A 72089-nucleotide genomic window follows, 5' to 3' on the forward strand; every position below is an offset into this window, starting at 1 on the left:
CCATGCAGGGTATGAGCCCAATTTAAGGATGGATGAGGGAATGAAAATGATGCAGAGTGACCTTGAGAATAGACAAAGTCGGGATCCAATGATAAGGCCTAGAGGATGTTAGCGACTAAGGCTGAAACAAGAATGATGTCAAGATCTAAGGTTGAGATAGGGATGATGTCGGTGTTTGAGACTAAGATTGAAACTAAGAGGATGTCAACGACTGGAAAGATGTCGACTACAGAGACTGGAAGGATGTCGACGACAGAGGTCGAACCTTGGAAGATATCAGCGACTGAGGCTAAGGTGTGGAGAGTGTCGACTACTAAGACTAAGGTTGAGGCTTGAAGGATGCCGGCGAAGGTTGAAGATTAGAAGATGTCGGTGACTGAGGTCGAAGTAGGAGCGATGCAATCTAAGACTGAGGCACAGAGAGTGTTAGTTACTAAGATTGAGGCTTGGAGGATATTGGCAATTGAGGCCGAGCTAGGTGCGATGCCAGAATTTGAGGATGAGGCACGGACGATGTTGACGAGACTGAGGCTGAGGCTTGGAGGATATCGAGACCTGAGATTGAAACATGGGAGATGTTTGGATCTAAGATCAAGACAGAGAGGATGTCAGCGACTAAAACTAAGACATAGATGATGTCGATACTTGAGACAGAGACAGAGACAAAGAGGATGTTGGCGACTGAGACCGGGACACGGAGGATGCCGATAATTGAGAATGAGACTGAGAGGATGTTGGTCTAGGGTTGGTGATTTAGAGCCAAGATCTGGACAAAATTGGTAACTGAGACTGAGGTATAATATCAAACTCAAATTTTTGGGATGAGTATTCTGTGCTAATTTGATCAGATACAACTCTCATGTGGACTAGGTGCGATTTCTTTTGAGTCATGTTTGATTTACATTGACTTTAAGTGACTGCTCAATGCTACTTTTGGCTACACGGGACATGTGCCGGCGGCAGGATTCCGCATGCCACGTCAAGGTGCATCAGACAAGACAGTTTCTCAATAAATCTATCAAGTCAAGAGCCAGTTGAGAAATGACTCTAGTCCGTCATATAAGTCGAGCAATTAGTGATTTCACTAAACAAGATGAGTAACTAAGTCCACCTAATAGATACATTGTTTTGCCTTAATCTGAAGGAAAATCCTGTCATTTTTTCATGGCTAATTTACTTCTATTTGGTAAGTTTTACTCGAAGATAACAAAAGAACAATAGGCGCAATTTGTTTTTCGTGGATAGATAACAACATATGATATACTTGAAGATGAGCTTGACTAATGGGAATTTTTACAAACGGTGAAATAATGATTTGGGCAGATAGATGATAACGTATTTTCTTTATCGCTCGTAGAACTGCTTTGTTTTTGAAACATGATTAAAAGGATGGGAGGCTCAATCAACCTTACCTTACTAACTTCAGCAAGAATAAGATATTTTGAGAATGTATTTTCTTTCTAAGTTAATTAGTGTATCAATTTAAGTGGTCAAATGTACCGACTAGCGATACTATTCTATCAACATTTCTAATTAAGGCTATATATTATATAGAGCGATTCTATAATTTAGATGGGAGGACATTCAATTGCGTTGATAGGTATATCTACTAATCTACATGTATAATAATATTAAAATGTTTAGATGCTTCTTTGTCATTTTATGCTTTCTTTTAAAAAGGTTGAGAAGAGAAAACAAATGAAATGATAATGATTCGGGGATGTACATTACTAAACAATTAGGCAATCGTCAAAGCAAAGCAAGAGAAAGAAAAAATAGATGTGATTCTATATGGCTAAAGGGTCGGGGGAAGTGCCTTAAAGTGTTGGGCACCACATGTTCATGCTGGGGATTAAATTTTTCTATCTACTCCTTAGACGGGTTAACGGGAGTTGGAGACGAGCGCAGTCGCTTGAAGATTAAATGTTGCCACCATGGGAATCCATTATAATGCACCTCGCGCCCCCTTTGTTCTCTAATGTGTTGAATGGGGGGGTTTAATTTGTTTGAATGATCATATTCGTGTAGGTGTAGCGACTATATGTAGGAAACTGCACGAGTAATGAACCGCCTTCTATTTGGAAATTGGAATTAAAACTCATCGAATGATACTCCAGCCTACCTGTTTGATCTGCTTCTGTGTCGCTTTGATTTTAAAGCTGTGTTCTTGTTCTGTTTGCAAAGTCTGAAAGTCATTTCTCATTTTACCCTCTCAATTTATTAAATTACAAAATTTAATTAGTCAACTTTTGCAAACCATTGCAATTAGCTACTGATGTAAGAAGGCATTTGAAAAAAATTTAGGGGGTGAAATATAATAAATTGAACAACTTTGTTACAGACTTTGATATTTCTACGAATATAATAACTACAAGTATAGAGATTACAAAACACCAAACAAAATTTAAATGAATGTGAGCGAAGTAATTTAATAAATTTGAAAATAACAATGATATGATTGTAGATAACATATGGTCAAGGGATAAAATTTCGTATATCTATCTCAAATAATTAGTATTAATACGACTTTAATGATGATGATCCTATATAATTAATTACAATAAAAATGATTTTAAATAATAAAGTTATGATTTTAAATAATTTTATTTTACAATCAAAACAAATGACTTTTTTTTCTTTTAAAAAAATAGCTTTTTACCGAATCACGTAGGTAAATTTCTGAAATTACCAAATTACATAGGATAATTTTAAAATTACCAAATTATGTATCTATTTTCAGTTTTATCCTTATCAGTCGACTAATATTTTAAGCAATCGATAGTCAAATCGATTTAGCTCATGTCAAAACATCCAAATTTGAATCAAATCAGTTGACTGTGTTGGACCGAGACAGCCGACTGGAGAGAGTTGAGTTGCCTGAAAAATAAATAAAGACCCTTCTCGTTCTATCGACTCAGATTAAAAGCAATAGCGTAAAAATAAACAACACAAAATTGAAATAAAAGAGACTCAGAATTTTACTTGGTTACAACCGGGATGGTTGTTAATCCAAGACAATGATAGTACTAGAAAAATCTCTTTCGTGTAGGCGGAGAAGTCTCTTACAATTTTTGAACGCTCAGACTATTGCTAGGAAATGAATGCATGAGTTGATGTTCTATTTCTTAGCTCTAGAGGTTTTTTTATAGCTCCGGGAAACTCTATCCACAGGCTGAGGGCGCCTCCCAAGGGGTTGGAGGGAGCCTCCAACGAGGCAGCAGCGGATAAAACTTTATCCGCTGCCAATGACCATTTTGGCCAGGTCGAGGGCACCCTCCATGCTTATGGAGGGCGCCCTCCGCCTGAAGGTGGCTGAGGCACTGGCTCGCTTCGGAGGCGCCTTCAACACCTTGTTGAGGGCGCCTCTAGCAGTGTTCTCCAGCTCTTTTCGCTCTCCTGCTGCTCTGATCGCCTGGGCGATTACGAGTGATTGTAGCCAACTGAAATAGGGCTCACCCGAACCCAATTTCCGGCCTTCTCCTTGAGCAGGCTTCCTCTCTGGCTTCTCGTCCCTCAAACATCGCGTAGATTCTTCTCGTCCACCGGTGTACTCTTCCGTAGCCCTCTCGTCCCTCGGACGCACCGAGCCTGTTGGCTCCCTTCCCGTGCCATCCTTCTCGCTAGCTGCGTCTTCCGCTCGACTTCCTGTGCTCCTAAGCTCCTGCACACTTAGACACAGGGATCAAATCAAAATAAGACCTAACCTAGCAGGCTTCCGCTCTGGCTTCTCGTCCCTCAAACATCGCGTAGATTCTTCTCGTCCATCGGTGTACTTTCCGTAGCCCTCTCGTCCCTCGGACGCACCGAGCCTGTTGGCTCCCTTCCCGTGCCATCCTTCTCGCTAGCTGCATCTTCCGCTCGACTTCCTGTGCTCCTAAGCTCCTGCACACTTAGACATAGGGATTAAATCAAAATAAGACCTAATTTAGCAGGCTTCCGCTCTGGCTTCTCGTCCCTCAAACATCGCGTAGATTCTTCTCGTCCATCGGTGTACTCTTCCGTAGCCCTCTCGTCCCTCGGACGCACCGAGCCTGTTGGCTCCCTTCCCGTGCCATCCTTCTCGCTAGTTGCGTCTTCCGCTCGACTTCCTGTGCTCCTAAGCTCCTGCACACTTAGACACAGGGATTAAATCAAAATAAGACCTAACCTAACTTGGTTGATCACATTAAAAACACTTTGAGGTTCCAACAATCTCCCTCTTTTTTGATGTAAGCAACCCAAGTTAAGTTAGGGTAAACAAAACATAAAGTAAAGATAATAAGATTGCAATTCCAAGTAAATAAAGTTGCAATTATTCAATAAGGTGCAAAGATTTTCAAAATTTAATTTTGAACTAACTCCCCCTACCCTTCTCCCCCTTTGATCATATAAAAATTGGGGCACTCAATAAAATCCAAGTGAAAAAAATAAGTTTTAACAAAAAAAACAAAAAAAAACTTGAGTTTTGAAATTTGAAAAAAAAAATTCTAAGTGAAGTTTGCAAGTTAAGTAAAAATATTTTAAATCTCAAACCATTGACAAAAATTGAAAGCATTTAATTTAATTAATTATTTCATGCTTATCAGTTTGTCAATTAAATATTCAATTCAGAAATTAACTTCTACGCTATGGCGAGGCACTAAGCCTTCTTGGTTATTGGATCATCAACCACTTCTAGACAAAGCCTCTTAATGAATTCAAATATTTAACCTTCTATCTGAAAGTCTAACGGAAAATTTAATTCAAATCTTTTATAGGAACCCAATATAGATTACTTCCTACTGGGTGAATTAGAACTTAGGGGATACATAACTTTTAAGAACTTTTCTAATTTGACCATTGTAATATTTAAATTTCCAATGTAGTCTATTATAATTTCTAAAGTTCGAGGTAGAGAATTTTGATCATGCAGAAACTTTTAAAGTTTGTATTTATTCCTTTAACATTCTTAGTTTGTCGAAATCCTCTAATAGACAAGTTGTTGCTAGAGTTCCTTTTAACTCATTATTCTCTGTTAATAATTTTTTGTTTTCAATTTCTAATTTGCAAGCATCTTTCGACAATATTTTTATAAGTTTAAGGGGGCGTTTGGTTAAATGATGGAAATGACTATGGGTATGAGTTTGATAGTAGGGTGGAATGAGAATAGGAATAGAAATGAAACCCATCAAGTTATATGGGTTTGGTTGATTCCCATAAATCTGGTAATCATTCCCAAAATGTGATTCCCAAACCCACAATCCAAACACTATCTTTTACTATCATTTCATTCTCTCATTCCTAAACCCATCAACCAAACACCCCCTAAACATTTCATCAGGAGGTAGAGACTGTACCTGACTTACCTTTTCGATCTTATTGTCCATAGCTCCCATGAACTGCTGCTTTCTTCTGATGTCGCTCTCCTTCATCGATACTCTCGATGCTCATTTCGGAAGAGTTTGCTTTGTCTTCTGGTAGGTACTTAGCTATTAGAGCTATTCCAGCGATTTCCTCGATTTCAGATTCTTCTGATGATGACTTGGTGTCCATCGAGGAGTTGGATTTGACTTCTTTTGGTTCTTCATGGAGCTTCAAGAACTTTTCCCAAAATTATTTTGTACTTTGGTAGTTGCCGATTTTTCGAGATCTTCAACCGGTAGTACGCTTAAAAGATGAAATTTAGCCTTACCATTTGACGTAAAATCATCACGTTGCTTTTTAGTCCAGAGGCATTTTTCGATTTCTTCTCCGTTCGTGTTATTCGATGCTTCATAACCATAATTCATTATTAATAAAATATTAAAATTAGTTCTGAGAAATACTTTCATTCGTCGCTTCCAAAACACGAACTCCCTTTTAAATACTGGTGGGTAGATACTAGCTCCGGCCATTTCTTGTTTACTTCAGTTGGCGGTTAGTACTTCTGAGGCAACCTACCTCTGATACCACTTATTGAACCAGGTCGGCTTGATGGAGAGGGTTGAGTTGTCTGAAAAATAAATAAAGATCCTTCTCGTTCTTTCGACTCAGATTAAAAGTAATAGCGTAAAAATAAACAACATAAAACTGAAATAAAAGAGACTCAAAATTTTACTTGGTTACAACCGAGGTGGTTGTTAATCCAAGGCAATGAAAGCACTAGAAAAATCTCCTTCGTGTAGGCGGAGAAGCCTCTTACAATCTTTGAACGCTCAGACTATTGCTAGGAAATGAATGCTTGAGTTGATGTTCCATTTCCTAGCTCCAGGGGCCTTTTTATAGCTCTTGGAAACTCTATCCGTAGGCTGAGAGTGCCTCCAGCGAGGCGGCCACGGATAAAACTTTATCCGCTACCAACGACCATTTTTGTCAGGTCGAGGGCGCCCTCTGCCTGAAGGTGGCGGAGGCGCTGGCTTGCTTCGAAGGTGCCTTCAACACCTTGTTGAGGGCACCTCCAACAGTGTTCTCTAGCTTCTTTCGCTCTCCTGCTGCTCTGATCACCTGGATGATTGCGGCCAACCGAAATAGGGCTCACTCGAACTCAATTTCCGACCTTCTTCTCGAGCAGACTTCCACTCCGGCTTCTCGTCCCTCGAACATCGCGTACGTTTATCTCATCCACCGGTGTACTCTTCCGCAACCCTCTCGTCGCTCGGACGCACCGAGCCCGTCGACTCCCTTCCCGTGTCATCCTTCTCGCTAGCTGCGTATTCCACTCGACTTCTTGTGCTCTTAAGCTCTTGCACACTTACATACACGGATTAAACCAAAACAGAACCTAACCTGACTTGGTTGATCACATCAAAAACATCTTGGGGTTCCAACAGATTGATGTTTTTAAATCATTCGACTGATTTACATTTTTTTATTTTTTTTAAATTAAAATCAATTTTACATAAAATTGGTTGATAGACTAAACGACCTCGGATTAACATGAAACTAATTTCTATATATATGTTTATCTCTCCTGATTATATCCATATCTTCAAATGTCAATTTGACGTTTGGTACATCAGTCGATTTTGCCTAAAATCAACTGATTGACTAAATGACCTTGGATTGACATAAAACTAGTTCATATGTGTTCCTCTACCTCTCATGATTATATGAATGCTCTCAAACGTCAATTTGATGCAATATATTGAGAGCAATGATTTTTTAAATAGGAATATGTTTGAAATTTTTAATTTGTGTTCTAAAAATCCGGTTGATGGACCAAATAACCTCAGATTGGCATGAAACTAAATTCTATATGTTCGGCTAATTCTCATGATTATAACCATGCCCTCAAACTTCAATTTAACTAAATATATTAAGAGCAATGATTTTTTAAACATGGATTGAATTTTTCAAATATATTCATGTTTAAAAAATCATTGCTTTCAATATATTAGGTCAAATTAAAGTTTGAGAACGCAGATATAATAAGAAAAGGTAGATGAACACATAGGAACTAGTTTCATGTCAATCTGAGATCGTTTGGTCTATCAATCGATTTTGGGCAAAACCAGCTGATAGACCAAATGACCTTAGATTGATATGAAACAAATTTCTATATGTTCGTCTACCTTTCCTGATTATATTCATACCCTCAAAGTTTAATTTGACCCAATATATTGAGAGGAATATTTTTTTTAAAATGAATATTTAAAAAAAAATCATTACTTTTAATATATTGGATCAAATTGAAGTTTGAGGACATGAATATAATCAATAGAGGTGGACAAATAAATAGGAACTAGTTTTATGTCAATTCAAGGTTATTTGATCCGTCAGTCGATTTTTGGGCAAAATTGGTTGATGGATCAAACGACCTCAGATTGACATAAAACTAAATTCTATGTGTTCAACTAGTTATCCTAATTATATTCATACCCTCAAATATCAATTTGACTCAAATATTGAAAGCAATGATTGTTTGAATATGAATATATTTGAAAATTTTAATTTATGTTTAAAAAAATCATTGCTTTCAATATATTAAGTCAAATTAATATTTGAGGGCATGAATAAAATTAGGAGAACTAGCCGAACTTATATGATCTAGTTTCATGTCAATCCAATGTTATTTGTTCTATCAACCGAATTTTTTAAACACGAATTGAATTTATCAAATATTTTCACATTCAAACATTATTACTCCTAATAGTTAAATTGACATTTGAGGACATAAATATAATCAGAAGAGGTAGACAAACATATAAGAATTAATTTCATATCAATCCGAGGTTGTTTAATCCATAAGTCGATTTTGCCTAATATCGGCTAATGAACCAAATGACCTCCAATTGACATGAAACTAGATTCTATGTGTTCAGCTAGTTCTTCTGATTATATCGATGCCTTAAACTTCAATTTGACCTAATATATTAAGAGTAATGATTTTTTGAACACAAATTAAAAATTTCAAACATATTGTCTTAAAAAATTATTGCTCTTAATATATTGAGTCAAATTGAAATTTGAGAGCATGAATATAATCAAAAGAGGTAGATAAATCGATAAACACATAAGAACTAGTTTCAATGTCAATCCGAGGTCATTTGATCTATCAACAGATTTTGCCCAAAATTGACTGATAGACCAAACGACCTCAGATTGACATGAAACTAGTTCTTATGTGTTTATCTATTTATCTACCTCTTCTTATTATATCCATGCTCTCAGACTTCAATTTGACATAATATATTGAGAGTAATAATTTTTTAAATATGAATATATTTATAAAATTTAATTCGTATTCAAAATATCATTGCTCTTAATATCTTAGATTAAATTAAAATTTAAGGGCATAGATATAATCATGAGAACTAGCCGAATATATAGGATCTAGTTTTAGTCAACTCGAGATCATTTGGTCCATCAGTCAGATTTTTTAAACAAGACATAAATTTTTTAAATACATTCGTGTTCAAAAAATCATTGCTGTCAATATATTAAGTCAAATTGACATTTGAGGACATGAATAATCATGAGTGATAGAGGAACACATAGGAACTAATTTCATGTCAATCCAAGATCATATGATCAATCAACCAGTTTTATCGTTTTAGACAAAATCGATTGATGTATCAAATATCAAATTGACATTTGAGAGTATAAATATAATCAGGTGAGATAAACGAATACATAGGAACTAGTTTTATATCAGTTCGAAATTGTCTTATCTATCAATTAATTTTATTTAAAATTAATTTTAATTAAAAATAAATTAATCGATTAATTAAAAAAAACATAAGTCCATTCAAATCGAGACGTTTTGATAAATCGTAAAAAAAAAAAAAAAACCAAACAGAGGAAGAATGATAGTGGGCGGTGGGTGCAGCAGCAGTTGGGAGGATTTTTATTGAATGGACTTCACGTGTGCACGAGGCGAGCTCAGCTGCCTTCTTCCATGCGCTTGCAATCTCACTGTGCCACCATACAATCATTCATGGACGTGTGGGGGCGATCCCCAGCATTAAATACTTGTGGGCACTTCCCAACCCCCCTTCCAATCAAATTCCCTTATGCCCCTTCGTACTTAGCTGCTCCTTCTCGAACCCCAAACCAAACCAAACTCATCTCCCTCCTTCGACTCCGGCGACGCTATTATTATTATGCGACATACCATAACCTCTTTCTTGGAAAGAAGTAGTAGTAAAAGCAGAAGAGGCAGCATCAGCACATGGACGACCAATCGCTGACTACGTCGCTCGCGCTAATTTTCCTGTTCCTGATCATATTGCTCATCTCCAAGACTTGCAGAAACAGAGCAAGCAGGGATGCAGGGTGCCGCCTCCCAGCCGGCTCCGGCGGATGGCCTCTCGTCGGAGAGACCCTCCACTTTGTCTCCTCCGCCTACTCCCCCAGCCCGGAGCGGTTCATGGACAAGCGCCGCCGATTGTACGTCATTGATTCATTAAAAAAAATTAAATATGGGCAGACGAGATATGTAATCGGGTAACTCTCTATTGCTGCTGCCTGCTGCCTGCTCCTGCAGGTACGGGAAGGTGTTCCGGTCGCACCTGTTTGGGAGCCCGACGATCGTGTCGACGGACGCGGAGGTCAGCCGGTGCGTGTTGCAGAGCGACGCGAGGGCGTTCGTGCCGTGGTACCCCAAGTCTCTGACCGAGCTTATGGGCCAGTCCTCCATCCTGCTCATCAACGGCAACCTCCAACGCCGCATCCACGGCCTCATCGGCGGCTTCTTCAAGTCCGCCGAGTTGAAAGCCCAGATCACCCGCGACATGCACAGCTACGTGAGCCATTCCGTGGTCAACTGGCGCCACCACCACCGCATCCTTGTCCAAGAACAGACCAAAAATGTGAGTTACGTTGCGTTCCTCTTTCTACCCTCCCTTCCCCTCCCTCCCCCTCCCCTCCCCTCCCCTCCCCCACGTGCAAACTCGTGGCGCCACATGGTACGCATAAAAATAAATAAACAAACAGAATTATGCTAATTCTCTGGATGAAATCATGAAACAGATTGTGTTCCAAATTCTAGTCAGAGCATTGATCGGACTCGGCCCAGGGAAGGAGATGCAATTCCTGAAGCAACAGTTCAGAGAATTCATCGCCGGCCTGATGTCTCTGCCGGTGAAGCTGCCCGGTAGCAGGCTCTACCGATCGCTGCAAGCGAAGAAGCGGATGGCGATGATGATTAAGAGCATCATCGCAGAGAAGAGAGCCGAGCAGGCTGATGGTGGTCGGAGTCAGCGCCGCTCACGCGACGCAGTCGATGTTTTGATCGACGACGCGAGCGATGAGTTGACCGACGACCTCATCTCCGACAACATGATCGACCTCATGATCCCAGCGGAGGACTCCGTGCCGGTTCTTATTACTCTCGCAGTCAAGTACCTGAGCGAATGTCCTCTTGCTCTCCGACACTTGGAGGTAATAATTAAATAATATACGTATAGAAATTACAATATTAATGCATTCGATATATCAATTGCTAATTGTTTGCTAGCTAGCTGCTAACTAATCGATCCTCAGGAAGAAAATATGGAGCTGAAGCAGAGAAGAGGCGTAGAAGAACTGCAGTGGAACGACTACATGTCTCTATCTTTTACACAAGATGTGAGTTTTTTTTTTTTTTTTTTTGGGGGGTCTGGTACTCGTGAATGAAATCTGATATGATCGATGTTGCCGACTAACGTATGAGTCTTTGAGAGCAGGTGATCACGGAGACACTACGGATGGGGAACATAATAAGCGGGATCATGAGGAAGGCAGTGAAGGATGTAGAGATAAAAGGGCACCTCATACCCAAAGGATGGTGCGTATTGACCTACTTCCGATCAGTTCACCTCGACGAGAGCCACTACGAGGAGGCCTACGAGTTCAATCCGTGGAGATGGAAGGTAAAGTTTGATCTGATCTCATTCTCAATTCTCAGGGGATAACGATTCATCACCTACCTGCCCCTCCTTTTGGGTGTCGGAGCTGGGCTCAACTTCACGATATATGCATGCCACAATGGCCTTTTCCTTTTGTTTATGTTTTTATTTGTAGATGGATAACTAGATAGAGATCTCCATGCTTATGCTTATTAGTATTTATCTTATCCGAGTGCAATCTTCTTCCTTCGTCTCTTCGCCCCACAGGAGAAGGACATGAGTTCGTGTAGCTTTACTCCTTTTGGAGGTGGGCAAAGGCTGTGCCCTGGGCTGGATCTCGCCAGGCTGGAGGCTGCCATCTTTCTTCATCACTTGGTCACCAACTTCACGTAAGATAAGATTAACTAACTCATTAACAGTCTCTTCTTTACTCTCGTTTGTTCTTGTGCATTTGCTACACGTGGTGCGGCTCTGCCTGGCAGAAGCGAGTAACAAATAGTGTTAAGTTCAAGTATGTACAGTGTTCACAGGGCATGGTAGATTACAGTCCATGTCGGCACATGCAGCCCACACGTGTGGGAGTGTCGCAGTCTGCATTGCATCAGGGATGATGAAAGTCTAAATCTAATTTAGCTTCGTGACCACAGGTGGGTGGCAGAGGAGGAGGACCACATTGTGAATTTTCCAACTGTGAGGATGAAGAGGGGAATGCCCATCAGAGTAAGAAGGAAGAGCTGAACAAGGCACAGAAAGGAGGTCAATTTGCATTTGCATTTGCATTTCCATTTGCACACGAGCTGTGGGATGGGACCTGGAGCTGGACCACCGCTCTGTCAAATTGAGGTAGCTGGGGCCTCGCAGTGAAGCTCCAATAGGGTATACAGATAGATACATATATTTTATGTAAATAGAATAATAAATGAGATGTATAAATTATGAATAGGGGCCATGTCACAGACATATCTAGGATTGCAATCCCCAAGACAGAGAAATAAATATTGAGAGAGAGAGAGACAGAGACACAGAGGAGAAAGGAAGAGCGAGGAGGGGTTTGAGTTTGAGCATGCAAAGGTGCTTTTGGGAAGGGAAAGTAAGGGAAGGAGGGAGTATGCAGGGCCTAGAGTAAGGGCTAACAGAGCTAGTGAGAGCTTCATTGAGAATTCCAAGTCTTGGGTGATCTGATGGCGATGGTGACGGTGATAGGTGCTGCCGCTGACAAAGTGGGGGGAGAGGACAATGAATTGAATTGAAGTGGGGTTGCTTTCATGCAGTGGGGATTGTGGCAATTCAAGGCAAGGGCATCGACTGCACGCTCTCCTTCCACCTTGGTTGCTGCTAAGCCTCCCTACAGGAAAGATAGAGAGAGGAGCTGAGATGCTGCAAAGTCCAAGTCCTTTTTTCCTTTCTATACTTTTTGTACTATAACTCTTCGGACCACTGTTGCCTTTTGTGGTTTTAATCCTGGGGATTCACTGATTCCTCTTATGGGATATATATATATCATTTTTTTAAAGTTTAAAAACTAGTATATAGTAGTAATCCTTGAATTAATAAATAAATCATTAAATATTAATTTTAATTCAATAATAATCTAAAATTAATTATGTAATTTTGTTCAAAATCCAACAATTTTTATTAAATTTATTAAAAGTTTATGTTTATAATTAATAATTTTTTAAAAAATAATTTATTTTGAACATAAAATAAATTATAACTCGTGTAATATTTTTGTTAAAATTGTAGATGCGCATGTGCAATTAATTATTTTTAGAGAATGCGACAGTGTAAATGATTTGAGAAACAGTAAATTTGATTGAAAAAAAAAGTCATGAAGTCTTCCTTTAATGACAAATTAAAAAGAATATCAAAATTATTCGTTGATATTTATCCAATTCTTGAATGATATATATAGTTTAACGTCACCATGCCTCACTTTTCCTAAAATAATTATTCTAATTTTTGAATTAATTATAAAATCAATTTCTGAACTTAAAAACAACTTTGCCATATCGAGAACAAAAAAATTAAATCATCCATCAGGGTAGATAAAAAAAAAAAACAAAATCAATTAAGCATCATGCATGTCGAACACAAGATTTACATGCCAATTATTTTTTTCTCTGTCTTAACATTCATTGTCTTCGCCTGAAATCATTATTATGATTACGAACTAAAACCGTACCGCAAACAAGATCAATAACATTTTTGTAAAGCTCGATCATGATCGCTACAAATCCTTTTCCTTCTTTTTCTTTTATCCATCTTTCGTAGATAAGACTCAAAAATGCCTAGTGTGGATCGAGTCGGAAAAAAAATGACAAAATAATATCTAATCACCAGCAAGTCCTTATCGACTCATATCATTATTGCACACAACATTGTTAGATACGTGGCAAAATTTTTGTCTCGTACTAAATAAGATTTCTAACTATTGATTAAAGTTAAAACTCCCATAACTTGTGGCATCTCTATTGGAGATACATCCCTTTCAAAAGATGGCAGAAATCTCAACATAATAAATTTTCTAGCATTAATTATTATTATATAATTTCTCATGAAAACATATTACACGTGGGATCCAATGCGGTAGCTAGGTTTCTTCATAAGAACACGACAAAACGATTAAATCAATCAAGATAATGAAAATAACTTTGGAGACTTTTACGATATTTAAGCGATCCACTCGATTCGTTCTTCTTCTTCTTCTTTTTCTTTCTATTCACAATTAATAAAAATGTCTTTTTCATGTGTTATAAATATTAGGCGATAAATAAAGTTTTAAAAATTTAAAGGGAGATGAGGATGGAGGCAGGGTGAGGCGTAGGCAGTGTAGCCAACGCAGGCCAAGGGATGTATACAGCCGAGCCACTTGCTAATTGCAGATGTATACATACATCCACACCCGTCGGCAGTGAGGACGACGCGCGATCTATGACTTAATTTCTTAGACGCGCGATAGTCATCACCATACATAATTTATTATTACAAAATACATAAACAAATAATGTTAGCATATCTATACCTAGAGAGTTAGAGAGGATGAATAACTTTCATTCACTTTTTTGATAATAATTTATCATGAAAATTTAAAATGAAAAAAATTCATAATACTAATACCTCTTGGAAATTTGACATGAAGAAATTCATAATGCTAATACCTCTGATTTATTTAGTTTTCATCTTTTCAAGATAATTAATCTAAGAATTTATACCATGCATATAATTCTACTATGAACATACTTATTCTCAAAAACTTTCTAAAGATGGAGAAGCCTCGTACAATTTCAAACACGAGAAATATAATAAAAATACAAGTGAAAATGAAAGTAAATACTTTACAATAAAATCTTGCTTAACTTGTTATCTTGTTATTTGAAAATGTCTCTTGATTGGTTGAAAATACAATAGCACTTCTTTCTCAACGTCCCAAAAAATGACAGTAAAAACCTTAAACAAACTCCCCTTTATATGGACGTTGTTTGAACTATTATTTGCCTCCTAATCGATTAAGTTACCCTCAATTAATTATCACACAGCTCGACAGTTCAAACCTACAAAATGACTCTTTTTCACTTGGCTAATCGATTGGTGAGTCATACCAATCAATTTGGCAGCTTCTAATCGATTTTCCAAATCGATTTCGAAGCTTCTGTTCTCATGACAAACACTGCCTAATCAATTAGACCAAGCTGAATTGATTGCCAAATCGATTTCAGCACGGTTTGTGCTCTCGTAAAAACATCCTTAATCGATTACCCTAATCAATTAACATATCGATTAATCAATTGATTCTCAGCCTTACTGTACTTCGTGAAACAACCCTTAATCGATTGCCCTAATCAATTAGGGATGCCAGAATTGATTGACCTAATCGATTTTGGCTCTTTTTGTTTTCACAAATTGAGCTTTCAATCGATTAGAAAATCATCCCAATCAATTGACCTTGGGCTAGTAGATTAAGTTAGTCGATTACCCAACCCTAAACTCTAAACTTGAGTTTAGGATTCGTTTTCCCAACCCTCAAGTCATTCATGACTCGTTGAAACTTCTCGTTGGACTTTCGATGACCAGGAATTCGGTCAACATTGATCCACGTGGATTTTTTCCTTGTCTAACTCCGCTAGGACTTCCATTGCCTAGTTCTCAACTAGATTTTCACTGCTTAGCTCGCTTAGGACTTTCAACTGCTTAGTTCCCAACTAAGTCTTTATTGCCTAGTCCCATTAGGACTTTCACTGTTTAGTTTCCAACTAGGTCTTTACTGTTTAGTCCCTCTATGACTTCTCTGTTACCTAACCTCTAGTTAGGGCTTCCTTGGACAAGTATCCGGTCAATTCTTAACATACTTGACTTTTTTCTAACATATTATCAAACATCGAAACTCAAACTCAAGTCTACTCGAGCTTTAATTAAACTAGGCAATCTTGACACCAGGACGATTACACCAATAAATAACTTAACTAATAATTTTTTATTATTAAACTACAAGCGGATTATTAATTGTGTAATACGATGTTAACCTATAGCATTAAAGTGGCCTCCACCCACCACATATATATCTCCTGTGCGACCGTGAGTGACCATGAGAAATGCCCTTACATGGCGTTGCTAGCATAAATTTTTTATATTATTGAATTCCTTTTATTCTCTCTCACATTCCACCTTCTATTCAAAACCTATGGCTCAATTTTTAATCTCTCGACTTTTCCAGATCTAAATTTCCCTCACTCTCGCTCTTTCCTTCGCCACCTTCTTCCATTGCTCTCGCTCCTGCCAACAAGCAAAGCAAAGGAGAGGCAAGCTAAGCACAACTTATAGCCACATGCTTGTTCTCAAGCTAGCTGGAAGATCCCCCACACTACCACCGCCAACAAAACTGATGCTACATGTTACTTAGCACCCCTCTCCATTCTTGGTTTTTAATCTCTTGACTTTCCCAAATCTCGCTCTCACTCATTCCTTTGCCGCTACCTTCCATTGCTCTCTCTCCTGCCGGCAAGCAAAGCAAAGGAGAGGCAATCTAAGCATAACTTACAGTCGCATGCTTGTTCTGGAGTTGGCTAGAAGCTCCCCAAACTGCCACCGCAAACAAAGTCGATGCTACACCTTGCTTAGCACTGCTCTCCATTTTCGATCATAAGTCTATCCACTCCACTGTTTATTTTTCACCACTGTACAATATTTTTTTATTAAGATTTATGCTATAATGTAGAAGCCCTAACTGTTACAATGTGTAGTAACTACTTGGACAATTAACTGCTACACGTTATAGCAGTTACTTGGACAATTAGTTACTACAACGTATAGTAGATACTTGGATAGTTAGCTACCACAACGTATAAACCTTAGCTACTACAACATGTAGTAGCTACTTAGACAGTTGTTAGCTGCTACAACGTATAGCGGCTACTTGGGCAATTAGCTGCCACAACAATGAAGTATAATCTTTTTTAATAAATTTTAATTTTTTTAGTAATAAAATTTACAGGAAATTTGCCAAACATCATTTCTCATATTTCATAACCAATGGTAAGTCATTTTATTTTAAGTTGTAATTCCCTCTAATTCTAATATATTATTTATACATGATTATAAATAATCTATTTAATATAGGAAAACATATATGTTGTCTTTATTTGACGCTAGCTGGGTGTTTATGATACATAGATAGTGTAGGGACCTTTGTGCCCGCTAGGGGGGGTGAATAGCGGTTCTTCGTGCGCTTGCGTCGTTTGCTTCGTCTTGATGGTTTGCAGCGGAATACAACTCGAAGATAAACAATACAATGCTAACAAGTAGGATTTACTTGGTATCTATCTCAAGAAGAGGTGACTAATCCAAAGATCCACACACCGACTCACTCCTCCACTATGAAATACTCATTCTTGGTCACAGCCGGAGGCGGAGAAGTCTCGTACACCCAAACACACAAATACAACTCACACAAGTGTAGGACCGATGCGGCCGGCTAGAAGGGGGGGTTGAATAGCCCTGAAAAATCAAACACAACCCTTTCTCGTACGATTAAGCTAACACATAAAAAATAGATTAAACAGAAAATAAAGCATAAAAACGAGGCACCGAATTTGACTTGGTTACAACCGGGGAGGTTGTTAATCCAAGGATGAAGATTGCACTAAGAGCTCCTTCAGGCGGAGAAGCCTCGTTTACAGCAGTGTAAGCACAGAAAGACAGAAGCTAATCTAAACAGTGGAAGCACACAAGTGTTGTTTACAATTTCTGAACTGATGAAGAGCTTCTGGACCAAGGCTATATTTATAGCCTTGGTCGGGGCGCCTGGAAGGGTTCCGGGCGCCCTGGGGGGGATAAAGTTTTATCCCCCAACGTTCAGATCGCGTAAATCGCGATCTTGGTCAAAATCAGGGTCCGGGCGCCCGGATTGGTTCCGGGCGCCCCGGAGCAAAAAGTCAACTGTGGTTGACTTTTTGTCCGGGACCACTTCTCCGTTAAGTCCCCGTCTCGGTCCGGGTCTTCTGCTCCGGATCCGCTTGATTGGGTGATCTCTGACATCCGGAATAGGGCTCACCCGAACCCATCTTCCGGTCTTCTCGAGCGTGCTTCCCTCCGGCTTCTCGTCCCTCGGAATTGCCGCGTGTCCCTTCTCGTCCACCAGCGTACTCATCCGCAGACTTCGTCCCTTGATCGCACCCCGTGCCGCTAGCTGCGTCTCTTGTTCCCGAGCAATCTTCCGCTCCGGCTTCGTACCTCGGAACCATCGCGCACTTCCTTCTCGTCCGGTGTACTCTTCCGCCTCGTCCCTCGGACGCATCGTGTGCGCTACTTGCGTCTTCCGCTCGAGTACCTGTGCTCCTAAGCTCCTGCACACTTAGACACAAGGTAAGAAAACAACAGGACCTAACTTAACTTGTTGATCACACCAAAACCAACCTTGGGGTTCCAACAATCTCCCCCTTTTTGGTGTGATCAACCCAAGTTAAGCTAGGGTTAACTAGACAAAAAATAAACTAACTAAATTTACAATTTAGTGCACAAAGATAGAAAAAAAATAGTTTTAGGCTACCTCCCCCTAGACTTATACTTATCCTTCTCCCCCTTTAATCACAAAAAAATGGGGTTCCAAGAAAAAATCTAAGGGTTAAAGACTTAGAAAATTTTGAAAAGCTACCTTAAAAAAAATTTCTAAGTCAAAAGATTCTAAGTTAGAAAAAGAATTTTGCAATCAATAAAACTTAATTAAATATTTTGAAAAATAGTTTTGAATCAATAAAAGCAGAATAAATTCTAAGTAAAATTTTAAGTAAAAGAATTTTGAGATTTATTTTATTTATTTATTTTTAAGATTTTAACTTAGGAAAAAATAATTTTTGAAAAATTTTCTAAACACTCTAAGTAAAAGTTATTTTTGAAAATAGAATTTTTTTTTTTTAAAAAAAAAATAATTAAAAAAAAATTTAAGTCAAAATTTTGAACCATGTTTGAATAACTTTTTAAAGCATTAAATAATTCTAGTATTAATGCTTTATTAATTAAACATTTATTTCAATATTTGGCTTCCAGGCCGTGGCGAGGCACTAGGCCTTCTTGGTTATTGGAACAACAACCACTTTCTAGTCAAAACCCATAAAGAAATTTTTGTTTAATTTTTTCACTTAAAGCGCTAACTTTGATTTTAAAATTTACACTAAGCAAGATTTAGGAACCCAATAAAGGTTCCAACCTACTGGATTAACTAAAAATTTCTTAGGGACTTATTTTCTAGAGATATTTTTAATTTGTCCCTGGTGATATCTATAATACCAATTCAAATTATTGAACCTTCTAAAATTGGTTTTAGATGAGCAATCAGAGTTTTTCAAGTTTTCTACTTGAATTTTTAAATTTTGAATTTCTAATTTTAATTTTTCATTTTCTAAATTTGATTTATCTAGCATTTCTAACGGACAAGATGTAGCTAATATTGCTTTTAAACCTTTATTTTCATTTTCTAATTTGCAATAATCTTTTGTTAAAATTTTAATGAATTTAAACATTTTATTAGGAGGAAGAGATCGTACCTCACTTACCTTGTTGATCTCGTTGTCGGTTTCTCCCCCTGAACTGCTGCTCTCTTTGGACGTGGCTCCCCCTTCATTGATGCTTTCGATGCTCATTTCAGAAGAGCTTGATTCACAGTCGTCGTCTTGATGATTCGCCATTAACGCGAGCCCGGAGAACTCCTCGACTTCTGATTCCGACGACGTATCGTCCCACGTCGCTTTTAGGGCCTTGCGCTTTTGGATAGGCTTCTTACCCTTGTCCTTCCCGTTGTTCTTCAGTTTAGGGCAATTGTCCTTGACGTGCCCTTCTTCATCGCAATGGTAGCAGCGGATGGTTCTTTTCTTTCTTCCCTGCGGATGGTTAGATTTCCTAGATTTACAAATATTTTTAAATCGTCTTACCATCATTACCATTTCCTTGTCATCGAGAGAAGATTCTGACTCAGGTTCGTCTCTCGAAGCTTTAAGGGCGACATTATTCTTGGGCTCCTTCGGACCTGCACATCTTGACTCATGCACTTCAAAAGTTGAAAAGAATTCGTCTAATGAAATTTTTTCTAGATCTTTTGAAATGTAAAAGACATCTACTAGTGATGCCCATTTTGAGTTTCTAGGAAAGGAATTTAGGGCATACCTTAGCGAATCTCGGTTACTTACCTCTTCTCCGAGATTCGTAAGTCTGGTGATGAGTTCCTAAATCCTCGAGTGTAGATGTGCAATTGTTTCACCTTCTTCAAATCGGAGGTTTGTAAGCTGGTTACGAAGTAAATCCCGTCTTGCAAGTTTGGCTTCGGATGTTCCTTCGTGTAACTCAAGGAATTTCTTCCAAAGCTCCTTTGCCGAGTTGTAGGTACCGACTCGATTGACTTCTTGTGTTGGAAGTACACTTAGCAGATGAAATTCTGCTTTCTTGTTTGCCACGTGGTCAGCCTGCTCCTTCTTTGACCATTGATTTCTTGCTTTGCCCTCTGGTGCTTCATAGCCAAATTCCATTGTTAGTAATAAATCATAATCTGTTTCAAGAAATACCTCCATTCGCTTTTTCCAGCTAGCGAAGTCCCCTTCGAATTTTGGTGCGTGGATGTTGGATCCGACCATCTTGTTGCTTCGTTCGACGGTTAGTCCTCCTGAAGCGCCTCGGCTCTTATACCACTTGTAGGACCGATGCGGCCGGCTAGAAGGGGGGGTTGAATAGCCCTGAAAAATCAAACACAACCCTTTCTCGTACGATTAAGCTAACACATAAAAAATAGATTAAGCAGAAAATAAAGCATAAAAACGAGGCACCGAATTTGACTTGGTTACAACCGGGGAGGTTGTTAATCCAAGGATGAAGATCGCACTAAGAGCTCCTTCAGGCGGAGAAGCCTCGTTTACAGCAGTGTAAGCACAGAAAGACAGAAGCTAATCTAAACAGTGGAAGCACACAAGTGTTGTTTACAATTTCTGAACTGATGAAGAGCTTCTGGACCAAGGCTATATTTATAGCCTTGGTCGGGGCGCCTGGGGGGATAAAGTTTTATCCCCCAACGTTCAGATCGCGTAAATCGCGATCTTGGTCAAAATCAGGGTCCGGGCGCCCGGAGCAAAAAGTCAACTGCGGTTGACTTTTTGTCCGGGACCACTTCTCCGTTAAGTCCCCGTTTCGGTCCGGGTCTTCTGCTCCGGATCCGCTTGATTGGGTGATCTCTGACATCCGGAATAGGGCTCACCCGAACCCATCTTCCGGTCTTCTCGAGCGTGCTTCCCTCCGGCTTCTCGTCCCTCGGAATTGCCGCGTGTCCCTTCTCGTCCACCAGCGTACTCATCCGCAGACTTCGTCCCTTGATCGCACCCCGTGCCGACCTTCGCGCTAGCTGCGTCTCTTGCTCCCCTAGCAATCTTCCGCTCCGGCTTTCGTACCTCGGAACCATCGCGCGCACTTCCTTCTCGTCCGCCGGTGTACTCTTCCGCAGCGCCTCGTCCCTCGGACGCACCGCGTGCCGTCCTTCTCGCTAGCTGCCTCTTCCGCTCGAGTACCTGTGCTCCTAAGCTCCTGCACACTTAGACACAAGGTAAGAAAACAACAGAACTTAACTTAACTTGTTGATCACACTAAAACCAACCTTGGGGTTCCAACAACAAGGAGAGAAATACAAAAATATAAGTGAAAACACACTCTTCTTGCTTACTTGCTGTGTATTGTTGTTGCCTCTTGAATCTTGGATATGCACTCCAAGAACCTTCAAGAACTGACAAGAAACTCGGAGGAAATCGCTGGTGAAGATCGCAGAAAATCAAAGGAAGAAATCGTAAAAATTTGCGGAGAAAACGCTCCGCCAAAGCTTTAAACAGTTCTCCCAATCGATCCAATCCATCCCTAATCGATTGCCACGTCATCACCGCTCCATCGCAGCCATCCATCATCTGCATCCTGCCCAACGGTCGAATCTCAATTGATCGACCGATCGATTGGGAACATCTGAATCGATCTGTGGATCGATTCAGAAGCTTTCTGTGTTCTCGCGATCGCCCGAGAACTCCCCTTCCCAATCGATCGGCTGATTGATCGGCAGCTCCCAATCGATCGGGCGATCGATTGGGAAGGCCTCTGTGCTCATGAATTATGGTCTCAATCGATCGACCAATCGATTGGGTCATTCCTTCCTTCGCAGCACACTCCAATCGATCCACTGATCGATTTACCTGCCTGAACTTGACTCAAACTCAAGTCCAAAATCTCCAACCCAACTCCTGGTTAACCGTGACCTGTTGGGTCTCCATGCCTAGCATTTGGTCACACCCGACCAACCTCGAACTAGCCTTCTAGCCTCCTCCATCAGCCTTGCGTCCCTCGGATATCTCCCCATCCTTCACGCCTTGCCTTCAAGAGCTTCCTTCGGCCTCATCCTAGTTGTCGAGTTCTCCTTGCCAAGTCACACTAGGACTTACCTTGCCAAGACCACATGCTTGGACTTACAACCTTTGCCAATATCACATTTGGACTTTCTAATTGCCTATCTCCTCACCAGGACTTTCTCCTTTGCCAAAATCACACTTGGACTTTCCAATTGTCTGGCTCCTCACCAGGACTTTTCAATTGCTTGGCTCCTCACCAGGACTTTCTCCTGCCTAGCTCCTCACTAGGACTTTCCCGTTGCCTGGCTCCTCACCAGGACTTTCCCCTGCCTAGCTCCTCATTAGGACTTCACCACTACCTAACTTCCAGTTAGGACTTCCAAACGCCTAACCTCCAGTTAGGACTTACCCAGTCAAGTCTCCTGTCATCCTTGACCTACTTGACTTGTCTTCTTATCAACTTAGTCAACCCTTTGACCATCTCCATAACCGGACCATTGTGTTGGGACCTTGACGTCCCAACAAGTGGTATCAGAGCGAGGTCGCTCTTCTACAGACTAACCGCCAAGAGAGCAAGAAGCTAGAGGAAGAAGAAGATGGAGTCCGAAGGACCGCTCGGATGGGATATCCGAATTCCACCTCCGTACGACAAAGAAGACTTTAATTATTGGAGGAAGCGGTTGGAGACATGGTTCCAAATGGATTGGAACCAATGGGTTATCTTGAGTGACCCATTTGAAGCTCCTACGGACAAGAAGGGTAAACGCCTCCGACCTCGGCATTGGACCGAAGAGCAACGGGAGCAATCGGAGGCGGACAAGGAGGTAACGAGAATTTTACATAGTTTACTACCTTCTAATTTTTTGTTGAGTGTAGGTGAAACCACAAATGCAAGTGATCTTTGGAAAAAGATCATTGCATATCATGAAGACCCTACAAAAATCCAAGGAGTGGAAGAGCCCAAGGAGAATGGTTCATTGGTCCAAGAAGAGAAGGACCAATCGAATGTTGACATGAACTCAACATCCGAGAAGGAGAAGGAAGATGAGGAGGTATCATCCACATCATCAAGGGAGGAAGAAGTGGAACCGTCCACATCTTCAAGTGAAGAGGAAGAAGAGCAATCCAAGGGAGAGGAGATCTTGGAAGCTCAACCCTCCACCTCAACTACCAAGAAGAGAACAAAGGACCACATCAAATGCTTTGAGTGTGGTAAGATGGGGCACTACAAGAGTAGATGTCCTTCACTCAAGAAGGTAAAGGAGGTAAACCCTAAACTCACTAAAGTTAATTTAGAAACTAATGTGAGTTGTAGGAAGAAGAAGAAGAAGGAGAAGAAGCATATTAGGTGCTTTACATGTGGTGAGTGGGGTCACTACCACACAAAGTACCCAAGGAGAGGAGAGCTCAAGAAATTGGTGCACTTGAAGAAATGGGAGAAGAAGAGAGCTTCAAGGGTAAGGGTGGTAAACCCTAATTTGAATGCTAGTTCAAATTTAAATCGTTTTAATGCTAATTATCATGAAAGTAGGAAGCATGATGACACTAAGGGTAAATATATTCCTCCTCATGCTAGATTTATCACACCTAAGGCTAGGAAGGTAGATAACAATTTAGGCAATAACTCTAAGGATTATAGATATATGCCTAGATATAACAATACTTATAGGGGTCAAGAAAAATCCAAGTCTATGGATTCAATGACGGAAAACCAATTCTTGAGGTCAAGACTTGATAATTTAGAAAGAACCCTAGCAAGAATGGAAAATATTCTTAGGGGTCAAAATGAACATAACCTAGGAAAAGCTAGACAAGAGCCATCCAATTGCTATATAGGTTTGGGATACAAACCTAAAGCCAAGAAGGATGTGACTTCCTTTCATAGGGTTCCATATAGTTATGGGACCAACCCTAGGTTTAGAGGTCAAGTCAAAGATATTAAGGAAGGAATCCCTAAAAGTACTTTTAGCAAGACCAATGTGACAAAGACTTCTAAGAAGTCTAACAAAGTCACAAAGAAGGTTACAAGGGAAGTTATTCCTAGAAGTGACCTAGTAGAAGTGATCAAGGCTTCTAAGAAGCCTAGAAAGGTCCTTAGGAAGGTATCTAGGGAAGTCATCCCTAGTGAGTACGTAGAGCATCCAAGGAGCACCAATAGGCTTTGGGTTCCTAGGAGTATATTCTCTACACCCTAAATGGGTTTAGAGAGTGTCAACTCAAATTGGAAGGGTAGTTAACCTAACCTTATTAAAGTTGACACTTGAGAGTATTTTCAAGGTTATTGTTAACCTTTGAAAATGAAAAGGATGATAAGTGTTACTCTTTGAAAGAGTAAAATGTGTCAAAGTTTGAGGAGTTGAATCTAATTTAAATTGACACACTTGAGAGAAGCAAAAGTAATGTCAAATTTGGAATTCAGCATTTTATTATGGAATTAAGGGAAATGTAAACCTTAATCCAAATTATCACTCTTGGAGAGAGTAACATGTGCCAAATCTTAAGGAATTATCTTTGAATTAAATTGGCACAATTTGGAGAATCATAAGAAATATCAAGTTGGGATTTTGGTATCTTCTTAGTGATTTAAGAGAAATCTAGGTCCTAATGTAAAATGTTTACTCTTTGAAAGAGTAAAATGTGTCAAACGTTGAGGATTTGAACTTAATTTAAATTGACACATTTAGAAAAGGATAAGAAATGTCAAGTTGGGGTTTTGACATTTTCTTAGAAGGTTAAAGGCGAATCTAAGCCTTAATTTGATTTCATTTACTCTTTGAAAGAGTAAAATGTGCCATACTTTGAAAATTTTGTTTAAGTTAAAATGGCACAAATTTAGAAAGGGAAAAGAAATGTCAAAATTGGGTTTTGGCATTTTCATGAGAAATCATGGGCAATCTAGGGTTAAATTTTGAGTTAGCTAGGTTTAAGGACACTTAGATAGGTAATATAGGTATCTTATGTATACTAATTTGTCATGCTTTATTTGCCCATCATATGTCATGACATCATATTTATTTTTTTTCATTCATCTTTATTATGAAAAACATAAAAATATCATGTCATTTCATATATACATCATGTAGTTATAGCATGTTTTTCTTTTAAAAATTACTTATTTTGATGTATGCCATAAAACATAATGCATTATTTTAACTTCCTTGTAATTAAGGACAAAAGGCATTTATTAAGAATGGTAAAATCCCAACAAGTGGGATTATAACAAATGACATCCTAGGTGGATAATCACAAATTTCATAATGCCTAGATAGATATGCATGATCCCTTAGTTTAGGGCAAGACCAAATATGCATCTCACAAAGAACTATAAGGTGACTTGTATGTGTTTTAATACATGTTAGATACAAGTGAGATGTTAAGATGGTGAACAAAACTCAGGATGTTGATCTAGTGCATCTTGTTGAGTTTTAGGTTCATCAAAACACATAGTTATGTGCCTTCCAATCATTGGGAAAGCTAATGTACAAGTCATGTGCATTGAGCCCAAAGAACGTGGTTGGATATTGGTTTTAAAAATGATTTCAAAATACTTTTGAAAAACCTTGGTGAAGACTATCTTTTGATAGTAATCATCATTGGAAAGCTAGACACAAACTAGGAGAAAACATTGAAATTCTTTAAGAATTTTTAAATTTGTGTCAATATTTGAAAATAGGAAGTATTTTCATAGAAAACTATTTTTTCATGATAAAGTATACCCTAAATAATGTCTACATGAGTTTTCATGATGAAAACAAGTATGTATTGGTTACGAAAAACCAAAGTGAAGTTTTGGTTGATGTTTAGTTTCATTATTGAATTTTGAACCTCAAAACTTCGAGTTTTGGTTTTCCTAATTATTTAGGAATCCCAAGTCATTGCAATGATAGAAGTTTGACCATATTTTTAGGGGGAGTTACTCTTTGAAAACATAAAAATCTTTTCCAAGACCAAAAGGAGGTCAAGTGTTAAGGTAGCACATGACATTGGTATGGGAGGTGTTACCAAGGATAAGGGAGAGTCATCCAAGGCCAATAAGAAGGAATATGCTAGGATGACATATAATTATGGCAAGGATGATGTGTCTAAGGTGAAGGGAAAGAAGAAACTAACCAAAGACAAGATGTCTAAGGTTAAAAAGGTGAGTTTTGTAGGCCAAGTGTCACCCGAGGTGCACCGAAGTGGCCTAGCCATAGTAGATGAGTCACCAAGGGAGGTGACTAAGGTTAAGAATCCTAAGGTTAGGAAGAGCCTTTGGGACCCATGGTAGATGGGTTATCAAGTGCCAATTGGTTTGGAGACGGACTTGAGTCTCAAACTTAAGGAATTGACACACATGTGTTGTGTTTTATGCTTGAAAATATGACATTGGGGTCATATAGCATGATAATTGGTTTTGGATGTATATATGTCATATAAACCAATGCTAGGGATGCATTGTGGGTTAGTATGGGCAAATACATCAAGAGGAAGCCAAAACTAGGACTTTAGGTCAAGGTTCAATTGAACTTTTTAGCTAGTTTAGGTCAAGGTTCAATTGTGGGTTAGTATGGGCAAATACATCACGAGCACAGAATGTCTCTGTAAGCTCGTTTTCATGGGGGAAGTCGACTGGTACTTCTTGCAGTCGACTGATACGGTCTGAAAATATTTTCCAAGCATTAGAAAATGACCAAAAGAGTGGTAAACATGTATGTAATCTTATGGGGGATTAATGCATGATGTTTATGGTCATTAGAGGTCAAAGAGTCCAATAATTGGGATATTGTTGGATCTCTTTTTGATGTATGACAAAGGGGGAGAAGTTTAGGTTTAAGTGGGAAACTTACATACCTTTGCAAGAAATCCTAGCTCAAGGGGGAGCTTAGGTGAAGGGGGAGCGATTGCTCATTTATTAGCAAAAGGGGAGAAGTTTATCTTTGCAAGAAATTCTAGCTCAAGGGGGAGCTTAGGTGAAGGGGGAGCCTAGGATTAGGTTCCATGATTTATGCATGTGTAGATTACATATATTTATTTGCATATGTATTGCTATATTGTTTCTCTAACTTAAACGGGTTGCCAAACATCAAAAAGGGGGAGATTGTTGGAGCAATCTGGGTACCCTAGGTTTTGATATTTGAGCAAAGGTTTAAGTTAGATTTATTGTTGTATTTGATATGCATTGTGAGTGTGCAGGATACAGGTACAACAAGGAAAGTCCAAGGGTGAGTCTTGGCAATGTAAGTCCAAGCATGTAGTCTTGGCAACGTAAGTCCAAGTGTGATCTTGGCAAAGGAGGAAAGTCCAAGGATGAGTCTTGGCGGTGTAAGTCCAAGCATGTAGTCTTGGCAACGTAAGTCCAAGTGTGATCTTGGCAAAGGAGGAAAGTCCAAAGATGAGTGTTAGCGGTGTAAGTCCAAGCATGTAGTCTTGGCAACGTAAGTCCAAGTGTGACTTGGCAATGGATGAAGTCCCGGAGGCGCGACCTCTTGGCAAAGGAAGACCCGACAACAATGACAAGGCCGATGGAAGCTCCAGAAGGCAAGACGTAAAGGATGGGGAGGCATCCGAGGGACGCAAAGCTGATGGAGGAGGCTAGAAGGCTAGGTCTAGGTTGGTCGGGTGAGAACGAGTGCTGAGTGGATGTACTCGGGGTAAAATCTCAAAATTAGGGTTTACTGTAGTAGTACTGTAGTGTTACTGTAGCAGTACTGTAGAAGTCGACTGGTGGTTTCATCAGTCGACTGGTGCAGTCGACTGGTAGTGAATAGAGGGTTAGTGTCGAGCCGTTGGGTTGCAACGGCTAGAGGAAGATGAAGATGGAGTCCGAAGGACCGCTCGGATGGGATATCCGAATTCCACCTCCGTACGACAAAGAAGGCTTTAATTATTGGAGGAAGCGGTTGGAGACATAGTTCCAAATGGATTGGAACTAATGGGTTGTCTTGAGTGACCCATTTGAAGCTCCTACGGACAAGAAGGGTAAACGCCTCTGACCTCGGCATTGGACCGAAGAGCAACGGGAGCAATCGGAGGCGGACAAGGAGGTAACGAGAATTTTACATAGTTTACTACCTTCTAATATTTTGTTGAGCACACGAGGGCTTGGGAGACTCTAATAGATTGCTCCAGCAATCTCCTTATATTGTCAATTTCCTTATATTGTCAAACATCAAAACTCAAATCCCAATTCAAGCTTGACTCAACTCAAGCTTAGTTAAACTAGTCAAACTTGACCAAAGAAAATTGCCCCAACAGATAGAAGTATCTTCACAAGTTAATCGTTTTAAGGGCATTATATACCAAGTCCTTTGAGAGTAAAGAGTAGGTAAAAAGAGCTCTTAAAGCCTACAACGTACAATCTTCCAATATTAATAATCTTTTTTGATAAAATTTAGTTCTTTTGTTATATAATTTACAAGAAACTTATCAATTTAAGTCGTTTCAATTTCCCACAATTTATTCGGTGGTAAGTAATTTCAATTTAAGTTGTAATTCTCTCATCATAATATATTATTAGGATTTATGCTATAAGGCGTTAGGACCAAAAGATTTCAGATATCTTCATAATAGTATGATATTGCCCACTTTGGGCCTAAACTCTCACAGATTTATTTTTATGCTCTACCCAAAAGACATCATACCAATGGAGATATCTTCATCTTATAAACCCATGATCTTTTTTATATATTTCAAATGTAGGACTTTGATTGTATTTCCAACAATCCTCCCCTCAAACGAAAGATCATCATTATCTCATGGTTTGGGCCTCCCCTCAAGCATCAGATCACTTTTGACCTGCTCAGGACCTCCCCTTGAGTATTGGGTCACTCTTAACTTGCTCAAGATCTCTCCTCAAGTATCATGTCACTCTTGACTTGGTCAGTGTCTTCCCTACTTCGTTCAAGATTCCACCCACATGATTCAATCTGGATCATGGCTCTGGCTCATGCTTCTTCCAGCGATTAGTCCGTTGAAGAACGACCTCACTCTGATACCAATTGTTATGACCAAAAAATTTTAGATATCTCCACAATAGTATGATATTATCCACTTTGGGTCTAAGCGCTCATGTATTTATTTTTGGGCTCTACTTAAAAGGATTTATACCAATGGAGATATCTTCATTTTATAAATCCATGATCTTTTCCATGTATTTCTAATGTAGGACTTTGATTATATTCTCAATACAACGTACAAACCCTAGCGGCTATAATGTGTAGCAACTACTTGGATAATTAGCTGCTACAATATGTAGTAGATATTTGGGTAGTCAGCTGCCACAACGTGTAGTAGCTACTTGGATAGTTAGTTGTCACAATGTGTAGCAGCGAATTGTGTTGGTGCACTTGACCTCTAGAATTTTGATATTTGACAATGTATTTAAGTTTAGTCAATTTGACTAAGGGTTAATCTAAGTAAGACTTAATGTTTGGAAGAATGAAATTTAGTCAGGACTAGATGACTAGTAAGGAAGAGTCCTAACTTGGTTAGGTAAGGGGAAGCCCTGGTGAGTGAAGTCAGGTCCTGGTGGGTGGAGCTAGGTAGTGAAAGTCCTATTAAGTGAAGTCATGCCCTAGTAAGTGAAGCTAAATAGTGGAAGTCCTAGTGAGTGAAATCGGGCCCTAGTGAGTGAAGCTAAGTAGTGGAAGTCCTGATGAGTAAAGTCAGGTCCTAGTGAGTGAAGCTAGATAGTGGAAGTCCTGGTGAGTGAAGTCAGACCGTAGTGAGTGAAGCTAGGTAGTGGAAGTCTTGGTAAGTGAAGCCGGACCCTAGTGAGTGAAGTTAGGTGATGGAAGTCCTAGTGAGTGAAGTTGGGCCCTATTGAGTAAAGCTAGGTGGCGGAAGTCCTGGTAAGTGAAGCCAGACAATGGAAGTCTTAGTAAGTGAAGTTGGGTAACCCTAGGGGGAGGTAATCCTAGGTAATGAGAAGTCTTATAGGAGTAAATTCCAAGCATGTGTGATCGACTAGTTTTCAGTTGACTACATACAGTTGACCAAACTAGTGAATTATTAATAATGTTAACACTATTTCTCTTTTATATCTATTGCGGTAACTCAGTGTTGCAGGTAAGTTTTAGTAGATCAACTTGATCAGATACTAAGAAAGACTAGAGAAAGTCTAAACAGGTCTGGAGGACTAGATGTTTGGCAAGTAAATTGAGGTAAGCACTAGAGAAGAGAGTTCCAGTGAGGACGAGTCTCAATTTGGGACTTTAGGTGCATGTCCAATTTAGGTCTATTTCAAAAACCTAAATTGAGACCCTGACTAGATCCTAGTCTCAAGGAGAGGATTTAATTACTAAACTTCTTATTTTTATTGTGATAACTTTGTTTTGTAGGTTATATTTTTTGTACTGGACTAACAAATTTTGCAAGGTGAAAGGAACACAAAATGTCTCGAGTGAACAGTACCTGAGGCGCCTTCCATGCGAAGGAAGGCGCCTTGAGCAAGGCTATGGAAGGCGCCTTTGGGAGCTTGAAAGGCACCTTCAGTTGGATAACGCAGAAGACCTTAGCGACGATAAGAGTCGGTTTTTAGGAGATAAGAGTTGGTATTGAAGGTGCCTTCAGTGGTGTTGAAGGTGTCTTCCATCCCCTTTAAAAGAGTTATTCAACCAAGGCTTTACACACAACTCTTCTATAAGCTTCTATAAGTTCATTTTGTAGGACCGTTGGGCCGGCTAGAAGGGGGGGTTGAATAGCCCTGCAGAAATCAAAACACAAACCAACCCTTCTCGAACTCTTAAACTGACACTTGTAAAATAATCAAAGCAATAAACTAAGATCAGAACAGAAAACGAGGCACCAGGTTTAGACTTGGTTACAACCGGGGAGGTTGTTAATCCAAGAAAGATGATCGCACTAGAATTTCTCCTTCAGGCGGAGAAGCCTCTTACAAAGTTGAAGCGCACAACAGAAGCTAACTACAGAAAGCGTACAAGTGTTTGAAAGAAATGCATGAGTTCTGAATTTCTGAAAAGCTTCTGGACCAAGGCTATATTTATAGCCTTAGTCGGGGCGCCTGGAAGGGTTCGGGGCGCTCTGGGGGGGATAAATTTTATCCCCCAACGTTCAGATCGAGTTTTGACTCGATTTGGTGAAAATACTGGGTCCGGGCGCCCGGAAGGGTTCCGGGCGCCCCGGGCTGCTCCGGGCGCCCCGGAGCCCAAAGTCAACAGCCGTTGACTTTTTCGTCCGGGACCTCTTCTCTGGTTCAGTCCCGCCTCGGTCCGGTTCTTCTCCTCCGGATCCGCTCACTTGGGTGATCTCTGCCATCCGGAAAAGGGCTCACCCGAACCCAACTTCCGGTCTTCTCGAGCGGGCTTCCCTCCGGCTTCTCGTCCCTCGGAATCGCCGCGTGTTTCATTCTCGTCCGCCGGCGTACTCATCCGCAGTCTTCGTCCCTTAGACGCACCGCTTGCCGTCCTTCTCGCTAGCTGCGTCTCTTGCTCCCCGAGCAATCTTCCGCTCCGGCTTTCATCCCTCGGAACCACCGCACGCTTCCTTCTCGTCCACTGGGGTACTCTTCCGCAGCACCTCGTCCCTCGGACTGTCGTCCTTCTCGCTAGCTGCGTCTTCCGCTCGACTATCTGTGTTCCTAAGCTCCTGCACACTTAGACACAAGGTTAGAAACACACAGGACCTAACTTAACTTGTTGATCACACCAAAACAACCTTGGGGTTCCAACACATTTGAAGTTATGACTGCTCCAACTTTGTACTGCTGCTCTGTTATAACACTACTGCATTCGACTACTGCTGAGAAGCCATCCAATACCAAGTTCAATCCGTTAAAACTATAAGTGTTGAGTAACGAATTTTCCTTGTGTACTTAATTACTGCTTAAAGGAAAGTGTAGCTTGTTACACTTTTTCTATTTTTTATTGTACTTAATCCCCTCTTTCAACGGTTCTAGAAGATGTCTTTAGTGGATTACCATCGATAGGTCTGCAAGACCCGAGCCTTGGAATAGAAGTCGTCAAAGGCTCCTAATCAAGTAAAACTGACTGAGTTCGCGTACTTATGTTTTTGCTTTCTATTTCTGTGTTTAATTTAGCTACATACTTTTGATTTCAAAAGAAAAAGATAAGTTTACTAAAATCACATGATTCATCCTCCTTTCACGTGAGTAACGATCCTTCAACTTGAACAGTCCAAACAACCTTTTCTTATCATTTTTTGATTTTATAATTTGTAGGAAACTTGTCAAACATAATTTTCCATAATTTATTCGATGGTAAGTCATTTCAATTGAAGTTGTAATTACCTCTAATCTTAATATATTTTTTATACATGATTCTAAATGATCTATTTAATATAAGAGAAAATATATATTGTCTTTATTGGGTGTTAGTCGGGTGCTTATGATATCTAGATAGAAGTATCTACACAAGTTAATTATTTTAAGGGCGCTATACACCAGTCCTTTGAAAGTAAAGAGGATGCAATAAGAGCTTTTGAAGTATAATTTGATAAAAATCTAGCACTTACCTCCTTTACATCGAAAGGAAAAGAAAGTTCGTGTGTATCTTCAAATATAGTATCAAGTTCAAACTCTGAGAGAAAACTATTGAAAACTGAAAAAATTAGAAAATTGAAAGATGCATTGGAAGAGATAAAACAATAGTTAGATTCTCTACAAACTAGTGATGAAGAATATATATGGTATTTAAAGTTGTAGTGTTTATAGGTCTTTTAGCTTTAAGTCTTCCATGATGTATTAATTCTTGAAGAAATTAGTTATGAAAAATAGACATTTATATTTATCTTGTTGTCATTTTTTATATCATGTATTATAGTTCGTATGTTTGATACATTTTAATATATTATGATTAAAGTTGTATTTCGCTTTCACATTGTAGTAGCTACCCAACATAGCTACTACAACGTAAAAGCGAAATTATATTGTGCAATTATCCTTTTGCCCTCATTGTTTTGCCCAAATTCATAAATTACCATCGAATGAATTATGGGAAATGATTTTTGGAAAGTTTCCTACAAATTATAAAATAAAAAATGGTAAGAAAATGTTATATAGACTGTCCAAGTAGCGGCTACACATTGTGGCAGCTAATGTCCAAGCAGCTTCTACACATTGTGGCAGATAACTGTCCAAGTTGCTGCTACACGTTGTAGCAATTAGGATTTGTACATTATAACATAAATCCTAATAATATATTAGGATTAGAAGGAATTACAATTTAAATTGAAACGACTTACCTTCGAATCAATTGTAGGAAATTGAAATGACTTAATTTGATAACTTTCCTACAAATTCTATAATAAAAAAAATAAATTTTATCAAAAAAGATTATTAACATTGTAAGATTGTACGTTGTAGCTTTAAAAGCTCTTTTTGCCTCCTCTTTACTTTCAAAGGACTTGTGTATAGCGCTCTTAAAACGATTAGCTTTTGTAAATACTTCTATCCATGCATCATAAACACCTGGTTGACACCCAATAAAGATAACATATATTTTTTCCTATATTAAATAGATCATTTAAAATCACATATAAATAATATATTAGGATTAGAGTGAATTAAAACTTAAAATGAAATGACTTACCATTGATTATGAAATATGAGAAATGATGTTTGACATGTTTCCTGTAAATTTTATAAATAAAAAAATTTAAAATTTATCAAAAAAGATTATACTTCATCGTTATGGCAGCTAACTGTCCAAGTAACTGCTACACATTATAGCAACTAACTGTCCAAGTAGCTGCTACAAGTTGTAACAACTAGGGCTTGTATGTTGTGGCAGCTAACTATCCAAGTAGCTGCTACAACGTGTAGCAGCTACTTGGATAGTTAGCTGCTACACTTTGTGGTAGCTATATAGTTAATTGTCCAAATAGCTGCTACACGTTATAGCAGCTAACTGTTCAAGTAGTTGCTACAACGTGTAATAGCTAACTATCCAAGTAGCTACTACATGTTGTAATAGCTAGGGCTTGTTCGTTGTAATATAAATCTTAATAAAAATATTATACAACGCTGAAGAACAAACACTAGAGTCGACAGGTTTACGATCGAGAATGGAGAGGAGTGCTAAGTAACATGTAGCATTAGCTTTTTTTACTATGGTAGTTTAGGGAGCTTCCAGCCAGCTCGAGAACAAACATGCGGCTGTAAGTTATGCTTAGATTGCCTCTCCTTTACTTTGCTTGTCGGCAGGAGCGAGAGCGATGGAAGACGATGATGAAGGAACGAGCGAGAGCCAGATTTGGGAAAGTCGAGAGATTAAAAACTGAGAATAGAGAGGGGTGCTAAACAACATGTAGCGTTGGCTTTGTTTGTCGTGCCAATATGGGGAGCTTCTAGCTAGCTCTAGAATAAGTATGCGGCTGTAAGTTGTGCTTAGTTCTCCTCTCCTTTGCTTTGCTTGCTGGCAGGAGCGAGAGTAACTGAAGAAGGCGGCGAAGGAAGGAACGAGAACGAGAGTGAGGGGAATTTAAATTTAAGAAAGTTGAGAGATTAAAATCGAGTCATAGGTTTTGAATAAAGGGCGGAAGCATAGAGAGAATAAAAGGAATTTAATAATGCAAAGAAATTATGCTGGCAAAGCCACGTAAGCGCGTCGCTCACGATCATGCAGGTGAATTACACAATTAATAATTAACTTGTAGTTTAATTATAAAAAATTATTAGTCAAGTTATTTGTTGGTGCAATTTTCCTCGTGTCAAAATTGTCTAGTTTAACTAAACTCGAGTTGGCTCGAGTTTACATTTCAATGTTTGGGTTTTGATGTTTGATAATATGTTAGAGAGAAGTCAAGTGGGTCAAAAAATTGACTGGATACTTATCTAGGTAAGCCCTAACTTGAGGTTAGGTAACAGAAAAGTCATAGCAGGGCTAAGTGGTGAAGACCTAGTCAGGAACTAGGTAGTGAAAGTCCTAGTAGGACTAGGCAGTAAAGACTTAGTTGGGAACTAGGCAGTTGGAAGTCCCAACGGGGTTAGGCAGTGAAGATCTAGTTGGAAACTAAGTAATAGAAGTTCCCAACCATGATTTTTGGGCTAAATGTGCATGACTTGCAGACTTACTTTTCTCATGATTGGACTTCACATAATCTATTATTTTGATGATACTAAAACTCTAAAAAGATGCACTAAATCAGCATCTTGAGTTTTGTTCATCCTCCTAACATCTCATTTGTATATAATATGTCTCAAAAGCACATACAAGTCAAACCTATGCTCTTGTGAGATATAAAATAGATTTTTCCTAAAATTAAGTGATCCTGTCTGAAATCTGCGAAGATGAGCACTGGCTTCGATGAATGACGATGACCTTTGATGAAGATGAACTCCGAAGATTCGAAGAAACTTCTCAACGCTCCTGCGCACAGTGAGACGGGCCAACAAAGCGTTAGTGACGTAAGACCGGGATAGGGATTCCTGGCTAGGCCCTCCGAGGCTCAGGTCAGTTCCTCTCATAAATGAAAGAAGAAGAAGAATAATAATAATTGAAGTGAAACAGAGTTTAGATGCTAGAACTTGCGTACCCTGCCAACGGAGAAGATTCTCCATTTTATACTACCTCACGTGAGTTAGAGCCCTAGAGCCAATCATTTGATGATTGTATTGACTCATGTATATCATATTCTTGTATATTAATAAAGGCATTTGTTTGATTATTATACTTATTTATATTAGTGCCAAATAGACTAAGTATAATAGCGTCCTTGAGTAGAAGGTTCATACCAATATCAATCGATTAGTTGAATCGATAGTGAGATGATATAGGGAACACTACTCTAAATCATTCCTAGTCGAGTATTAACATTCAGGGACAATGTTAATGCAATAAGACTAGCATGTAGGTCAGTTCGATGACTTGATCTCACAAGTCATGGATATAGAGATATCAAGCTAACACATGGGTATACATTGGAGAATGTATACTGAATGACCCACCATGAGAAAGTATCATGAATCGTTATATGAGTGTCATATACTTTCTCATGTGGCTATTAGTATGACTATTAGTCCTTAGACCTGAAGTCACCATGGATCCCTACATAAGGAGTTATGTACTTTAGTTTCGTCAAACGTCACCCGTAACTGGGTGGACTATAAAGGCGATTACTGGGTATGTAATGAATTATGCAGAGGGATGTGAGTGATGTAGATGGGATCTATCCCTCCCATATGACGGGAGCGACATCGCTATTCTTGATAGAGTGAGACCACTAAGTGCATGGCCATGCCCAAATGAGTCAACATTAGATGTTGAGCTCATTTGATCAAGTGAGTCTACTTGGAGTTCAAGATTTAGATTGATTAGAGGATGACACGGTCTATGCCTCACATTGATCAATCTAGATGTCTAGGATAGAAGGACAATGTCACATATTGTGAGGAGTCACAATTAGTAGTCACAAGGTAATGTCGGATCTTGACATTCTTGTAACTTGGGTAGTAATGATGTGTTGCTAGATACCGCTCATTACTTATGCTCCTAAATGGGTTTAGGGCATTGCCAACGTTACAAGAACCTATAGGGTCACACACTTAGGACAATTAGATGGAGATTAGGTTCATATGATGAACCAAGAGGATTAGATTCATTTGATGAATCAAATTGGATTAAGAGTAATCCTAATTGGGCTAACTTGAGTTTGACTCAAGTTGATTCAAGTATTTAATGAGTCTAATTTAGATTATGACTTATTAAATCAATTTAATTTAATGAATTAGATTCATTATATTAAGTTGGCTTGAATCATATGGTTGGATTAGATCAACCATGAGAGAGATTTTATCAAGTTTGACTTGATTTGAGAGGAAGAGAAAAAGTCATGTTTGACTTGACTTTTTGCCACATCACTAGTGAGTTGACAAGATGTGGACCAATAGGATTGCTCCACATCATCAATGTGTGCCACCTCATGGAGGTTACAAGCCTCCATAGCATTTAATGTGGCCGGCCCACATTAAATGAGGAGGTTACACATGTTGCCATGTCATTTAGTGAGGTGGCAATATGTGGACCAATGGTGTTGATCCACATCATCCTAGAGTGCCACCTCATGGGGGTTACAACTCTTTAATGGTTTCATATTAATTGTAATTAATGCAATTAATTTGGTGGTTTTACCATGGAGAGTGGCCGGCCACTTTGTGGGTGAAGGTGAATTTGATTTTTCATTCAAGTGGTGCATCTTCTTCCTCCTTCCTCTCAAGCTCTCCCTCTCCCTCTCCTCCTTACTTGGCCGAACCTTACCAAGGTACTAGCACACCTTTGTGTGAGGTTTTCTCCACCTACGTTGTCCGTGTGGATACTTCTAGAGGACCGGCGCTTGACGGTCTTGAGATCCGGCAACACCTTGGAAGAGCGGGATTCGCGTAGGGCGCGCATCAAGGGTAAACACTTTTTCCTCGTAGATCTAAGTAGTAGATCAGTTTTTGAACTCGTACAAGAAATAGTTTTTCGAATTTTGTATACGAATCTTTGCACGGATCTACGGCTTTGGGTCCTTCGGGGTTTCCGCGACGCGAAAAAGCGGTTTTCGCGGCTCGAAGAACCTAACACTAGGCAGTAAAGACTTAGTTGGGAACTAGGCAGTTGGAAGTCCCAACGGGGTTAGGCAGTGAAGATCTAGTTGGAAACTAAGTAATAGAAGTTCCCAACCATGATTTTTGGGCTAAATGTGCATGACTTGCAGACTTACTTTTCTCATGATTGGACTTCACATAATCTATTATTTTGATGATACTAAAACTCTAAAAAGATGCACTAAATCAGCATCTTGAGTTTTGTTCATCCTCCTAACATCTCATTTGTATATAATATGTCTCAAAAGCACATACAAGTCAAACCTATGCTCTTGTGAGATATAAAATAGATTTTTCCTAAAATTAAGTGATCCTGTCTGAAATCTGCGAAGATGAGCACTGGCTTCGATGAATGACGATGACCTTTGATGAAGATGAACTCCGAAGATTCGAAGAAACTTCTCAACGCTCCTGCGCACAGTGAGACGGGCCAACAAAGCGTTAGTGACGTAAGACCGGGATAGGGATTCCTGGCTAGGCCCTCCGAGGCTCAGGTCAGTTCCTCTCATAAATGAAAGAAGAAGAAGAATAATAATAATTGAAGTGAAACAGAGTTTAGATGCTTGAACTTGCGTACCCTGCCAACGGAGAAGATTCTCCATTTTATACTACCTCACGTGACCTCCATTGTCGTGAAGTGGTCTCTGGTTCGTTAGGGTTTGTTAGGAGATGAAGTAATCTTTTATTCTTCGTGCAATAATCCTTTAAGAAATCTTTTATGTACCCCAGATATACCCATTTTGTCATTTATGACTTGTATTTATAATGGGAACACGTCATTATAATTGAAGAAGCTTTTAGAAGATATTTCCCGCCAAATATTTTGTTAAGCATGTCTTAGCCGGTCGTTCAAGCCAGTCATATATACTATTAAGAATGCCACCTATTGAATATGTCTCAGTCAATCGTTCAAGCCATTCGTATATTAGGAACATGTCATAAGGCTAAGTAACTTTATGCTTGGGCGGGCTTTGCAGCCCGGTCGAACATATATGAGCATGTAAGTGCTCGCTCGGCCTACAGTCGGTCGATAATAGGCTGAGAATATTATATAAAGCCAAATACCTTTATGCTCGAGCGAGCTTTGTCCGTCCGAGCATATATTAGTGGATGGGCACTCGCTCGGCTTATAGTCGACCGGTAATATGCTGAGAGTTATATATAAGGCCAAATGCTTTCATGCTCGGGCAGACTTTGCCCGACCGGTCATATATGAGCGCGCGGGCGCTCGCTCGGCCTATGGTCGGTCGGTAATATGCTGAGAGTTATATATAAGGCCAAATGCCTTTATCCTCGGGCAATCTTCACCCGACCGAGCATATATAAGCACGCAGGCACTTGGTCGACCTACGATTGACCGGTAATATGCTGAGAGTTTTATATAAGGCCAAATATCTTTATACTCGAGCGAGCTTCTCTCGGCTGAGCATATATGAGCACGTAGGTGCTCGCTTGGCCTGAGGTCGACTAGTAATATGCTGAGAGTTATATATAACGCCAAATGCCTTTATACTTGGGCGGGCTTCGCCCGACTGAGCATATAGAAGCGCGCGGGCGCTCGCTCGGCCTGCGGTCTTCCGGTAATATGCTGAGAGTTATATATAAGGCTAAATGTCTTTATGCTCGGGTGAGCTTTGTCCGACCAAGCATATATGAGCACGTGAGCACTCGTTCGGCCTGTGATCGACCGATAATATGCTGAGAATCTTATATAAGGTTGAATGCCTTTATACTTGGATGAGCTTTGCCGGACCGAGCATATATGAGCACGTGGGTGCTCGCTTGGCCTGCAGTCAGTCGGTAATATGCTGAGAGTTATATATAAGGCTAAATGCCTTTATGCTCGGGCAAACTTTGCCCAATCGAGCATATATGAGCACATAGGTGCTCGTTCGACCTTTATTCGACCGGTTATATACTTTTTATATCTCTCTTGACCTAAACCCCTCCTTCACTCACTTGTCCGATCTATCATAACCCGTATCACTAAGGAATCGTACATTTTTAACTAGATATTTAAACTTTAATCATCCAACCGAAGATGACAATTTATGTCATTGTCCTTAATTACAAGGAATTAAAATTTATGCATGAAAATGATCATGGGATACTTTAAATGCATATTTTTAAAAAGAAATCTATCATATCTAAATGATACATGTGTGAAATGACATATGACATTTTTTATAAGCATATGAACGCAAAAGAAATAATGTCATGATATATGATAAGGCACACAATCATGATAATTTTAATATAAAGAAAATACCTATATTTTCATCTAAGTCCTAATCTTAACCAATTGCTAAGCCAAAAATAAACCTAAGTTAACCTTATCTTCCCAGAAAATGCCAAAATCCCAACTTGATATTTCTTTAACTTTTATCCTATTTATGCCAATTTGATTAAATTCAAATCATCAAATTTTATCGGCACATTTTTACTCTTTCAAGAGTAAAAAAAAAAAAAAATTTATTTTCAAGGTGTAACAATATCTTGAAAATGATCCAAAGTGTCAATTTCACCATGGTTAGATTAACTACCTTTCCATTTAGAGTTGACACACTCTAAACCAACATAGGGTGTAGAGAACACGCTATTAGGAACTCAAAACATATTGGTGCTTCTTAGGTGTTCTAAGTATTTGCTAGGATAACTTCTCTTGATACTTTCCTAATGATTTTTTTAGACTTCTTAGAAGTCTTAGTCACCTCTAGATCAACCCTAGGAATAACTTCCCTTGTGACCTTCTTAATAACTTTCTTAGGCTTCCCAAAAGCCTTAGTCGTACTAGTCTTCTCAAAGTTACCTCTAAGGATAACACCCCTTATTACCTTAACTTGACTCCTATACCTAGGATTAATTTCATAGCTATATAGAACTCTATAATATGAGGGTCCATTCTCTTTTACTTTTGGTTTGTATCCCAAACCTTTCTTACCATTGAATGACTCTTGTTTTCCTACACCTAGGGTTTTCTTCTTTTACCCTAAGACTTTATCTGTCATTTTCTTAAGAATTTTCTCTAATTTATCAAGTCTTGATCTCAAGACTTAATTTTCTATCCTTAAATCCTTAAATTTGAATTATTTTTCTTTATTGCCTTGGATATTTTTATTTTTGGGCACATATCTAATTTCTTTATATTTCTTGCCTAAGCCATTTTCTACTCTCCTATCCTTAGGTATGGTAGTCCTAGAATGAAATGATTTATAATTTTTCCTAGGTTTTGCATGCTTTCTATTTTCATAATAAATAGCATTAAAATGATAGAAATTATTTCTAGTATGTTTTTTATCATAATTTAAACAAGTACCATTAACTATTGGTACCTTAGTCTTGCCATTGAAGATCCCCCTTGACTTGAGCTTCCTTCTTTTTCCTTAGTCGGATTTCTCCCCTTTGGACATTGACTCTGATAATGTCCTCTTTGATTACAGGAAAAGTACACAATGTACTCCTTGTCTTCTCATATCAGGGGGCCGACCTCCTTTGACTTCTCCTTTATCTTAGATGTCACTTGGGTCTTCTTCTTCCCTAATTTAAGACACTTGCTCTTATATTGTCCTTTTTTCTACACTCAAAGCAAATATTATGATCTTTATTTTTACAAATTGAAATAGGTATACCTTTGCTTGTAAGGGTGACACATTCTTCATTTAATCTGGATGTAGAAGCTTCTTCTTAATCCAATGTCAATAAGCTCTCCCCCTCAATCCTTGAGGTGGATACTTCTTGAATTTCATGTTCGGATGTTGAACATCTTTCAACTTTTGAATCCTCTTAGTCCAATGAATATCCCTCTTTAGATTTGTCTTGACTTGGCAAAGTGGAAGGGTCTTCATGGTGCTTAGCCAATTTACTCCTTGGCATCTTGAAATTCTCTAATTTTGCACAATGTAGTGCTTGGAAATAAATTAACCAATACTTTAGTTACCTTGTCATTTGCCTCGCACCTCTTGACTTGCTCCTCGGTCTATTTCTTCTTCTTGAGGAGCTTTTTGTTTCCATCAATTGGAGTTTAAAATCCCTTTATTAGAGCAAGTCATTGTTCTATGTCCATCATAAAGAAATTTTTTACCCTTGATTTTCAAAGATCGAAGTTTCCAATTTCAAATGATAGAGATGCTCAGATATCATATCTGAATCTATCTTGATACTGAATTTTTGAACTTGAGCTCATTGAATAATAATTTCTTAACATATTGAAATTAGGGCTTTAATCTTCAATTTCTTCTTCTTCCTCTAGCTCGTTTCTCTTCAGACGATTAGTTCAAGAAAAGTGGTCTTGCTCTGATACCACTTGTTAGGATACTTTGGGAGCTAGAGGGGGTGATTAGCCCCAATCGCTTCGTTGATGATTTGTTGTAGTGAAAAACTCGAAGCAATCACTAACACTAGAATTTATTTGGTATCAATCTCCTTGAGATGACTAATCCAAGGATCCATAAATTGCACACACTCCACTATGAAAACACTTTTTGAAAATAATCTGGAGGTGAAGAAACCTTGTACAAGCTTAAATACAAGAAATACAAACAAGAACTGCAACCTAGGTTACAAAGAAATCAAAAATTATTTACAACATAGACATTTGCTTAGCTTACTTTCTTCTTGCTTGGAATAGCCTTTTGGTGATGGAAAATGTAGCAACACTAGTTTTCCCAAACACCCAAGAATTGGTGATGAATAGTGGAGAAGAAGAAGATCATTTAAATCCTTATGAATGCCTTTATATTTGTGGATTAGCACTCCTAATCAATTGGCCTTACCCTAATGATTGCCACGTCAGATTCAAGCAAATCCAATGTCCAAACATTCAATAACTCTTTTCTGCTTCCCCTAATCGATTACGAAGCTTCAATCTATCACTTGATCGATTCATAAACACACTATTTGCTCGTGAACTTCTCTTAATTGATCAGCTAATTGATTCACTGTTTGTTACAAACTTCTTCTCCTAATCGATTACCTAATCGATTGAGTGACTTTAATCGATAACCTAATCAATTTAGAAGCCACTATTTGTCACGAGAAATCTCCCAAATGATTAATCAATCGATTGGATTGACCTTAATTGATTATCTAATCGATTAACCCACCTTCTTTACTGTGCTTCATGAACCAATCGATTACCTAATCAATTGGTAAGTAGTAAAAAGTGTAGAGCTCTAAATGAGATTTGTTTCGCATCTAAGATCACCTCATTCCGATATCCGAGTCAAAAGTTATAGTCTTCGAAAGTTTGCTATGTCAAAACTTCCTGATTTCATGTCAACTCCTTATTGGACTTCCAATCATCAAGTGAGGTCCTCCTTGATCCATTTAAATTTTCTTCTTGCCTAACCATAGTTAGGACTTTCCATTTGCCAATGTGCGATCTCCTTGATCCATTTAGACTTTCCTTTGCCTAACGACAGTTAAAACTTTCCTTTGTCTAATTGTAATTAGGATTTTTTCCCTTGCCTAACCCTCGAGTTAGGACTTTACCTTGCCTAACCTCTAATTGGACTTTACCCTTGTCTAACATTCGGTTAGAACTTTCCCAATCAAGTATCTAGTCCTCTATGACCTACTTGACTTCTTTCTTACATATTGTCAAGTATCTGGTCAACCTTAACCTACTTGACCTCTTCTCACATATTGCCCAAATATCGAAACTAAAACTTGAATCCACTCGATTTTAGTCAACTTGGTCAACCTTGACCCAAGAACGATTGCGCCAATAATTTCCTAACAACTAGGTCTTCCTGCTCCTCAATCCACCTTGTAAGTACCCCATGTTAGTTTTGATGTGATCAACTGGGTTCGGGTATGCTTTGTGTATTTGATATCTTGTTTCCGAGTGTGCAGGAACTTAGGAACATAAGAAGTCAAGCGAAAAAATACAAGTGAGAAAAATGACATGGGAAGGGAGTCGACGGATTCAGTGTATCAAAAGGATGAGGAGCTATAGATGAGTACACCAGTGGAGTAAGAAGGACGCGCATGACGCATCCAAGGGACGAGAAGCTGGGAGGAAGCCTGCTCGAGGAGAAGGTCGGAATTGGATTTGGGTGAGCTCAACTTCGGATTACTAGAGATTAACTAAGCAAGCAGGACCTGAAAATGGTCAACTCGGGTATTGACCATGAAGACTCGAGGCACCTCAGTTTGCTTGAGGTGCCTCAGATGCCCCCAACAAAGTAGCTACCATGAAAGTGACATGAGGTACCTCAGTTGATTGGAGGCACCTTGGATGAACATTAGCCGAGGCACTTCAAATCAACTGGATGCGCCTCCGATGCTCAGAATCATTGCGATGCGTATAAGAGCGAGAAACCACGTAAGCAACAACCGAGGCACCTCTGGTGAATTGAGGCACCTCTGATGCCGCCATATCAGTTTTTTTGAACTTTGCATGGATAAACTTTTATCCACTTGGAAGCGCCTCCAACTGTTCGAGGCGGCCCGAACTGCCACGTCAGCAAAATTATCACATTGGCTGTTGAGCTATAAATAGAGTATTGAAGCCAGTTGTAAAAGACACACCTATACTATAACTTCTGTATTTCTTTCTGAGAGTTCAACTGATATAAGAGGCTCTCTGCCTTCGACCTATGTTGAAAGAGTTTTCTTTGTGCTTTATTACCTTGGATTAGCAACCTCCCCAGTTGTAAATCAAGTAAATTCTTTGAGTCACTTATTTATTTTTTTACGTTATTTATTTTTAAATTAATTGTGTACCCTTGCTAAGTTAGAAAGCAAGAAAAATTGCATTTTGATTTGCAGGTCGTTTATTCACCTCCCTCTAGCCGATCCACCCAATCCAACATTCATGACCTACTAGGACTTTCTTGTCCCTCAATCCTACTAACTTACTAGGTTTTCCTTACCTAACCGCAACTAGGGCGTCTCTGCCTGCTTATCCACCAAGACTTCCTACCTAATGTCCATTCCTCTTGATTTGGACATGAGTGCCTCCACACATTTGTTCGAGGTGAATATTCTACTCACACGGTTCAATTAAACATACCTCTTATGCACAGTCAACGATTAGACCTTCTACAGTCTGAGCTCTGATACCAATTACTAGGACCGAAGGAATTTGAATATCTCTACAATGGTATGATATTGTCCAGTTTGGATCTGAGTTCTCATAGTTTTATTTTTGAGTTTGACCTAAAAGGTCTAATACCAATGGAGATATATTTTCCTTATAACTATATGATTTTTCACATATGTTTTTAATATGAGACTTTGTTTGCAACCTTACAACTCCAACATTTTCTTGCTTTGGATTGCCTTTTGGCAGATGGAAATACAATAACACTTTGTTCCAAAACTCTCCAAAATTGACATCACAAAATGTCCATGAGAACCCTTTTTCTAGGGTTCCTTTAGGGCCGAAAAATATCTCTCAATCGATTGGCCTTATCCTAATTGATTGTCATGTCAGATTGACCATTCAAAACTTGCAGAACGATTATTTTTTGCTAGACCAATCGATTGGTGAATCATACTAATTGATTGAAGGCTTTTAATTGATTGATCCAATCAATTCTAAAGTCTTCTGTTCTTTCACAAAAATATAGCCAATCAATTGACTTTTGCTAAATCAATTGCCCAAATCTATTCAGTACCCTTTTGTTCCCTTGTGAACTTAGGTCAATCGATTGCCTTAGGATTCAAATAATTCCTGAATTGATTCCAAGGTCTACTGTGCTCTCGCAAAGAAACTCCTAATTGATTGGTGATCCACACCAATTGATTGACACTGCTCGATAGATTATGCCAATCGATTCGAGCAGCAAACCCGAGAGTTTGGGTTTAAGGTTTGCTAATCGATCGATAAAGCCCACTAATCGAATACTAACCCTAATTTTAGTCTTTCCGAGATTGAAATCACATCTTGCCTGGTATACGATTGACCTCGACCTACCAGAACTTCTATTGCCCAACATTCAGTTGTCTATAACCTGTTGGGACTTTCTATTGCATAGCATTTGGTCAATCTTTACCTACCAGGGCTTTTTTGTCAAGTGTCCAGTCCTCTTTGACCCACTTGGATTTTCCTCACCAAGTGTATGATCCTCCTTAACTCATTTGGATTTTTCCCTTATTTAGCCTCATTATGACTTCCATTGTCTAGTTCCCAACTAGATTTTCCACTGTCTAGTCCTATTGGGACTTCTATTGTCTAGTTTCCAACTAGGTCTTCCACTGCTTAACCTTGCTAGGACTTCTTGTTGCCTTATCTAACCCCCGGTTATGATTTTCTCGATCAAATATTTGATTTTCCTTTGATCTACTTGACTTCTCTATCATATATTATCAAATATCGAAATTCAAGTTCAGACTAATCCAAACTTAGTCAAATTAGTTAACTTTAATCCGAAGATGATTACACCAATAAATAATCTAGCATGACTCCTATGTGATAATGATACTCTTAATGATCTAAATAGGTGCATCTCCTCTCCACTTAATTCTCTTCTTTTTTTGTGTTTTTTTTCTTCTTTATTACCGACAAATAAAATTAAACGATGAATAATAGTATGACTACTGTGAATAATGTACATAGATAGTTTGGTAAAATACAGTACTTTAAAAATGATGATACAAGTACATAATTAGTATTAATTGTCTATGGGGTAGCGACCAATCGTTTGTTTCCGGAAAAAAAATAAATTATTATATAGTTCAAAATACAATTTAGATAATATTTAGGAGCGACATTGAATGTTTTTACATGCGCTTGGAGAAGTAAAAGTAATCGATTATATACGCAGTTGAATCGAGAGCTAGAGAGAGGTAGCTAGTGCGTAGAGTAGTTTTTTTTGTTAAAAAAAAAATTAGCAGCTTTTGAATTAATCAATATTCAGATAAAGTCCAACCAATTATGATGACTGGGTACAACATTTGCAGAATGGTGTTGTCATGACGTGTAAGAAAATCAAATCATGAATCAAGTGTTGGACCATTTTTAGGCAGGCTCCCCGACCCGAGTAGGCGTAGTGTCCATTAGTACGTACATAAAAATTGACGACTCGGTGTGTTAGGTTCTTAAGTATCAAGTCTCCAACCTTCCTTATTAAACCACACCACCACCCGATGGATTTGTTCGCGATTCGATTCATAATAGTTGGTCCATCCCAATGTCCTTTGAGATCTCATCTTGTGGTGGCTGGAGGAGGAGCTAGCTGAGTGGTCCGACCCACCAACACACCTCTGACAACATGTTTTGGCCGAGGAAAGGACCCCCTTGAGTTCTCGCTAGATGTTGAAACATGGATGGATGGATGTTGGAAGATCAAGCTAGCTAGCCCTCGCTCGCTGCTGTGTCCTACTCGCCATCTTAATTTTGGACCCTCTGTTCTGGTTTGGTCTGGTCTGTGTTAGATTAACTCGAAGACTATCAGTCAAATCAGCCTGATAGAAACGGAATCTGATTCAATCAGATCAGCGGAGAGAGATGGGATTGTAAAAAGTATTGAAATAGTTTGTATATTCAAGAATAATGATATTTATATACGTTGTAAAAATAAAGATAAAGAGAAACATATATAAAAAATTTATGTATCATACATTCTAAAATATCCTAATATACCCTCTTAAGATGATGGGTTTATAGAGACACTACACTAATCTTGGAATAGAGAAGACGAAGTCGAGCACTAGGAAATGATTTTATCAAAACATCAACTAATTGGTCAGACGATGAGACATGAGAGTCACGAACTTTACTACTCTGAATCAGGTCGTGAACAAAATGATAATCCAAAGCAATGTGCTTCATGTGTGAGTGAAATAAAGGATCTGCACAGAGATAAATAGCTCCAGTGTTATCGCAATTGATAAAGGCTGTGAGGTCTCAGTATCCACACTCAGTTCATCAAGAATAGATCGAACTCATTGTAGTTCCGCAGTAGTAAAGGTAAGGTCACGATATTTAGCTTCAGTAGATGAGCGAGCAATAGAACCCTGCTTTTTGGAGCTCCAGAAAATTGGGTTGGAACCCGGGAACATAATATAAGCACCGTGGATGTGCGATCATCAATATCACTAACCTAATCTGTATCACAGTAAGCATGCAAAGAGGGAGAGGAGTGTTATCGAAGAATCAAACTATAAGAGCGTGTACCATTACGATAGCACAACAGATGCTTAATAGCCCCCAGTGGAGAAATGAGAGAGCATATATAAACTGAGACAGTTTGTTAACAACAAAGATAATATCCAATTGAGTAAAAGAGAAATATTACAGACTACCAACTGTTTGGCGATACAAAGTAGCATCCGTGGGAGGGGAGCCATCAGAGAGGTGTAGAGATGTGGACGTGACAATAGGCATTTGAACAGGTTTCGAGTTTGCCATGTTGGTTTTGGTAAGAATATCAAGAAGATAATTTTTCTGAGAGAGACAAAGGCCCCCTCCCCTGGAGAGGAAACAACTCCAACACTTAGAAAATAAGATAAGGTTCCCACATTTTGATAGAGAACCAAGCACCCAACTGATTGATGAATCTTTAAAGGGCACCAGCATTATTCCCTGTGAGAATTATATCATCAACATAGACAAGTAGATACATAATGATATCTCTAAAATAGAAACTAAATAACCATGTATCAGCAAGAGAGATCGTGAAGCCAAGACTAATTAAAAAATGATGAAGTGCAGTGTATCAGGCGCATGGTGTCCGCTTAAGACCATAAATTGCTTTGTTCAACTTGTAGATATAAGATGGAAAATTAGAGTCAACAAACCCTAGTAGTTGAGTCATATAAACACAGTCATCCAACTGACCCTGAAGAAATGCATTATTTGCATCCATCTGACGAAGAGGGTGATGTCATAGAGTAGGCAGTAGCTGACGAAGCAGGAGGTCTATAGACAACATGAGACAAGCTAGTGGGAGGCACAGGAGTAGAAGCGAGTTGATATGAAAAAACAGGGCAGTGCCGAGTAGAATGACCTTGACGACTGCACAACTTATAACATCCAAGATATGGGCGTGAGACATGCTGACCCTCCGCTAGAGAGTGCGGTTGTTGCTGCGATTGGGAGGACCAAGGACCAATGGGATGAGCACCGTTGAGTGGATGACCTATTGCAGGTGGATAAGGCAGTTGGCGTGAGGAGGCAGTCGATCGAAAAATAGGGTGGATAGTTGCCAAAAGAGTGATTTGTGTATCCTTAAGAGCGGCAAGATGAGCTTCATGATTGAGGAACTTCTCATGGAGGTCCTCAAACAAGATTGAGTGTCACGGGCTTGAATGACATTTGCGAGTTCCTTATAGTCATCATCAAGACCATGAAGAACTTTGATGGTGAGATCTTCAATGTCAAGAGAGTCAGTTCATCAGACTTAGATTTGATAAACTGCATAAATCCAGTGATAGATTAAGAGTCTTTGACTAGATTGTGAAGTTGTGTAATGCAACCATGGGAGGACGTGTCATAAGTAAGAGCAAGAGGGTTCCATGTATCACAAGATATGCGAGTAGCAGCAATAAGTGGAATTAAGGATGCAGAAAGAAATCCAATAATAATATTCAGTATGAGTTGATCTTGGCAGACCTAGGCATGATATGCAATATTACGAGCCTGAGCACCGTCGACAATATGTAGTTTGTTCAGACAAGAGTGAGAACCATCAATAAAGCCAAACAGATCATGACTAGTAAGGAGGGTCGTAAACTGTAGATGCCATGAGAGATAGTTGGAAGAAGTCAACTTCAAGGACGTATGAACAACAACATTGAAGGAGATGAGTGCAGTTACAAGTGCAACAATAAAAGCAACTGCTTGAGAGAGAGGGTAGGCGACAACGACAGCTACGACGACTAGGCATGGCTAGGGTTAGGCTTGAGGCGTAGACCTGAGGTTTTAATACCATGTAAAAGATATTAAAAAAATATATTTTCTATATTAAAAAATAATGATACAAACTATATTTATATAGCTCATCAAGAGATAAAGATAAAAAAAATGTAATAAAAAATTTAGACACCTTATATTCTAAGGTATTCCACAGATGAAGATTCATCTGTTGGTTGGATTTTTAAATATGGTTGCCAGGTGTGCTAGTTCACACGCACACACACACCAATCAAGTGTGTGTTGTTACTTACATGTATATATATCACCACGGATCACTTGTATGTATTTTTCTGTTATTTCCCTTCACTGTCTGATCCATCCAAGTATTGACAATCTAAATTCATTAACAGTAACAAAGTTGATCTAATCGATCGGCCCCCCACTGGCCAATAATAGAGTAGACTGTAGAGTAGATTCTCCTCCTGAGGCGCTAAAAAATTCGACCTGTCCGCAGTTAAAACTAGTGCAAAAAGGGAAGAATCATGCACCTCACCTCACCTCACATCGGAGTTGAGAACTGGTCCAGGCCAGGACAACCCATGGCTCGCTAGTCAAAAAGGGAACTAGTCAGAGACGCAAAGTTTTACCCACCCTACCCCTGGCCTTTCTCATTCAATTATCCAACTATATATGTATGTCCGATTCCAGACGTTCCTTCAAGAACTAGCCTTGCTTTACCCTACCAAACAGATCGATCGATCGAGCGATCGAGGCTGAAAACATTCATTCCCTAGCTCATGATACAATGCAGCTTTACCAGGATGGGTCATGTGTGAGAGAGGTATTCTATCACGTCAAGCCTCCACCAGACTGTGACATGCATGATGCGATTCGGAAACAATAATCATTGGGAGGTTGATTTCAAGGGCGGGCAGATCAGTTGATAGATAGCTTTATGTGCAGTAGCAGCTTAATTAGTGTGAAAAATGTAAGTTGGAATCGAGCATTGTGACAGATCTAGATTTCCAACGAAGGACAAAGGACATGATCCACTTATATTTCTTGGAACCTCTCTCTCATTTGCTGAGCATCAGTATCAACTACTGACGACCGACAACTTTTGTGTCTGAGGGGGGGAATTGATGTAACATAGATCCTTCAAGGATTTCACATCGATCGAGTGCATGCCTAGGCGCCTTTTTTTTTTTTTTTTTTTTTTTTTTTATCTTTTGATCCATAAGAATGACCAACCGACATGGCTACATATAAAGTTTAATGAGGCATCAAATTCATTAAGCCTTGCTCCTTAAAAGTTAAACTTCGCCAGAACAATGATGCACGCAGTGTGGGGGAGGGAGATCTCTAGTCTAGGCACACACACATGTACAGTTTCATAGTTAAATCTTCTTTTTCTTTATACCGCACATAAATATGAGTATTATTTTATCATTCAAAATTGTAAACAAAGATAAATAAGATGGGTATACTAAACAGAGCAAGTGGCATAATGAGCTACGTCGTCGAACAAGTGAAGTGGACATAACAGGTGAACATGTCAGGAGGGTGATTCTCTAGTTTGATAAGGGGGAAGTGAAGGAAAAGTTACATTTAATTTGTTCCATAATTTCACTTGTATAATTGCATATTTGCATGCAAAAGTTGAGGGGTGACATAATCATGTCAAGGAATTAGCCATTTTATTTAACTGATTCCATAGTTTAAGAGGTGGAATACCTTATCCCACCTAGGAGTGAACAAAAATTCGATAAAACTGAATTATCCGAACTGAACCGATCGAATTTAGGAATTTGATTCGGTTAATTCGATTTTCAATAAATTTGGTTTGGTTTCGATTTTAAGTTTTATAATTCGGTTAAACCAAATAAACCGAATAAAAATATTTATTAGTTTTTATATTTAAAAATATAATAAATAAAATAAAATATCTTCTTTTTTTTTAATTAAAATCAAATAAGTTTAAAATTTGGTTAATTCGGTCAAAAATCGAATTAACCGATCTTTTATCGGTTCGGTCGGTTCAATTTTTTAGAGAATTCGGCCGGTTCGATTGGTTGAAAAAAAATTCAATTTATTTAATTTTCGATTTATTCGGTTCGATCGGTTCAGTTTTAACTGACCCTAATCCCACCACTACTAATTATATTATTATAACTTAAAAAATTTAAATTTCAAATAAGGTGGTCCTACAAAAATGAGTTTGGCAGGTCAATATATCAACTAAAGAATCTAGAAGGTTGGGCAAATTAGTCAAGCCCAATTGTAGGCCTGCCAAGCTAGTCAAATTGGATTGGCTGAACATATTGAGCAAACTAAAAGGGCCTCGGGATAGGGGAGAGGAAAGGTACGAGAAATTGAGCTAGAAGGGCATAGAGGAATATAATTGATGATGAACTAGCTAATATCTAATTTGGGATGAACAAATTTTTAGTCGTTGCCGAGAAAAATCAATTACAAATGTGTTGTAGGATCGAACCATAAATATTTAGATGCTAATAGATGATTCCATTTATAGTTGTTTGATTCCATTTCATTTCATTCCCTTTCAACAAACATGCACTCATTTTATTATATGAAGTATCAAGATCTTATTACTCATGAAGCAAGGAAGCTCTTAACATAGCGCCCTAACTTCACCAATATTTCAATCTTCGTAAGTGCATCCTATGTAAAAATTAAACCCTAATTGCTTAGTAAATACGTCTTACCTTTTGCCATTAGGGATGGATCTGTTGGATCGATCGCACGTGAGAGAAAGAGTGAATTATGTAGTTTTCAAAAATTCATCTTTTCATTTTTAAGATCAAAGTAAGAATACAACAGAAATTAAGAAAGCGAACACCAGAAGACACGATCGATTTACTTGGTTCGAAGTCTTCAGCGACTCCTACTCCAAGACCCAGGTCCCGTGGACCTATCGATCGGTAAATCACTATAAACCTCTTCCGGTACCTCAGGAAGAGAGAATCGAGTACAGAAAAAAAAAAGGAACAAGTGCAACACCCTACACTTGTCCTATTGCAAATAATTAAAACTTAATTACAACTCGTTATCCAACACCTTCAAAGATTGTTAGTTTTGGCTCGGTATCGGTCAGTTCCTCGACAGTAGTCGAGCGCAACAGCGTCGTAACAGGGTCACAGCAGGAGGCCGAAGTAGTCAGAACCTCAATCGGACATGTAGAAGCTTGTATTTCAATTGTTGTGCAATGCCTTCTCGAGATAGCCTTATAAAAGGCATGGAAGGCGCCTTCCATAGCCATGGAAGGTGCCTCCAATGAGGCAAAATGGATTCCGAACTGCCTGACACTTATCCGCAACTTCGACCAAAATTTATCCTGCGGAAGGCACCTTCCATAGCCATGGAAGGCGCCTTCTATGAACAGTACGAAGGCGCCTTCACTGCTTAAAGGCGCCTTCGGACACTGTTCATCCGAAGGCAACTTTCTCCTCCTTGCCCTGTAAAACAACATTAGTTCAAAATACCCTGCAAAACAAGTATTAGGATAATTTAATAATAATAAATAGCAGTAATTAGTTCTTGTCCCCCAAGGATCAAGAACTAGTCAAGATTTCAGTTTAAGGATCCCAAATAGACCTAAATTGGACCGATGTCTACTGTCCCTTCAATCGGGACGCGCCCTCACTTGGTCACTGTTCTCCAGTGACTTACCTTAACTTACTATTTTGTCAGACATACGGTCAGTCCGTCGACCTATCTAGACTTCGTGTCAGCTATCCAGTCGACTCGTTGACCTAGCTAGTCTCCCTCAGACCTGTCAACTCTTGCACACTGGTTAGTACAATAGATAAAATAGTAAAGTAAAACAGTGTCAACATATTTCAGGATTCGCTGGCCTGGTCGACCACGCGTCGTCGACCGGAAACCAATCGGTCACACATTACCTAGGGTTACCTTTCTAGGGTTGTCTAGCTTCACTCACTAGGACTTCCATTGCCTGGTTTCATTTATCAGGACTTCCTCCACCAATCTTCACTCACTAGGGCCCGGCTTCACTCACCAGGACTTCCACCGTCTAGCTTCACTCACTAGGGTCCGACTTCACTCATCATGACTTCCACATCCAAGCTTCACTCACTAGGGTCTGACTTCACTCACTAGGACTTCCACTATATAACTTTACTCACTAGAGCTTGGCTTCACTCACCAGGACTTCCACTTGCCTAACCTCTAGATAGGACTTCTCATTTGCTTATCCTTTGGTTAGGACTTACCCTTGCTAGTCATCTAGTCCTGACTAGATTACTCTCTTCCAAACATCAAGTCATGTTTAGATTAACTCTTGGTCAAACTGACCAGACTTAGATGCATTATCAAACATTGAAACCATAAAGGTCAATTGCACCAACAGAATCCAGGAATGAGAGCTGGCCTAGACTATCTTGAGTTGGTCGAGCCCGCCAAGAGGTCCGAGTTCACTTCGTGTGAGCATGGTATCATCTCGTTTTTTCCCCTAGATTTCAGCGAATTTTAAAATTTTATTGAATGATTTTTTTCATTATTTATGAAATTATTAAATTAATTTATTGGTAATGATATCTAATTCGTAGATGCTACAAATTTAGAGGTTGTGGCGGAAGGCCTGGCCGCAAACAAGGTGTTAGAGAGTGTCACTGACGGTGAGGTAGAGGTCGTAGATTCGCAAGTGCGGCACAAGATCATGCTCTAGCATCTCGCATAAGACTTCAATCCATAACTGTTTGCCTCTGGCAAAAATGTAACTCATAATATTATGCAACGTGGAGGGCACGTCGATCTAGTCTTGGTACTCATAGCTGAGGATGGCCATGTCGATGACTATGCCTCCGAGAGAGATGGCCTGGCCATGGAGGGGCCTTGAGAGGAGACTTGCATGTGACACGGTGGGAACGAGACTCCATATGTGGAAGAAAATACAAAAAAGGAGACAATAAGTTTTCTTACAAAATCTCTAATTCATTTTAAATAAATTAAATCAATTTAACCCAATTAAATTTATTTTTGTCATAACTGGGCCAAATCAAGTCCAAATTAATCTAGATTTAGACCAATTCTAAACCATAAACTAATAATCTAAGATTTAGTAGATGGAATATAGAAACTCTCATTAGTAAATCATTAGAGATAGTAGATGCGATGATTATGAAAAGAATTAATATTTTATGTGTACAAGAGAGCAAAATGAGTAGGCAAAAAGATAAGATGATAGAGAACTTAAGTTTTAAGTTACGGTACACAGAAAAGAGTGAAACAATAAATGGAGTGGGTATTATTGTAGATAGTTCATTAAAAGATGAAGTTGTAAGAGTAGTTAGAAAATAGGATAGAATTATAGTCCTTAAGATAATAGTGGCGAAAAAACTATGAACATAATTAGGATATATACCATAAGTAGGATTAAATGAAACAATCAAATCAAGGATTTAAGACGACCTAAATAAAGTTTTATAAAATATTCCACCACATGAAATGATTTTAATATGAGATAATCTAAATAGGCATGTCGGAGTGAAAAATGATGAATATGAAAGGGTACATGGGGGTTATAAGTTTAGAACTAGAAATGAAGAGGGGAAAACTATATTAGATTTTGTGATAGTATATGACCTTATATTAACTAATACGTATTTTAAGAAAGAGAAGAATACTTGGTCACGTTCAAAAGTAGGAATAATAAATCACTAATTGACTTTCTTTTAGTTGGGAAGAGAAATAGAAAGATTTGTAAATATTATAAGATTATCCCTTAAGAAAGATTAACTACCCAACATACATTAGTAGTCTTAGATATATGTCTTAAGCGTAGTATCAATTGAAAGAAAATATATATGACTGCTAGAATTAAATAGTAAAAGTTAAAGAATAGGAAGCAAAATATATATAAGGAGAAGATACAAATACAAGCATTAGGTGAAATATACAGTAACTCTAATACGACATGAGATAAGATGATGTCAAAGTTAAAAATAGTAGCTAAGAGTGTACTCAATGAGTCAAAAGGACATGCACCACTATGTAAGGAATCTTGGTAGCAGAATGAGAAAGTACAAGAGAAAGTGAAAGACAAACGGACAACTTATAAGAAATTATATATTTGTAAGAATGAGAAAAACTTTAAAAATATATATATAATAGCCAAGACAATTTAAGAAAGTAGTGAATAAAGTAAAAAATAAAACTTTTAAATAGTTATATCAAAAATTGAATACAAAGGAAGAGAAAAGAGACATTTATAGAATAGCTAAATTGAGAGAAAGTATAGATGATGATATAGTATGGGGTAGAGTCCAATGACATAAAATGATCTATATATATAATCAACTCCACCTAGTAGATCAAGACTTAGTTGTTATTGTTGTACGATATTTGATTAATAGTTAAGAATAAAATAATTATAAAAAATAAAAAATTAATTTTAATGAATGATATAATATTAGAATTCAACATCTATTATTTAGTTATTATTTACTAATTTAAATTCCTAACTCCTCCAGCTTTCACATGTAGATGAAGCCATGTAAGGGTGGGCTATAACACAAGACAGACCTTACATGGCCCGTCTTTGCTTATCACTACACCCAGCCTTGGGAGTAGTCTTCAAACATACACTCATGTGGCAAAAGATGACCCTCCCCCCTCCTCCTCTCAATGCTACTCACTGTTGGCCTCACAACGAGATGAATAGAGTAAATTATGATAACTGAATAACCTCTTTTGGTAAAAAGGATTTTATTCCTCTAGGGATTGAAACAATTTAAAGATTTGATTCCTATTCTCATGTGACAATATAATCTACCACTCAAGTACAACTTGATTACGCTCGTGGGAACATCAAACATACCTTTTTTTTGGTAATACAGGTATCAACTCTTTGAATCGACTACTCCTGAAGGTGACTAACTCAACTCACATAAGTTTCCCACTAGCCACAAGGATAAATCGAGAAGCACTTATGGAAGTCCATCCAAATTGTCAGTATTCTTAGACCCACTTCTCACTAGAAGAAAATGTAGGATCGATGCACGTGAGAGGAGGAGGTGAATAAGGTGATTCTTAAAATCATTCTTTTTCGACTTTTTAAACTGTGTACGAGTGGAATAAAGCTAAGTATAAAAGTGAAAAATAGAGCATGATCAATTTTTACTTGGTTTGGAGCTTTCAATGACTCCTACTCTACCCTATCGACGGGTAAACCACTATCAGGTCGTAAATTAATATACAAAGTACAAGGAAAATGTAACACCCAACACTTTCTTTTTGCAAGTATATAAAGTAAACACAATAAAAAGTAGTTACCAACATAAAGATGTCAAAATAGATGTGCTCGTGTGTTGGTGTTGATTTGTCGGCAGCGGGCGGACGTAGTCGAGTGGTAGCATAGCAGTAACGCGAAGATGGAGCAGTCAGACAGTCAAGAATGAGCGTAAAAAAAATCATACTTTGAAGGCTGGACGAATGCTCCTTTTATAAGTATTTTCGGGCACCTGGACTACCCCTGAGCGCCTGGACTAAGGCCTATATGATCCTACTTCATCACTGGAACATCCACCTCTGAGCGCATGAACCACCCCCAGTGCCTAGATCATCGACGTGACTGCACCTCGATGAAGCTCAATCCAGTAGTCTCTATCCACTCTCTAGCACCTAGACTAGCCCCAGGCGTCTGGACTAGCTCCAGGCGCCTGGGGCTCCAGGTGTCTGGACGCTGACGTGTGCCGGCCAGTCAGAGTACTCCAACTCATCTACATGAGTGGCTGGGTTTCGGCAATCCAGGCACCTGGATTCGCTCAGGGCGCCTGGACCCTCTCCGGGCACATGGAAACCCTTTCTTTAGCTTTCACTTTCCTACACTATAGAGTTAGATCAATAAGTATAATATGAAAAATAAATATTTTGACAGTCTCAAGATTGTTTGGTCCTCCAGTTACTTACCTCACTTACCCTTTACAGACTTACTTAACTCTTGACCCACCAAATCTTCCTGTCCAATGTTCCATTTGAATTTCAGCTAATTATCAAGTCCTACAAACTCAATTGGACTTTCTGTCAAATATCAACATATATGGTCTTTTGTGCCAGTTATCAACCTAACTAGACTTCAGCCGTAGTTGAGACTCGAACCCTACATCGCTTGATTTTCTATTGGATGACTTAACCATTTCACCATTGTCCTGGATGCATCAAACATACACTCATTATTGCAAAAGATAATTACACTTACCTCTCTCATAGTCCATTTCTATGTTATATCAAAAAGATAAATTATAAGATCAACTTATAATCAATCATCAAATTTAACATTTGGCTAGAGAATAAGAGTTTTTTTTCTAAAAACATGCACTCATTGATTTCTTACCTTATTATAGTATATCTGTCACCAACTGGCACTCGCGAGGACATTACACATATACACTCATGGCCTTATGGTGAGAGTAAAGGTACCGAGAAATGCAACCATCATTGTGGGTTCGATTCCATTTGACATTACGATTGACCAATTTGAATCAAGTGTTCATCCTGATGGAAAGTTGCATTCCCTCCGTTCGGTCGTGCATATGGAATGAATGCCGCACCTTTAACACACTCACACAGAAAGAATAATCATTTTACTCCTAAGAGGGGGCGTACAATCAAATTAACAATTACAGAATTACTGTATGAGAATAATTGACACTATAATACTTCATACGTGAAAATTATTCCTGTTCACTCATCAAATATAAAAAAAAAATGGAAACAATTATATCAGTTGTGGCTCCATTGCATTTCATCATTAATTCAATTCCATCCTGTTTCTAGTTCATTTCACCTTAGGAAAAGCAACACTGTAATAAGAATATAATTAAGAACAGTACGTTCTAATTCCCTGAAAACGTAAAGTAACAGATGAAAGGAGTCGACAATCTCGTGATCAGATGTTGGTTGGTACCTACATCAAATTAAACTATCAAAGGCTCATTATTATCATTAATAACTTTGCACGTATTGGCAAACAGCGATTTTAGAACCTCCAGCTGTCCTAATTTTACACATTTATCTTGCATGATGAATATGGAAGCGGTTTGTAGACAACTACAAGTTATGGAAAAATTTACATACAGTCCTCATGATAAATATAATTTTACATGCACTCCTCATTGAAAAAAATCTTTCTTTTCAATCCCTAATCTAATATATTTATCTAATTGTCCCTGATATTTTAAATATAAAAAGTCTAAAAATGAATATAAATCCTTTTAAATTCAGTACATTAAACTATAATCTAGTATATTTTCTATTAAATTGAGTACGATTCTTTTTCCACCTCAATTGGATGGAAAATATACTAGATTTTCTTTAAATAGTACTCAATTAGATGTAAAATATACTAGATTTTCTTTAAATGATACTCAATTATATTTTTTTCAAATGGTACTGAATTTAGGATAAATTATATTAAATAGGAAAAAAGTCATACTCAATTTAATAGAAAATATACTCGATTCCAGTTTAAAATGCTGAATTTAATAGGAATTATACTCATTTTTAGACTATTTATACCTAAAATATATGAAGGACAATTTTAATTAAAAATATATTCGAATATACTAGATTTTCTTTAAATGATACTCAATTGGATAGGAAATATACTAGATTTTCTTTAAATTATACTCATTTTTGGACTTTTTGTACCAAAAAAATCTGAGGGGCAATTAGGTCACAATATTTACATGAGGGAGTTGAAGCAAATAAAATTTTGCATGCACGGGGTGGAAACAAAATTTTTTATGAGTAGGGATTACATGCAAAATTCAAGTTCTGATTAGAGATTTTTCTCTACTTTACTCACAAGTTATATATATAAAGAAATTAATCAGGCTAACTAAATTTCGGATATTTATTTCTGTTTCTAATCCTAACCAGTGTCCGACATTGGGAAACAAATCATCTCTAACATATATAGATGCTAGATATGCAATTGCCTTACGGAGAGCTATTGAATTTACAAGGCACATCACGAGAGAGAGAGAGAGAGAGAAAACAGGTTCCACTTATGCTTGATATTTAAATTTGCCATATACAAATTGAATAATTTCACGACTTGATAAAGTGGCTTCATTGATCACCACCATGCATGTTTTGTCAGAAGTTTGAGCGATCACACGATCAATCATAGGTCAAACTCCTGGGAAAGCCTCTCCCAGCATTGACAGAAAGAGCCCAATGAACTGTTCCGAACTCAACATATCAAATGATTATCAAAGAATGGATTAACCTTCGTCGTCAAAGCATATTCCCTTTTCTAAATTTAACTAAAATATAATGCTTGTTTCACAAAATTTCAGAAATTATGTTATATAATTTCCTCCTCCTATTATTATTATTATTATTATTATTATTATTATTATTATTATTATTATTATTGACAACGAGGGATATAAAACTGGAGGAGGTTAGTTTCATGGTAGTTACCGACTGAATTGTGTTAGTAGAAAATTAGGTTGTTCACGTTGCTTGCCGACATGCAATCGGACTTTGAATTCTTTAACTGAATAAATAAATAAAATTTTTTATGAATAAAAAGACCAAGAAGTTTGAAATTTTGAATACCTACTTCCTCCTCATTAGTCATAAGATTGACGTGAGAGAATATCCATTTGAATTTGTTTCTTCAACTTAATTTGTTTAATATGATCACTACGCTTCGCCTGAACAGATTTCAATTTTTTCCTTCCTCAACGGTCCTTTTAAAATCGCAGAATGAACTACTCGACCATTTAATTAGTTTTATATTTGACATATACACTGTTAGATTCTGTCAAACAACTGCAAAACAATACATATATTATTGTGAAGAACCATTTGTACACTTTTATTTTTATTCCATTATTTACACAACCAAAATAAAATTAATTAAAAGATGAACACATTTCTAAAAAAGGCAAAATTTGAATAGAAAGGTAGACCACCATTTAGTTGATTCCAAGAGGCGGCAATGATGCTCGCAACTTCAATTCTTGTATGGCTGAATGCACTGAGACATTACGAATTATGTATTTATGAGAAAGCCTTTGTTTGGTCACAGGAGATGTATCATATTGCTCAAGCCATGCTTTAATGGCTCTGTACTCGTATGTGTAACCATCAGCAGCAACATATGGATCATCCATCACTTCCTGCATTCAGACATCGATTTTTTTTCAGCAAATTATTGGCCAGCAAATTTAAAAAAAAAAAAAAAGGCAAGAAGATTTTAGTTTTACCTGTAGTATGGGACAGAGACAATGCTTTGGCAAAACGATCTTGTCTTGTCTACTTTTGAAGTATCCATTTCCCTCGTTCACCATATTCTGAAGCTCCGGTAAAATTTCCAAATTGAGATCAGGTCGATCCCTGCATTTCAATTGTGTACACCGCAGAGCGAGTTTAGCTAAACTCTCAGCCTCAGCAAGAGGCCAATCAGTGATTGATTTGTCGAGCACACGAGTGAAGTTTCCTTCTTTGATTGCTTCCTCCATGCTCATTATCAATCCTTTTGGATGCTTCCCTGTCAGCAGTTGTAGCGCAACCATGCCCCAGGCATAGAGATCCGACTTGGGGCGGATTGTACCTGTCCTTTGGTATTCTGGATCCATGTAAAAGAATGTACCAGCAAGAACAGTTTCTTTGTATTCTGTAAGACCGTCGGGCACCACTTCCGAGAGGAGTTTAGCTAGTCCGACATCTCCAATCTTGCTCACGTAGTTGCTATCCAACAAGATGTTCCCTGGCTTAAGATCACGGTGAACTATAGGCTCAGGCTTGTTGCCGTGAAGAAAAGAGAGTCCTAGAGCTACTTCACAAAGAATACGGAACCGGATAGTCCAAGGAAGCGGCTTCTTGCCATCGCCAAATAGTACATCTTCTAAGCTTCCATTTTCCATGTATTCATACACAAGACAACCATTCTCAGGGCAGACTCCAAGGAGTGAAACCATGTGAGTATGATGAAGGCGGCTAAGAATTTCTACCTGCACAAGTTTGAAATTAGTGGTTACATCTATTCCCTCTGTCAAATGGGTCAATAGCGTTTTATGATTTACATTTACCTCTCTAAGAAATTGCTCTCTCTTGTCTCGTTTATCATGAAGAAGAACCTTGACGGCTACAGTGGTATCATCAAGAGTGCACTTGTAGACACTCCCACAACTTCCCTCTCCTATTTTCTTGTCTTCAGAAAAGTTATCAGTAGCCTCTTCTATTTCATCCTTGGAATATTTTTGGCACCATTTGCTATTTGAGAAATCTATTATTTCTGATTTCTGAAAAGACACCTTGGCAGTTGCAGGTTCTGCATTCTGTCTTTGTAGGGTCTCTTGCACAAGTGAAGCTAATTGCTTAGCTTCCTCAACTTCTTTCACAGCTTTCAAATGTTTTGCTCTTTCTTCTGCAGCAATTTTTTTCAATATTTTCTCCCTCTCTAACGCATCCTTCACTTTCCTTTCAGCTAAAGAGCATTCAGTGGAAAGTAATTGAACCTGCCCAAAATAAAGTAGTAGATTTTTTAGGAAACAAAAGTCAGGTGATAAAAGAAGTGATGAAACAACAAGAGAATCTGTGTTGAGTGGTTTCGAGAGGAAAAGAAAACACCATGATAATGGAGGAGCAAAAGTTTCATCCAGAAACAAGCCAAAACTTCCCCCAAAATTTGACAAAATAAGAAGGTACTACGATATATACAATAAAAATCCCAGCCTTGCCAGGGGACTTGACATCTTGATCAGATAAATAAACATCAAAACTAATACGCATTGCCACAAGCACAAATTAATTAAGGCAACATGTGCTTCATATGCATCATTAGTTCCTCGTAAGGAAAATAATCTAATATGAAGCACCTAAGACAGATCCAGCTTTAGTCAAAATAGCAAGAAACTTTGTAAAACCTTTGTCTTTGCATGAAACAAGTCGTCACAAACTTGATGATACTTGGCAAGAGTGCTTTGTAACTCCTTCCTTAACTTTGATACTTCAGCTGAAGATTCACCCTGGAGATTATTTTAGACAAGTATCATTAATTCAGCACGTAGCACCATCGTTTAATACGAGCTCAAATTCAAATAAGCCCGAATCACATAATTACATACTGTGTCAAAGAGAGAGAGAGAACCTTTTTAGTTGAGTGGAAGACCATAAAAGACATGTCTTTAATATAGTCCAGAAAACCAAATTTCTTGTGTGTAGGAACTTTTACTATTTCATTACTTAATTCTCCTTCATCGTGTACTTCACTAAATTGCGAAGTTTCAGAATATGTACTGATGAATGACTTCTGGTCGCTGGTGGGATAAGCATGCAAGCCAACACCTGTCAACAGTGATTTTTAAGGCTTTATGTTCATCTTCGGCTCAATAAATGCAAACAATGCTCTTCATCAAGGCAAGAAGTCCTATTTCCTACCTCTCCGACCAAGTAACTTGTGGCTGATGGCTTCTACATGGGTGCTACAGTTAGCATCTGCAATAACAAAAGTCATGTGTGCTTGTAGGTAAGCAAGAATATGTCAAAATATCATTTATTCAGTAGGCTTAATTTTATGTATACCATCTGCCGGAAGTTGGTTAGCAAATTTCACCACGAGCTTGTATCGTGACACAACGAAAAGGTTGCAAGAATTGGATGAGTGTTTTAGGATTGTCGTTGGCACATCCGAGCCCTTCAGTATCCTATGAAGTTGGAAGCAGTAAGAATTGTTCAGTGAAGCCCTAGAACTGATGAAGAATTGTATGAGGTGTACGTCTGATGAGAAAGATCAAGACCTTCTCAAAAAATTTGATGAAGATCCCAAGACCAAGTTCTTAGTTCCCGAGTCCGAAGCATATTTCAGTAGAGCGGAAGCAGGGTCTCCTCCTTCCAGAACAACAGTGTCAATCTGTCGAAAAAGTTACCATTTTTAAACCAATGGAGAAGGATGTTCAAAGGAAAGACAAGGAGCTAGCGGCACAGATCTCACATTATTGGTACCGCAAAGCTGTCTGAACTCGAGGAACACGCGCTGGGCGATCGATTTCTGATCCCGCACGTACATTTCCACAACGTCTTTCCCCACGCAGTCCACAGGAACCAGTTCTCCCGCTGCGAAAAGGGGGGGAAAAAAAATTAAAAATCCCACCTTTAATTTGTTCTAGAGTTTGAAGGGATGAAGAGAGGAGGATAAGGGGGCTTACACGGAGACGGAATGGAAGCGATGGCGGGGATGACATGAACAAGGACGACGCGGTGGGCATGGGGAACGAGGTACTTGGCGGCCCAACGGACCGCGCGTCGGCTACGACGGCCACCGCCGAGTCCGCCGCAAACAGCCACCGCCACCGCCGCCTCTGAGGCTCCTTCGCCAGTGTAGGGCGTCATCATCACAGCGATGCTCGGAAGAGGGGCGTGGAACTAAGAATTTAGAAGAGGGAGGAGTCACGAGAAGCAATTTGCAATTTGACTTGGAAATGTGCATACCCGAGTCAACGTCTCGAGTGCAGAGGAAACTTCGCTTGGATGGTTGGAAGATGAGAAGGGACGTGGCTTTATTTTATTATATGCAAACTATTTATATAATTATTAGTACGATTGGAAGAATTTGGGTGGGCTAAATTGAGTAAAAAAATTAATTAAGGAGTCACAAATCAAATTAATCCATTAATGCAAATCTTTCAATGGAAATATATAGTTCGGATAAATACATAGATAGATTGCTTTAAGTAACATTGAAACATTCAACCAGACAAGGACACAACTAACGTAACCGAACGAATAAATACTTTTCCGCTGTCTTAAAATACAATGAAAGCTTTAATTAATTAGATGTGACTGTGATTGTGGGCGTCTTTTTAAAATATAAATTTGGATAATAAATAAGATAAAAATCATATTACATAAACAAACTCAATTGTAAAGAAATACATATGCTCCATTTTATTATAAAATTTATTAATATATATTTAAATACGGATAGCTATAAATAAAACAAATATTAATATAAAATTAAATGAATTAAAAATTTTTAGAATGTTTTTATTAGTAGATACTATGAGAAAAAATTATATATGTTATTATCTCAAAACTATAAGAGGATTTTTTTTTTTTTACTTGTAATATTCAATTCTGATTTTTTTTCAATTTTTTTTTTTACAATTATGATTAAAATTAAACACCAACAGATCAAATATTTAATATTCAATCAGTAAGGCTCTATTTATTTTTTCCCTAGGAAGCAATTTAATTAAAAAAAAAAATTGGATGAATGTGATAAAAAAATATTTAAAGTATTTTTTTTTAGTGTTTAGGGTATAGATTTTTTTTTATCTTTTTCAAATAGATGCATGCAATTAGGTGAGCCATTTCATTGGGCTAATGAGGTAAATGAGTTGGAGAGACGGGGTGTTTAGTTGATAGTAAAAGATAGTATTTGGATTATAGATTTGAGAATAACAATTTGAGAATGATATCTAAATTTATGAGAATTAATTAAATTCATATAAATAGGTGGGTTTCATTTTCATTCTTATTTCTATTCTATCTTACTATCAAACTCATACTTATAATTATTCTCATAATTTAACCAAACATCACCTAAATCCCTTGTTATGTTTCCTCGATTACTTGGACAAGGCATGACCGATTAAACAGACCCACTTAGCATGATACATCCATTTAGATTAATTGTCTTAAAATCGATTGATTATATTTATTTGATTCATTCAACCTATTTGATCATCCATTTTTATCAACATCTTCGAGCCACTTGCCTTTATTATATTCATAGTTAATGACTTAAGGTTTATGTGTACTGATATGTTTTGATTTGTTTCTTGATTATATATGCTTACCGCTATTACTCTTCTATGTAATTGTGATGGAATTATTCAGCTGGGAGAAATCACAAGCGGACCAACCGTCTCAACTCTTTAAGACGCCTCCTAGGCAATTTTTTTTAATATTTATTTTTAAAAATATAAATATTAATTTTTTAAAAATATAAATTTTTGAAAAGTATCATAATAGACTGCTTCCTTAAACACCATGCTATAACTCCACTTCTGAGATCAAAAACATAACATGCTTTTATTATCATCGATACTAAGTCACTATTAGTATAATTAATAAGATTAACAGGTACACTTGCTTAATGAAAGATAACATAATCAAGAGTTCCTTTCACATATCTAAGGATTCTTTTTACCATCTCTCAGTGATTAGAGAATGATTTCTTCTTAAATTTGCTCATCAAATTTACAACATATATAATATCTAGCCTTATGACAGTCAAATACACTAAGTTTTCAACCAAACTTTGAAACATAGTTGAATTAACTAATTTCTCTTCATCATACTTGCTCAACTTTAATTCTACAATATAAGGAGTTGAAATAGGATTTGCATTTTTCCATTCTAATTTTTTTTTCAAAAAAAAAATTACTTAACTCACTTGAGTGATGAAAATTTCATACTAGGATCTTAGAATTTCAATTCCAAGAAAATGGTATAACTCTTCTAAACCAATCATCTCAAATTTATTCTTCATTGAGAATTTAAAATTATTGAGAATCTTCAAATCATTACCAGTAAAAATAAGATCATCAACATAAAAACTTACAAATATAAAGCCTCCAGATCAATTGGATTTGGTGTAGAGAGTATGTTATAATGGGCATTTTAGAAAATCATTCTTCTCAAAGTAATAATTGATGCAACTATACCAAGCCCTCGGAGACTGCATTAGCCCATACAAAGTTTTTTTTCAACTTGTAGACTTTATATTCTTCACCCTTTTTAATAAAACTAAGAGATTGTTTAAGGTGAACTTCTTCTTGAAGAACATCATTTAGGAATGCTGACTTGATATCCATTTGAAAAAAAAAATCAATTGTTTTCAACTACAAGAGAGATCATTAATCGAACAGTATTAAATCTTGACACAAGAGCAAATACCTTTATAAAATTTTCTCCTTTTTATTTGTATCTTTTTGCTACAAGCCTTGCTTTATGCTTGTTGATGGAGCAATCTGCATTTATTATACCCATTTAACATCAATAGATTTTTTATGTCGAGGAAGAGTAGTAAGCGCTTAAGTTCCATTTTTTCAATGGCAGCTATTTCCTCTTTCATGACTTTTTTCCATACTTCTTTATTTGCATCATCAAAGGAAATTAGTTCTTCACCTACAAAGCATCATCAAAGGAAATTGGTTCTTCACCTACAAAGAAAGAAAGGGTACATAATCATCATATTCAATAGGCTCGGTTGAATCTAGGAGTTTCTGCACACTTCGCATTTTCCTTAGAGGAGGACTTGGTGAATTTCTTGGTGAATGAGAATAATTGTCTTCTTCTTATTCTTATTCACTAAATAAAGGAATGTGGATCTCATTTTCTTTACCTTTTGGATCATCAAAATTTGCATCTTCATCAAAAAGAACATCACGGCGTATCACAATCTTTTTGGTCTTTGAATTATATAGCTTATAGGATTTGCTTCTTTCACTATATCCAATATAGATGTACTTTTTAAATTTGTCATTAAACTTGTTTTTGTTTGCTTGTGGAATGAGTGAATAAGCAACGCTCCCAAACACCTTTAAATGTCAAATGTCAGACTTTCTTCTATACCATGCCTCATGTAGTGTGCAATATTTCAAGTTTTTTGTTGGAGAACAATTAATAAGATAACTTGCACAAGAAACAGTTTCTGCCCAAAATTCATTTGATAAATTTTTCTTTTGAGCATGCATCTCATACTTTCAACAATAGTTCTATTTTTTCTTTCAGTTACACTACTTTGTTGTGGTGTAAAATGAGCTGTTAACTCATGTCTTATACCATGTTCTCTAAAATATTTCTTAGCTTCATTTGAAATATATTCGTCACCACGATCAGTTCTTAAAGTTTTGATACGAAGCCAAGTATATATAATTCTCAACTTAACTTTAAAATCTTTAAAAGATTGAAATGCTTGTGACTTTTCTTTGAGAAATTTAATTCATACCTTCCTTATGAAGTCATCAATGAAGTAATAAAGAATTTACTCCCACCAAGTGATTCTGTTAGCATATTTCACAAAGGTCAAAATGAACAAGCTATAAGGGCCTTTTTGCTCTCCAAGTTGCTTGTCGTGGGAATGGATCTCTCTGTTGCTTTCCAAGTTGGGATGTTTCACAAACTTCTTTAACTGGATCATTTTTTGGCAATCCTTTAGCCATCTGTTTTGTTGATAACAACTTTAAACCTTCATAATTCAAGTGTCCAAACTTATCATGTCACAGCTTGGAAACCTTTTTATCAACATTAGCAAAACAAGATAAATTATATTTATAGTTTCAAGTTTGAGAGGAAATAAATTATTAGATGTCACATTAATCTTTGCAATAACCTAATTGCCGTTTGATTTAGTGCAAGCATTATGATACATATGCAAATCATACCCTTTCTTCATAAGATGACGAGCATTGAGCAAGTTACTTTTAAAACCAGGAACAAATAAACTTTAGACATTTTCTCAATATTTTCAAACTTAGTTTTAAAACAAATCTCACCAATTGTTTCAATTTTGTGAGTACTAGTATCACCAATCATCACTTCATCATGATGAATTTTAGATAAACTGGAAAATAATTTTTTGTTGTATGTCATATGTTTACTAGCCCCACTATCTAGGTACCACATTTTATCAACTTTGTTGTCATTGGAAGCAAGCAACAAAGTTTCTTCATTCTTACTTTGATTAATAAGGCCACTTTCATTTTGCTTGTCATCTTCTTGCTTAAATCAACAATCTGGAGCTTTATGCAAGTTACTTTTAAAACCAGGAACAAATAAACTTTAGACATTTTCTCAATATTTTCAAACTTAGTTTTAAAACAAATCTCACCAATTGTTTCAATTTTGTGAGTACTAGTATCACCAATCATCACTTCATCATGATGAATTTTAGATAAACTGGAAAATAATTTTTTTGTTGTATGTCATATGTTTACTAGCCCCACTATCTAGGTACCACATTTTATCAACTTTGTTGTCATTGGAAGCAAGCAACAAAGTTTCTTCATTCTTACTTTGATTAATAAGGCCACTTTCATTTTGCTTGTCATCTTCTTGCTTAAATCAACAATCTGGAGCTTTATGTCCAGGCTTGTGGTAGTGGCTACACAATGGTGTTTTTCTTATTATCTATTTATTCGTGCCAGCAATCTATAGCTTTATGTTCTAGTTTTTGACAATAGCTACATTCAATATAACCATGCCGTTGGCCTCTTTAATATCTACCATCTCCTCTTCTTCTTTCAAACTTGAAACTTTATTTTTCATTGTTGTTATTTTGATGGTATTGTTGAAAATTTCTTCCATTTCTACGAGAGCTTGAATCACCATGCCCTTTGAAATTTTTGCCCCTATCGTGATAGGATGAACCACGACCTCTAATAGAAACTTAGAATTTAAGAGCTTGATCAGATTATTGTAATTAGGGAAATAATAAATTAATATTCACTTCGTGGGCTTTCAGAATGCCTTGTAGATCCTCTAAAATCATGCTCTTCAAAACTCTTGTCTGCTCAATAACAGTAACAAGACTAAAATATTTTGTAGGAAGAGAACAAATTAAGTACCTTTTGTACAATTTTGAGATTATTCAAAACTTCACCATTCAAAGTCATTTGATTCACTATAGAACCAACTTTTGTAAAATACTCAGCAACACTATCATTTTCTTTCATCTCCGGTTTTTTTAATTTTGATCTCAAATTTGAAGTTGAACATTCTTCACTTGTTCATCATCTTTATAAGCTTTTTATAGAATTTCCCAAGCTTGCTTTGATGTTGTTACTTTGTGAATTTTCTCGTACACCCCTTTGTCTATTACGAGATTGATCTAATTGAGAGCTTGAGTGTCCTTCCGATTATCCACCAAAACTTTCTTTTCAGCATCAGTCAAGGTGTCTTCATCTTTAGGCTCAATAAACCTTTTATCGACTATATTCCATAAGTCGAATACTTTCAAGCAAACTTTAATTTGCTGCTCCAATAATCATAATCTTCTCCATTGAAAGTATGCAGAAATAGAGTAACAACATTTCTAGATGTCATTTTTCTTAAGTCTCACGTCGCTCTAATACCAATTGAAGGGGGAGAAGATATGATATTTGGGAATAGAAGTGTAATAATTTAGAAGAGGAATATAGCTAAAGAAGAAATGTAACTTTTTCTCTCAATAACTTTTTTCATGCTATAACTTGGCTTATATAGCCACGACAAAGGAAGTTCATAAACAATTTGGTTCTTCTTATAGTAAATATATTATTATATCAAATACATGCACTTAATAATTTAACTCATTATACTAATTTAATTAGCCACTAGATAATTCAATCCAACTTGACTTGATGAAGACTAAAATAATTTGATTTTGTATTCCAACAATACAATTTGGTTTAGTCTTCTAAGTATGTAATTTGGTTTAGACTTTCAAAAGATGGGGCAACCATTTTATTTATTTATTTATTTTTTTGCTATTGAGGTATCTTTATATCAAATTTTGTACGTTGCTCCTTGTCTCTTTTTTTTTTTTTTTTGCTATTGAGGTATCTTTATATCAAATTTTGTACGTTGCTCCTTGTCTCCTTTGTGTAAAGCTTGATTTAGAGCCCCAGGGCAATGGTGTAATAGTACCCTCTAATGGATAACCAAGAGATCTAAGATTTGAGTCTCAGCTATGACACATGCAAGGGATTTTCCCTCCAGTGAGAAGAGTGCCTAAGAATGTTAGTCATTTAGATGGACTTTCATTAGTATTTTCGATTTACTTTGATGGTCGATAGAAAATTTTTATTGGATTAAATTGATCACCTCCTAAATTAATTGGTTTCTTCCCTATCACAATAGCAAAGTTTCTTCCCTCTCCATAGCACCACCTTCTTTCTTTCCCTCTCTGCAGTAAGCAAGGATGAGCGAAGCCTGAGATATCGAGTTCCTCCTCCTGATTTCATACTTTTAAGGTTTGGATGCAACTTTTCTTGTAGTAGATTAATGTATCATTTGATCCTGATTTCTCCCTACTCTCTAATGCCTTCTTTTTGGGTTGTAATCTTGTTTGTTAGGATTTTTGGAATCATTCACTTTGATGGATTAGTCGTCTCCGAGCCAGCCAGAGTTTGATTATTGTTTGTTTAAGCTTGATTATTTGTTTAAGTTGTTGCTTATTGGCGATTCTGACATTGGTAAGAGCAGTCTGCTTCTCAGATTCACTTCGAACTCTTTCAAAGGTCTTTCCCGTACAATTGGAGCTCTTTCGGTTCTTGCCTCTGATCCTTTCTTCCTCTTTGATAATTAATGAAAAATCGAGTCTTTTAGCATTTTTTTTTCTTGGAATGGGATGAAATATATTGTCATTGCATTGACATTTTGCTATTGCATTCATTGTTTGTTGATATATATAGAGACTATGTGACATCATTTTACAGTAATTCCTCTCTTTCTTATGGATTTATTCATTATCAATTCTAGGACTGCTAATGTTGTTTGCTTGTTGGAGTGGACAAAAGTTTTACATGAATAGAGTTGGAAAAGTAGGGACATATTTTGAACAAAATATCTCAATTTTCTAGATAATTTGTCTTCCATCTTTATGGTATGCCTTCACTTGGATAAATTTTAAAGAATTCTATTTCAAATTATATACTTGATCTTTGCTTGAATCAGCAATTTGTTCAGCTATCTTTTGCATGAATTGGTTGATTTATTGTCTTAGTTGAATTTCCATTAAAAATCCTCTGTCTATATTATTTAGGTATTGACTTTAAAGATTGTCAATCATTTCTCATTTTCTTTAGATATGTTCAATTGCTATCAATTTGACATTTAGCACTTCCTTGAGAAAAAACTAACCATTCTTTTGATTTTGAGATACTCCTTAATTGATTAATTGATTTAGTATTGCCAAGAAAATCCACATTGAAATACCAACTAGTATTGAAAGAGTCCTTTACCATAAAAAACTTGATTCAAATCATTTTCCACGTAAAGTGATGAAAGTGAGTGGGACTTGCTATGGCCAAAGTAACACGTGGTGTTAAGATGACTTGTAGGCATCTTGAAAAATCATGATTTCAAACTTAAAGAAGCCACTAAGAACTTTTGTGTTATGCAAAAAGCTGGATTCATGCTTTCTTGCAACAATTGATTGCACTCAGAGCCGGTCTTGTTGCTTAAATGTCCGAGTGAAACTATAAAGTATACCTTAGCTTAATTTTATTTTCCCAGCCATGTTTCTTTTAAAAAAAACTTTTACATCATCTATTATAAAATATATACACCTATAAAAAAAATACAGGGATAAATTATTTAAAGTCTCTTCGTGTTACACTTTTAAAGATAAAATCATTAATAATAGCATCATATTTAATGTTTTTAAAAATATTATTTTCAATATATAAAATTATTAATTCATTTAATTTATCTTGAAATCCATAAATAAGATTTTATAAATTTTAATTTTAAAAAATTTCTTAGACAGGTGCTACTATCACATGTATTGTCAATCATATTTTATAAACAATTATCATATATGAAAACATATCGATTATTTTTAAAGACTCTAATAT

At 37.7% G+C, this 72089-nt stretch overlaps 2 protein-coding genes across 2 annotated transcripts; one reads left to right on the plus strand and one right to left on the minus strand.

Moving 5' to 3' along the window:
- Window positions 1-9422: 9422 nt before the first annotated feature.
- Window positions 9423-12263, plus strand: LOC122004838 (cytochrome P450 90D2-like). The gene is made up of 7 exons (XM_042559655.1): window positions 9423-9825; window positions 9923-10247; window positions 10408-10818; window positions 10921-11004; window positions 11103-11288; window positions 11532-11653; window positions 11912-12263. Exons 1-7 carry the CDS (start codon window positions 9608-9610, stop codon window positions 12000-12002), a joined length of 1437 nt encoding a protein of 478 aa, XP_042415589.1. The 5' UTR covers window positions 9423-9607; the 3' UTR covers window positions 12003-12263.
- Window positions 12264-60292: 48029 nt separating this feature from the next.
- On the minus strand, window positions 60293-63997 carry LOC122004839 (U-box domain-containing protein 34-like). Its single transcript, XM_042559656.1, has 11 exons — window positions 63955-63997; window positions 63672-63888; window positions 63458-63579; window positions 63264-63376; window positions 63049-63170; window positions 62905-62961; window positions 62615-62811; window positions 62391-62492; window positions 61554-61982; window positions 60729-61475; window positions 60293-60641 (listed from the first exon to the last, which is right to left on the minus strand). Exons 2-11 carry the CDS (start codon window positions 63856-63858, stop codon window positions 60438-60440), a joined length of 2280 nt encoding a protein of 759 aa, XP_042415590.1. The 5' UTR covers window positions 63859-63888; window positions 63955-63997; the 3' UTR covers window positions 60293-60437.
- Between the last annotated feature and the right edge of the window lie 8092 nt (window positions 63998-72089).

Source organism: Zingiber officinale, chromosome 7B (genome assembly GCF_018446385.1).
Source record: "Zingiber officinale cultivar Zhangliang chromosome 7B, Zo_v1.1, whole genome shotgun sequence".
NCBI lineage: Eukaryota > Viridiplantae > Streptophyta > Magnoliopsida > Zingiberales > Zingiberaceae > Zingiber > Zingiber officinale.

Coding starts and splice junctions, on each gene's coding strand:
- LOC122004838 (XM_042559655.1), top strand. CDS start 9,608: ATGGACGACCAATCGCTGACTACGTCGCTCGCGCTAATTTTCCTGTTC. Junction 11,289..11,531: donor TCAATCCGTGGAGATGGAAG/GTAAAGTTTGAT, acceptor TTCGCCCCACAG/GAGAAGGACATGAGTTCGTG. Junction 11,654..11,911: donor CACTTGGTCACCAACTTCAC/GTAAGATAAGAT, acceptor TCGTGACCACAG/GTGGGTGGCAGAGGAGGAGG.
- LOC122004839 (XM_042559656.1), bottom strand. CDS start 63,858: ATGATGACGCCCTACACTGGCGAAGGAGCCTCAGAGGCGGCGGTGGCG. Junction 63,171..63,263: donor TCATCAAATTTTTTGAGAAG/GTCTTGATCTTT, acceptor CCAACTTCATAG/GATACTGAAGGGCTCGGATG. Junction 62,493..62,614: donor TCTTCCACTCAACTAAAAAG/GTTCTCTCTCTC, acceptor AATAATCTCCAG/GGTGAATCTTCAGCTGAAGT.